This window comes from Bos mutus, chromosome 8 (assembly GCF_027580195.1).
Source record: "Bos mutus isolate GX-2022 chromosome 8, NWIPB_WYAK_1.1, whole genome shotgun sequence".
Taxonomy (NCBI): domain Eukaryota; kingdom Metazoa; phylum Chordata; class Mammalia; order Artiodactyla; family Bovidae; genus Bos; species Bos mutus.
In genome coordinates, this window is record NC_091624.1 from 99,251,852 (window position 1) to 99,323,940 (window position 72,089).

Consider the following 72,089-nt stretch of genomic DNA (forward strand, 5'->3'; position numbering starts at 1 on the left):
CCGACTCTGTGCGACCCCATAGAGGGCAGCCCACCAGGCTCCCCCCGTCCCTGGGATTCTCCAGGCAAGAACACTGGAGTGGTTTGCCATTTCCTTCTCCAGTGCATGAAAGTGAAAGTGAAGTTGCTCAGTCGAGTCCAACTCCTAGCGACCCCATGGGCTGCAGCCTACCAGGCTCCTCCATCCATGGGATTTTCCAGGCAAGAGTACTGGAGTGGGGTGCCATAATGCCCCCAAACTAAAAACAATGAAATGTCTATCCACCAGTAAGTAAATAGTACAATGTGGTATATTCATACAGTGGATTACTATTCAGCAATAAAAAGGAGGAAAATGCCAATACCTGCCATATGGATGATTTTCAATAACATTATACAGTGAAAACTAATTCAGCCACAAGCAACCCTTCCACATATTTTATGACTCAGTGTATATGAATTTGCCATTAAAAGGATAGAAAGTAGGTTAGTGATTGGCTAGGACTAGGGTTAGGAATGGAGAAGGCAATGGCACCCCACTCCAGTACTCTTGACTGGAAAATCCCATGGATAGAGGAGCCTGGAAGGCTGCAGTCGATGGGGTCACTGAGAGTCGGAGCCGACTGAGTGACTTCACTTTCACTTTTCACTTTCATGCACTGGAGAAGGAAATGGCAACCCACTCCAGGGTTCTTGCCTGGAGAGTCCCAGGGACGGGAAGCCTGGTGGGCTACCCTCTATGGGGTCGCATAGAGTCGGACACGACTGAAGTGACTTAGCAGCAGCAGCAGCAGCAGGGTTAGGAATGTGGGGTGACTAGGAAAGATATGAGATATCTTTTTGGAGTGCTTAAAATATTCCAAAATTGGATTGTAGTGATAGTTATACAACTCCATATACTTACCAAAAATTAAACTGTATACTGAAATCAAGTAAATTTTTATCGACGTAAATTATACTTGAAGAAAAGCTGTTAAAAAATCCTGACATTTATGAAGGCCTCTCCCTATTTCACTGGTTAGTACCAGAGTTACTGATAAGGGGTCCTCTCAACTCACAAGTGCATAACCATTGGCAACTCTGTGCTCCCGTGCTTGGTAAAGCTCTTCTTTCTCTTCACTCTGCCACCTCTGGCCTGCTAGCAAACTTGGGCTGTTCCTTGGCGAGATCAAGTTCTACATGGTTTTACCCTATCCATTTGTTTTGTGGTTCATGGAGATTCCTTATCAATTTTTTGTATTAATGATGCTACAGATGTAAAATTTATTTATTTTGCTGTCCTTGTTTGTTTTTCCTAGATAATTTGGAGGACTGAGTAGTGTAAAACTGCACTGTTATCATTATCTTTCACTGTAAGGAAATCCGAACTGCTTTTTAAGTCTTAGGGAAAAAAAAAAATCCCAAACAAGAGACAATAGACATGATAATGCTAGACACATATGTAGCAGAGAGATGAAAGTCAGAATATTGTTACAAATGTCAAGTGAAGAAATCAGAAAATACAGAAATATTTAGGACACAGCACCACAGTGACTTTACAGATAAATAGATATGCTTGTATAGAAGTACACACACAACCCTTACTTCAACTGGATGATTCCTATTCATTTTCATAGGCCAATGTGGAATCTTCCCAGGTAGTTCAGCTGGTAAAGAATCTGCCTGCAATTCAGGAGTGAAAGTGAAAGTCGCTCAGTCGTGTCCAACTCTTTGTGACCACAAGGACCCATGGAATTCTCTAGGCCAGAATACTGGAGTGGGTAGTCATTCTCTTCTCCAGGAGATCTTGCCAAACCAGGGATTAAACCAAAGTCTCTCATATTGCAGGCAGATTCCTTACCAGTGGAGCCACAAGGGAAGCCCAAGAATACTGGAGTGGGTAGCCTATCCCTTCTCCAGCGGACCTTCCTCAACAAGGAATAGCAATGCAGGAGACCCTGGTTCAATTCCTGGGTTGGGAAGTTCCCCCAGAGAAGGGACAGGCTACCTGCTCCAGTGTTCTTGGGCTTCTCTGGTGGTTCAGATGGAAAAGAATCCACCAGCAATGTGAGAGACCTGAGCTCGATCCCTGGGTTGGGAAGATCCTCTGAAGGAGGGCATGGCAACCCACTCCAGTATTCTTGCCTGGAAAATCCTCATGGACAGAGGAGCCTGGTGGGCTGCAGTCTATCCATGGAGTCATAAAGAGTCAGACGTGACTGAGCTACTAAGTGCAGCACAGCATATATAGAATCTACTTATTTTTGGCCAGAAAAACATTCCCTGATCCACGATATCTGAGTTAGCTGCACCAATATTTATAGTATTCTTTTTTTTTAATGTATCAAATTTATTAAAAGTGGGTGTTTACTTATTTATTTCTTCCTCTAAAGTATGAGTGATTAGAAGCTGCTGGCACTGTTAATCTTATTTATCTTAAACCCAGCAGCTGAACATATGTTTATTGAATTAATTAGCCATCTAATCATTCCTTCATTTCTGAGTCTCACTATATGTAAACCAGCATATTTCTTCATTTTAGCTAGAATTTATTTCTTATTTAGCTCAACATTTCTTCAGGTCATATTTCTGCCTTATACTTGTATTTAAACTTCTGGTTTTTATTTTCCCACTTATGCATTTCTGTATTTTCTTCCATTTTTGAATGTCCGTGGCATGGTATCTATATCTGTCTTGTGATATTTATTTCTTTCCATCTTGCATAATACTTGTCTTTTTTTTTCTCATCCCAGCTACTAAAATTTAAACCATCTGCAGAAACAATTGGGACTTTCTTTTTATTCCTTACTAGATTTTGCACAGAATAAGTATACAATATGCAATGGATTTAGAATAACTTAGATTTGTTGAGGATATAATGTGTGCTAAGCTTGTGTCCCCATGGACAGAGGAGCCTGGACGGCACAGTCCATGGGGTAACAAAGAGTCAGACATGACTGACTAAGCACACAAGCTTGTGTTAAACTTGGAGACATAGTCTAGGTGTTCTATCAATTGCTGGATCTGGTTGACAAGAGATTCAGAAGCCACTGAACAATAGTTAACTGCCTGTTTTCCTCTATTTATGTTAATCAGAAAACACTATGAAATGAACCTAGGTAAGAACTGATTTCTTATGGCTAATTATTTGTAATGCAGGGATCTCTTACCTATGTGCTATGTTTTTGAAAAACAGTATATGATTGGTAAGGTTCCAGGCAAGAATACTAGAGTGAGTAGCCATTCCCTTCTCCAGGGGATCTTCCTGACCCAGGAATCCAAATTGGGTCTCCCTCACTCCAGGCAGATTCTTTACCATCTGAGCCACCATGTGAAGCCCAAGGTAGCAAAAGTGAAGCCTTTAATTGTTGTTTAGTCACTAAGTTATGCCCAACTCTTTTGCAACTCCATGGATTGTAGCCGGCCAGACTCCTCTGTCCATGGGATTTCCCAGGCAAGAATATTGGAGTGGGTTGCCATTTCCTTCTCCAGGGAATCTTTGCAACCCAGGGGTTGAACCTGTGTATCCTGCACTGGCAGGTGGATTATTTACCACTGAACCAACAGGGAAGTCCATAAGCCTTTGTTCACTGACTTGTGATCAAAGATTTTGAAAAAAAAAAAGTGATTTGCACTGATTTCTTTATCTAGTGTTATTCAAAGAAGAGTGAGTCTCCATTGGACTTAAATGTTTAAGTTCCTGTCCAGTGATTGAACTATGAAATTGGAGCAAATAAACGGCTTCTCATTTGGAACAAATATGCTCTTAGATTTTAAGATTCTAAGATTATTACCAGTCTAAAACTTCCAGATTTGGCAGAATACCCCAAGAAGACCAAGGTCATGCTCCATGCCAGCTCTAAGCCAAATTACTTCAGTAGAACCCTGTGACAGAAAATGCTGCTGTCGGTATGTGTAACAAACTGAACTAATAATGGATGTTAGAAAATTTGCAGAACATTTTCTCTCTTTCTTAGAGTAACCAGTAAAGAAATTTAAAAAAAAAAAAAAAGAAAGAAAATGAGAGTAAGGAGAGAGCTAAATATATTATTCCTTCAAGCTTGCTCTGAAAGTATGCTCAAGCAGCAAAGGGAAAATATTTGATATTAAACCAAGTTCAGAGTTTGTATTTTTAACTTTTTTTATCTGAGCATTCTGTTTACAGAATTGACATTATTTGTGACTTTAAAGTGATTGCAAGCATACCAGTTATCCCAAAGTAAGCAGATATCACAGTGAACTAGAGTAGTGATCCAAGGAAACATGATTTTTCTCCACTCAGTGAAATTATATGTAACAGTTGGACTAGAATATATTTTGGCATTTGAACATAATAAACATTGAAACTTGTTAAAATACCAATTACATTTTATTGGTACAGGAAAGGAGGCTATAGGGAAGGGCTGCAGTTCTCCAGCACCATCTATGATTGAATGGGCTAACTCTATCTCGAGGACTAATATTGAAAAATAAAAAAAACCTGACATTTCAGAGCCATGCCCTACAAGCTAGTTTAGTTGTGACAGAGCTATTTTTCCCATTCTGCTTACTTCTTGCCTTAGGAGCAAAAAAAAAAAAAAAAGAAGAAGAAGAAGAAAGAAAGAAAAAAGATACTCATAATTCTCCTTCAATTGCAACAGATATTTATGTATGTAAATGTTTAATCTAATATCTAGTTTATATATGCTCAACCTCAGGGAGATTCAGTGTTGAGCATATTCTCAACCAGGAGGAATTTGGCTTACCAATTAACCTAAAGGATTTCTGTCATGTAAATAATGACCATCATGTCTTGACAACCTTATCAAAAATGATACCCCTTTTTTCTATTTGTTTTATCCACAGCATTCATCAGTACTTTCTGATATGTATATACACATATGTATATGTGTGTATATGTACTGTTGCTGTTGTTTCGTTGCTAAGTTATATCCAACTATTTGTGGCCCCATGGACTGTTAGCTTGCAAGGCTGCTTTCTCTATCCATGGGATTTTCCAAGCAAGAATGCTGGAGTGGGTTGCCATTTCCTCCTTCAGGAGATCTTCTCAACAGGAATAGAATCCACATCTCCTGCATTGGCAGGCAGATTCTTTATCACTAAGTCACCTAGGAAGCCTGTGTATGTATTATTTATATCTGTATGACTATCATCAACTTCTTTCAGAAATGAAGCTCCATGAAAGTAGTGACTATTTAGTTTTTCAGCATTATAATACCCAGTGCGAAATCATGTGAGACTCATGGTGGAAATTCTGTACATACTCAAGTAGTAAATATGCAAAACATATGTATTCAAACCAGTAATGTTGATCAAAAACAAAACAAGATATGCAGTTAACCTGTGAGAAACAAAGCTTTCAGTCTTAGCTGTTAGAATCTTATCTATTCTTATACACTGTGAATCTCTAACTAATAAATAACACAGTTTATCCAATATCTGTAATTTTATGTGTCAGTATGGCAGAATAAAATGTTGCCCACTTTTTAATGGTTTCTCAGAGAATACTGTTACAAAATAATCCGTGGTTCTAATTCTAATCATTGATCTACTGGTGATACAACTTTAAAGATTAAAAGAGAAAGAAATGTGAATTATTGCTAAGGCATTGGGGTTCAAAATAGCCACTGAAATTTGAAGTTCAAGGAGCCATAAAAAGTTCTTTCTAGTTACTTAATGTGTCACTTTTAAGGTGAAAATTCTTTATTTCACCTAATTTTAAGGGTGAAATTGCGATTTTCAGCACATTTCTACTATGGTCATTTCCATTAGGGTTATCCTCTAAGTTACTATCGTCACATTTGCACAGAGAGCAGGCAGAAAGCAGTTAAATCAGTTACTCTTTATGTTAAAAGTTCACTTCCATAAATGCTACAGGTAATACATTTAATCAATATTTTTAATTTAAATAAATTTGCTCTGATAAAGGATTGGTATTAGACATTTCACAAACAGTTAGCCAGTTCTCAAACAAATCTAAAAAGAAATAGATGTTGACATATAGCTCTTTCCTGTCACAGCTACCTGTTTTCCTTTAATTGGCTTAAGTCTCTAAATCGATATGAATCTGAATCAGTTTTTAAATAACTTTCTACATTGCTTTTATCCTACATACTTCCATACTGCATATTATTTAGATATGTGTTTGCAAAATTTAGCCATCATCCTCAGACAAAAATAGCCTTAAAATTAATTGCAAAGTTGAATTTGTTGCATACTCTAAAGATGATGAGTCACTATAACATAAGAAATAATAACTTTAAAAGGACTTTATAACGGATTGTGGGACAACATCCTATTTAAATGTTCTGATTTTTATACAAATATATTGAAGCCTGTCTCTCTTCAGGAATCACAAAGAAAGTCTTGCTTACTCTGATCATGATGAAGGATGAAACAGACAAGAGGAATTTATCTTTGAATATAGCCTTCCCTTGGATTATAACAACACATTTAAAAGAAGACTTCAGTAATATTCCATTCTTCTAATAAGTTTCAAGTGAGTAAAGTTTATTTCCAGTGTATTTTTCCAAATAATTATTTGAAAATATTATTTCCAAATAAAGACACTATTGATAAGAAAATTTTAACTTTTAGTTTGAATTCAGAAATGAATTTAAATAAGCACTTTAAAAGAGTCTTAGTTATTTCATGTTGATAGTATCACTATATTTTGTCTACTGTTTTTCAAAGAGAACAAAATAGCAGGACATATATATATATATATATATACACACAAGGGTAAAATATAGTCATCATGTTGAGTTTTGTTGAAATACGCAAAATGAGTAAAGGAGGTGAATGGCTTTATTGTATTAGAAGGTAAACCAAAAAATGAAAAAATTAAATTAAACAAAGGGATATTCTATTATTTTGATCTGTGATCATTGTCCTTATATTCTTAAACTATTTTAATTATTTGGAGATCAGAAGGTGATGAGAGGGCAAAGGCATCAATTGGAATATCACTTTAAAGATTTTAACAAAGCCCCTCAAGTAGAGTGTAAATACCACTGAAGTCAGAGAGTTTTCTGTCCCCCTTCTGGCCTTTATATCAAGCTTTCCTCATTTCTTGCCTTTCCTCAATTTTTTCCTTTTTTTTTTTTTAAATATCTTTCCAGCTTTACTGAGATGCAGTGGACATAAGACATTGGGTAAATTTAAGGTGTATGACATGTTGATTGGATACATTTACATATTGCAAAATGATAATCACCATAACATTAGCTAACATCTGCATCCTGTCACATAATTACCATTTCTTTTTGTGGTGAGAACATTTAAGATTCACTCCCTTAGCAACTTTCAATATGGAATTTAGAATTATTAACTATGATCACTATGCTGTATATTTGATCTCCAGAACTTATTCATCTTATAACTGGAAGTTTTTACTCCTTGATAAACATCTCCCCCAGCCTTTTGCCCTTGGTAACCACCAGACTAGTTTTTTGAAAAAGATCAATTCTATTAAGAAATTTGCAAATATATAAAACAATGCTACTCCTCTCACTACTCTTTTTTTCCCCTTTTGGAAAATGTAAATTTTTTTATGAGGTGTTCAGATTATCTTCAACTGTGCTTTAAAGTTTATAGTATTGAGATTGCAGTAAAACTAGGAAATCTACTAAATATTTACTTAAAAAGCTACCCTTAAAGAAAAGGCAGAGTGTTTACCAAAGACAATAGGACCCTCCTTTTTCACTGCTGCTGCTGCTGCCGTTAAGTCGCTTCAGTTGTGTCCGATTCTGTGCGACCCCATAGACGGCAGCCCGCCAGGCTCCCCCGTCCCTGGGATTCTCCAGGCAAGAACACTGGAGTGGGTTGCCATTTCCTTCTCCAATGCACGAAAGTGAAAAGTGAAAGTGAAATCGCTCAGTCGTGCCCGACTCTTAGCGACCCCATGGACTGCAGCCTACCAGGCTCCTCCGTCCATGGGATTTTCCAGGCAAGAGTACTGGAGTGGAGTGCCATTGCCTTCTCCGCCTTTTTCACTAGTATCTATATTAAACATGCACAGATTTCTAGAAATTCCTATGAACACTTTTGGTGAGAAATATTTTGTTTTGTCCTAATTTATTATATCTCCTGTGAACTAGTCAATAATTTAATAATGAGAATTCATTCTATTTGCTCTTTCAAATTTCACTGAATGAAAAAAACTAAAGGAAAAATTGCTATGGAGATTACTGGACTTTCAAGGTGTTTTTTGTTTGTTTGTTTGTTTCCCTACTTTTGAATGTATATATGTTTGACTGGGGGCTTCCCTGGTAGCAAAGAATATGCCTGCAATCCAGGAGACATAGGAGATGCAGATTCGATCCCTGGGTCAGGAAGATCCCCGAGAGGAATAAATGCATCCACTCCAGTATTCTTGCCTGGAAAATCCCACTGACAGAGGAAGCTGCTGGGTTGCAGCCTGTCCATGGGAGTCACAAAGAGTCAGACACAACTGCGCGCACACACACAGGAAAAGTCCATGCTTCTGTGCGCTTCACTTGTTCACACTTGTTCTACTTGGTTTTCTAACACTCTACCACCTCTTCCTTTCATTAAATGTTAAGGGACAATTACAATGAAGTACATCAAAGCTAAAATTTCCCTGTCAATAGTATCTTTCGGTTGCTCTTTCTCTATGATCGATATCAAACTGCTCTGCAAAGGGGAGGTACATCATCACCTCGGGGACTTCTAGCCCTAGCCATGCTCCACATTCTGACTTGGGTGTTGTATACTGGTTCTGCCCTGGGAAAATGTGTGCACCTACCATATGTTCAGTAGAATTTCTGGGACACTTGAAAACCAAGTGATGCTTGTAAATGTTACAGGCCTATGGGTTATACATAATGCAGTGTTGGTAAGTTCAAAAGAAGAAACAAAATGCAACTTCTGCAAAAAAAAATAATTAAACATGTTTATCAAAAGTCTGGTTTTTTTTTTAAATTGAAGTATATTCTTGCTGGGATAATCCCATGGACAGAGAGCGTGGCAGGCTACAGTCCACGGGGTCACAAAGAGTTGGTAACCACTGGGCACACACACATAGTTGATGTATGGTGTTTTGCTAGTTTCAAGTGTATATCAAAATGAGGCAGTTATACATATATTTTCTTTTCATATTTTTTTTCCCTATAGCTTATTACAAAATACTAAGTACAGTTCCCTGTCCTCTCCAGTAGGTCCTTGTTGGTTTTCTATTTTATATATAGTAGTGTGTTTATGTTAATCCCGAACTCCTGATTTATCCCTCCATCCCCTTTCCCCTTTGGTAACCATAAGTTTGTTTTCTGTGTCTGTGACTCTATTTTGTTACAAGTTTATTTGTTCAAAAGTCTGTTGATATGGTTGAATCCTATCACTTTTGGGTAATTTTCTTTTAGAAAGTACAAGACTTATTAAAGGAAACTTAATCCTAAGAATGTGTGATGTAGTACCAGGAAGTTATCTTAAAAACATAATAAAATATGTGCTCGAGGCAATCATATAAGTAATTTTCACATTTCCATGAGAGGAGGCAGCAGGTTCAGAACTGTGGGAAGGGTTAAGACATTCAATTAAATGGTTGAAAATACTGTTAAACCAATAAAAAGTTTTAGATCCCCAAATGGCTCAATTTGTTAACTAAAGGTAATCTTTGGGCTTCCCAGGTGATACTAGTAGTAAAACACCTGCATGCCAATGCAGGAGACTTAAAAGACACAGGCTTGATCCCTCTGTTGGGACGATCCTCTGGAAAAGAGCATGGCAACTCAACCCAGTATTCTGGCCTGGAAATTCCATGGACAGAGGAGCCCGACGAGCTATGGTCCATAAGGTTGCAAAGTGTCGGACAACTGAAGAGACTTAGCATGCACTCATGCAAAGGTAATCTAACCAATCTTTTCAGGTAACATTCCTACAATTTGCAATCATCTTGTATTTGTATTTCTGCATGTGTTTTAAATTTGTTTACTTTCTTTTTTGATAGATACAAATTTTATTTGTGTTTTCTCACCCCACCTTTTAATTAATTATTTGATTGATTTTTTTCTTGTTTTATTTGTTGAACTTTTTTTGGCTATTTAATCTCCTTCTTTCATTTCCCCCCTACAAGAGATATTTTATCAGAGGATTAAGCTTGTAACTCATTTAAACTTTAATAATAAGTTGAGATAACTCTGGCACCAAGACTTCTAATCATTTGCTTCATTGGATAAAACTACAGAGTTTAGTGTGCCAGAGCTCCCTCTGTCCTGAGGGAAACTTCAGAGGGAAGCAGCTGTTACATGGTTCAGTTGGTCTTTTTTCCAACACCCAAATCAGATGACCAGTTTGCACACCAGGACCACTAAGGCCCCCATCATTGTCCTCTGGTTTCCCACTGCACAGGCACAGTTGTTAACAAGAGTGCCAAGAATACCCCAAAGGGGAAAGGATAGTTTCTTCAATAAATAGCACTGGAAAAACTGGATATCTACATGTAAAAGAATAAATTGGACACCAATCTTATACCATATACAAAAGCAACTTGAAATATATTAAGCACCCAAGTGTAAGACATGAAACTCTAAAAATCATAGAAAAAAATAAGGAAAAGGCTTACTTGGTATTAGTCTTAGCAAATTCTTGGATATGAAACCAAAAGCATAGGCAACAAAAACAAAAATAAACATCAGGGACTATATAAAAAACAACTTTTGTATAATAGAAGAAACAAGAGTGAAAAGGCAACCTAGAGAGAGAGAGAAAATATTTGTAAACAACTTATCTGATAAGTGGTTAACATCCAAAATATATAAGAAACTACTACAACTCATTAGCAATAAAAATAACAACAACCTGATTAAAACATGGGCATAAGACCTGAATAGATATTTCTCCAAACAACACATGCAAATAACCACCAGGTATATGAAAAGGTGCTCAATATCACTAATCATCAGGAAGTTGCAAATCAATACCACCAAAATGAGACATCACCTCACACCTATAGGACAGCTATCACCAAAAAATTATTATTATTACCAAGGATATGCTGAGTTTGTAAACTGTGTACACTACTGATGGAACTGTAAAAGGGTGCATTTGCTACATGGAGCTTTCTCCAAAAATTAGAATTATATATACCATATGATTTAGCAATTCTACTTCTTGGCATATATCCAAAAGAAATGAAATCAGGATCTTGAAGAGATAGTTGCAGTCCTATGTTCACTGTGGCGTTATTCACTAAAGCAAGAATATAGAAACAACCCAAATACCCACTGACAGAAGAATGGATAAAGAAAATGTGGTATACACATATAATGGATTACCATTCAGTCTTAAAAAAGGAAATACCTCTACTTACAAAAACACGATGAACCTAATATGTTATGCTAAATGAAATAAGCAAGTTGCAGAAGGCAAATATTGTATGATTCATTTAAATAAGGTATCTAAAATTTCAAAATCTTAGAAGTAGCAAGTAGATGATGGTGGTTGCCACAGTTTAGGAAAAGGGGGATATGGGGAGTCGTCCATTGTACACGACAAGGTACAATGTTAGTCTCGTTGCATTAAATAGTCTCGTTTCATTAAAAATAGACTATGGAGTCAGGCTGCCACTCCTCACATCATCAGAAGAAAAACCATTCTTAGCAAAGTGCCCCCAAGCCTACCTTCATAATCAGCTAGAATTAGTCTGAATGATGAAACCTATCGCATCCTCACTCATATATCACTTTGCCTCCCTGCTGGAAGGATCACATTCAGCATTTATGAGGCAAGTGACATTTCCCTTTTTTTCTAAAGCTACTCTATTTGAAAGCAAGGAGTCGCTTTAAGTATATAACAATTTCTGCTATGAATAAACATTTTAAAATCACAAAGACTGTAAATCAAAACTAGAAAAAATACAGTGATTAAAAAATATGTCTTTCTGTGTTTCTTAACCCATACATTTTTAAACTAAATTCATTGGTATATATTTAAGTCTTTGACATCTAAGCTGACAAATGATATCCAAAAGGAAAGCAATATTTTGATTTCTTAAATTATTTTAATATTATTCAACAAGTTGTTAAATTATTTGTTTCTATGCTTTTCACAGAAAAGTAAAATTTCAAATATGCTTCTCTAAAGGCAAACACCTTTATCTTCTCAAAGATCAATTTAAATTCCGTACATGTAGCTGATACTCTGCTCAAGATATTTTGGGTTTGTGTAGTGAAAAGTGCCAATAGACACATAAAAGGAAATAGGTCTGATGTGAAGTTTTCAGAACTACTTATCTTGTCTCGCGAGATGCGCAGGAAGTATCTAGAAAGACTGCAACAGATTTTCCTTTCACCTGCCATGATGATAAATACCAACACCTCCACTGGTATGTTTCATTCATTGAGGCACATTTTCTAAAACTTGTTTGTACTGAATCCTCCTACATTAGAATTATTTCCATAACAGTTCTAAGAAAACAAACCTAATACATACTGTAAAATGTATGTTAGTATTTCTATATAAGGGCTTTTAGAATGCATTTCTCCTATCTTATGCATAATCTCGGGGCAAATTTCTGTTTTATAAGGAATTATGGAAGTAAACGCAATCCATCACTTATAACAACATAGGAATGAAGTAAAATTCCTCTTGTTTAAAAATGATTTTTAGGGACATCCCTGAGGGTCAAGTTATTAAGAATCCTTTGCCAATGCAGGAGAAATGGGTTCGATCCCTGGTCCAAAAGGATCTCCCATGCCACTGCAACTAGTAAGCTCTCATGCCCTAGAGCCCAGGCTCTGCAACAAGAGAAATCACCATAGTAAGAAGCTTGTGGACCTAAACAAAGAGTAACCCCCTCTCACCGGAACTAGTGAAAGCCCATACACAGAAAAAAGATGCAGTGCAGCCAAAACTAAAAATAAATAAATCTCTTTTAAATGTGTGAAAAATGATTTTTATAATTTGCATTTGTGATCATAACCATAAATTTCTAGATACACATATTTGATGACACTAATATGTATATGATAAACCTAATATATGCTGATATTAATAGTAAAATATCCTATAAAATGGGACTTTTTAAAAAAAATATCACAAAGGAACTTATTTTTTGTCCTTCTTGTTGAGATACATTTGAAATTGGGATAGACAATTTTTTTATGCTTTTGAAATTGGAATAGATCAAACATTTTTTTACTATGTGATATCACATATGTATGGAATCTAAAAATGGATACAAATGAACCCACCTACAAAACAGAAAGGGACCCACAAACATAGAAAACAAACCCATGCTTACCAAAGGGGAAGAGAGTAGGGTGGGAATAAACTAGGACTTTGGGATTAGCAGACACAAACTACTATATATAAAATAGGTAAGTAGCAAGGCCCTACTGTATGGCATGAGGCTTCCCAGGTGGCTCATTGATAACAAATCTGCCTGCCAATGCAGGAGATGTGGGTGTGATACCTGAGTAAGGAAGATTTCATGGAGAAGGAAATGGCAACCCACTCTAGTATTCTTGCCTAGGAAATTCCATGGACAGAGGAGTCTGATGGATTACAGTCCATGGGGTCACAAAGAGTCAGAGGTGACTGAGCATGCACACACATTAACTGAATCACTTTGCTATATACCAGAAACTAACATAACATTGTCAATCAACTATATCCAATTTAAAAATAAATAAAAAATAAGCAACACTCGCTCATGTTAGGAATGTATGGGAACTAAATCATCTTGGCTTGAAAGACTATTTAAAAGGTGGAGAAACACTGGACCAGCTGTTCTTTCAGTTCAGTTCAGTTGCTCAGTCGTGTCCAACTCTTTGCAACCCCATGAATCGCAGCACGGCAGGCCTCCCTGTCCATCACCTGGAGTTCACCCAAACTCATGTCCATCGAGTCGTGATGCTATCAAGCCATCTCATCCTCTGTCGTCCCCTTCTCCTCCTGCCCCCAATCCCTCCCAGCATCAGGGTCTTTTCCAATGAGTCAATTCTTCCCATGAGGTGGCCAAAGTATTGGAGTTTCAGCTTTAGCATCAGTCCTTCCAAAGAAATCCCAGGGCTGATCTCCTTCAGAATGGACTGGTTGGATCTCCTTGCAGTCCAAGGGACTCTCAAGAGTCTTCTCCAACACCACAGTTCAAAAGCATCAATCCTTCGGTGCTCAGCTTTCTTCACAGTCCAACTTTCACATCCATACATGACCACAGCTCTAAAATACTATAATGAGTTCTTTCCCTTTACAGCAATTCAATGATGCCTGTACCCTACCTTTCTCAATATAATTCTTGGGCACCCAAGCAGGATCTCCAACTGCATATGGGTCATTATACAAACTACAGCAGCCTTCTCAACTTCATAATTCAGTGGTGGCGGAGTCATCAAACATGGGAATGTCATCCAGTGGAGGTATCAGTGGTGGAGCTCTACTATCAGTAACTTGGTCCAGTAGTGGGTGGTGAGGGTGTAGGCAATGCCAATACTGTTGCTTCCACTGTGTGTCCCTAGTCTCTGACTTATAAAGAAACTGTCCTGCCAGATTATGTTCACTTCCAAGGCTAGCAGGACTTGTCATGTAGTCATTAGGAACTGCTGGAGACCGAGCGGGTTCCAGGGTTTTGTAAGGAATATTTCATCCCAACGTTCCCCAGCTTGACATGGGAGGGTGCAGTGGTTTCTGAGGAGTAGGATTTGTTCTTGACAGTGCACCAGTTCTTGCAAGCTGGTTATTTCCATGCTTGACACCATGGCCCACGTTATCCAGAACTCTGTGGTCAGTAGGTTTCCGAACATAACTTACAGGATGCTCCATATTTACATTAGCTATTATTTTGTAAGTTCTTGTTGTATTCTTATTTGTGGTCAAAATATTAATCTCTCTTTGAGCCACTTTCTCTTTATAAATGTCCAGTCTGATGGAAAACTCCATTATCTAGAGCTGAGAGGCTTGGGTTGGAGCATTGGTAACTAGCAACTGGAGCACTGTTAACTAATGCATTTATCTGATAAGCAAGAATAGCTAGCGATAGGATTGTGTAGGCTTGGTCTCTTCTAAAGCTTTTCTCTTGTCTAGTAGCTGTATGCAGTTCTTTTCACAGTAGTCTGCCACCCGGGTTGGGTTCTGGTAACCTTCTATCAGGGCCCCCTAGCCAAAGGGGATTTCCTCCTCTAGCAACATCCGCAGCTCTGCTATTTTCCACCCCTCTGCAATGCTTCCTCTCCTGTTAAATAGAGACAGAGGCAGCAGCAAGGTCCATGGAGGCTACCATCAAGTCACAAACTGGATACAAACTGCCTGCCCACCCTCCAACCGGGTACTGTGAGTGCTCACCTTCTCCTTTTCCTACTCACTCTCTCCAGCTTCCTCCATCCACTTTGTGCAGGTGCCTCTAGGATAGATCAACTTTTTAAAGAAATACTATTGGTCTCAACTTTTAATATTTGTTGTTGCTGTTGTTTAGTCCCTAAGTCCTGTCCAACTCTCTGTGACCCGATTGACCGTAGCCCGACAGTCTCCTCTGTCCATGGGATTCTCCAGGCGAGAGTGGGTTGCCATTTCCTATTCTAGGGGATCTTCCTGACCCAGGGATCAACTGGAGTCTCCTGCATTGGCAGGTGGATTCTTTACCACTAGTCACCAGGGACGCCCTTTAACACCTCAGGAGAACTTTTTCATGAGAGTGTAGCACAGTTTGTAACACAGTAACAAAATCATTAGAATGTATATTTGCCCCAATTCAAATTAGTGTCTTGAGACATACTCATGTCGCCTACCAATTTGCCAATCAAAAAGAAGAAAACTAAAAACTATCACCAATGGAAAAGATATTTATGAAGTCAAGTTCTCCTGAATTACTAATTTTGGTTTGTGATTTGAAGGAAAGAAAAGAAACTTAAAACAGTGCCTTTACAAAACAATGTTTTAAATATGTTATATTTGATATGACAAGTGATGCCCTTTCTCTTCAGCATACAATTGGAAAGACACCTGTCATCTCAGTGCAAGCAGCTTGTGTTCTTTTTTTATACCTTGTGTTTGCCGATGTCACAAAATAAAGAGCTTTTACATGAACCTCTTTGGGACACCATTTAAGGTTTGACTAGAGTCACCAGCTAAATGTTACTTTATGGAGTCATCTGACACAATTATGTTTGACAGCCTCAGAATAGGAAATGCTTCCTTAATTATCAAAACTTTAATTAGTTGAATAACCCAGGAGATGCGTAGAAAATTATTGAATGTCTGTGATATATGGCAGGCAACACATTACAAATTCGATGTGACCTAAGACATAACTCATTGTTTCCCAAATTTGCATGAATGTGACAAAGACTTTGCCTCCTATCCTGGAATATTATACTACATTGAGTGAACCAGGGATTTTCATATACTGAATAAGGAAGTAAAATGACTACATGAAAGGTCTTCTCTGCAATAGGCCAATGAGTTTAAAATTGATAAACTTTGATAGGGTTAATTTGTAGTTTGAGAATAAGTTTTAAATTTTTTAGTAAAAATTGAAGACTAGAAACTACAAAAAAAAAATACAAGAAGGAAATTCAGCTGTGATTTGCTTATTTCAGCAAGAAAGTTTTAGGCATTTTGAAGAGGACAGAGGGCAAATCTTTCAATTCTAGGCCCTGCAGTCACCCTTCCAGACATTTCTGAATTCTTTATTCAAGTAACAAATGTGGAAGGAAAGGATGGAAGAAAACCACTATATGATATTTTCATTGAAAGAGGAAATAGTTTAGAATCTTGTATCAAAAGTACAAACATTCATAGCTAACTTGATCCAATTGACACCTACGGAATACAAAATCCAATAAAAGCAAAATAAACATTTTTAAGCTTGAATAGAATATTACCCCAAATAAACAACATCCTCAGTCCAAAAACACATATTAATACATTTAAAACCAAAGCAATAATACAAATTATTATCTCAAAGTACTAATAATCAGTATAAAGAAGTATCTGGAAGATACTTTTTTTCCAAATATTTGAGATACATCAAAATATTTGGAAATTTAAAAAAACACACTTTTAATTAAAATGAAAATTTTGGTGTCAATTCCAATATGTAAAGAGCTTAAAAGTCATCACTCTCATCCTTACAAGAAGGAAAACTGAAGCAAAAAGAAACTCAATGAGTTTTCTTGTACCTGTAAGAAAAATCACATGTGTAGGAAAAACCACCATCCCAAAATTGAGTGAGAAAGGAGAATCCAAAGTGTCACAACTAAGCTCTTTCCTGGAGCAGTAACCACTGGAACTGCAAACTGTAAGACTAACTTGAGAGTGAGATACTCCCAGTGACCCACCACCAGGGATAGCTATGGGAGGGGCTAGGCACACTTTTATAGGTTACATATCCAGGAAATCTACTAGGCTGTCAAAGTGAAGATTGAATTAACTATCCCATATGGTGTGGAAGAGTAAAGGGGGGAGTAAACCTTTTAAATCTCATTCAGAGCCTTCTCCATAGAAAGCTCTCCTCTGCAGAATGAATGGCTCTTCTAGAGCCTTATCCTGGAGCCTGGCCAGTGCCATTGAGCCTTCCTGTCTCACCTACAGTGTGGAAATGCTGCCCAAGAAAAAGCATTCAGGAAAGGCATATGCCAGAAATACAAACCCAGTGAAATATGGAGACTTAATTGAAATATTACACAATGTGCACTCTCCCTCATATATTACCAGACAACCAACACAGTTCTAGTATCGTAAAAGTGAACTATAGGTGGAAATGCTACAAGACACAGCCTCTCTCTGAGGAAGAGTACAGGGGGAAGCCCAAAGTCAAGAAGGGAAAAAAAAGGGACCCTACAAGATTTTGAGTCTCTGAAATCTACAGCTATAGTGAGCATTAAACAAAGCCAACTCCTAGTCAGATTAGCATAAATCTTCACATTTGCACATTACTTACCTCAGTTCACATTATGTAATATGTCTGGTTTTTGACAAAAAAATAAATAAATAAATAAGGCACACAAAAATTCAGCAAAAATCATAGTCACACCTTTATCAGATATTACACAGATGTTGAAATTAGAGAGAAAACTTTAAATAATTATGATTAATATGTTAAGGGGTCTAGTGGGAAAAAAAAAAAAAAAAAAAGATAACATGAAATAGATGAGAACCGTAAGGAAAGGTAGAAATTCTTAGAAAGGATAAAAGTTAACTTCTACAAATCCAAAACACTATAAAAATAATGAAAAATGCCTTTATGTAGTTCATCAGATTCACCATGGCTAAAGAAATAATCAGTGAGTTTAAAGACTTGTTAATAAAAATATCCCAAAGTGAAATGCAAAGAGAAAAAGGATGAAAAAGATCTAAGATCCAGAAACTATAGGAAATTTTCAAAAGATACAATATTCACACACAATGATAGCAAAAAAAAAAAGAAAGAAAAACAAATATATACATACTTTATATATAGACTATTTGAATAATTATAAAAACTTTTCCAAATTTAATGACATACCAAATCCAAAACCTGCATCTAGGTATATCATAATCAACCAGCAGAAAACCAAAGACAAAGAAAAATGGTTAAAAGAGCTAGAAATTAAATTACCTAGAGAAGAATAAGAGTAACAATTATGATGGACTTCTTCTCAGAAATCATGTAACATTCTACAAAGTTCCTCAGCAATGAGATGTGGGCATTCCTAATGGCCACCACAGTTACGGGACAATTTAAAATGCCACAGTGTTTCTTTCTGTAAAAGAGAAGTCTATTTCTTCAATAAACTTCCCTTTGGTAGTTGCAAATATTTGACTAGATTCCAGAGTTCTGTAAAAGTTGATTTTGATTTTGACAATTTCCCCAGCTCATTAACAGCCCTAAAATTCCTAACTTCTCCATTTTGGTTGCCATCTTTATCTTAAAAAATGTGCCTATGCATGAATGTCTTTGCAAAATGCATGAGTGAATTAATAATTTCTCAATGTGCAAGTGTAAATAAACTCCCTCAATTACCAAGGGTTACACAAAATGTACAGGAATAATAAAAACCTCAAAACATGAAATTAAAAAGTCTTAGTGGCAAATGTGCATTTCCCTGGTGGCTTAGTGGTAAAGAATCCCCCTGCCAACGCAGGAGACTCAGGTTTGATCCCTGGATTGGGAAGATCCCCTGGAGAAGGAAATGGCAGTCCCTCCAATATCCTTGACTGGGAAATCCCATGGACAGAGGAGCCTCGTGGGCTACAGTCCATGGTGTTACAAAGAGCAGGACATGACTGAGCACACATGCATGCGTTGTTACACAGGAAGAGAGTTACATGAAAGAGAAAAACATTTTTTTTTAAACAAGAATTTGACAACTCAACCTATCTAACACAAAAGATATTTCAGTTGAAAAAATATATGACCAGAAGTTTGCAAGAACTGTACTTCCCCCTTGGAGCAATAGCTCAGTATTCAGTGTGCAGGGTCTCTATTCTGAGTAGTGGTTAAACCTTTGCAATATTTTATGATAAAATGATCTTTGTCCTTTAATTAGAGGCCTAATGTTTTCATGATTAAATCTACTGGATTATTGTAACTGAAGCATATTTTACACCTAAATGATTTGCTGTTTTTGCTATTGGATTCTCTCTTGTCCAAAAAGAGAGAAAAGAAGGAGAAAAATGGAGATTTCCCTGTGGCCTCGTGGTTCAGACTCTGGGCTTTCACTGCCATGGCCCAGGTTCAGTCCTGGTGGGAAACTGAGATCTGAGATTGGAAAACTGAGACCGTAGAAGTCAACTGAAAAGAAAAGAAATGGTTACATGATTTTTCAGGGCTGAACCATCTGTATCATAAGAAGATATTTCCCATATGGATCTAGACAATAACTCAGGATTTGTCTGACTTTACATGAAGTATAATATCCTAGATATTTATCACTATTTAAATGTTCTCAATTAGACTGAGGTAGCCCTGCGATGAGGTCTGTCAATAAAATTTGGAACAAAGTAAAGAAGGTGCACAGCTCTGTTTTTGTGAATAGCAAAGCAAACTCTGCCATAGTTCAGCTCTCCTAAAAGCTGATACTTCGATATTTCAGAATCCTATAGAAACGGATGATCAGCCATGATTTTTATATGCATGTTTCTCTTGTTTCAAATTTTTAAAAATAGATTTGTGTCTTCCAACAGGGGGCTGGTTGTTACTGATTTCCTGATTCAGAACATTCTTTTATGTTATATCTTCAAGACCTTTGTAATTCTTACTATTTATGGACCCATGTCTAAACTAAAGCAATTTATCTAAAAAATGTTGTCCTTGAGACAAGTTAATCGTGTCTCCAGAAAGAAATATCATATATACAAAGATCTCCTTTTCTTCTTTCCTCATGCCTCCAGAGATACAAAGAGTTGTCCAAACTGAGAGGAGAATGAAGATAAATGTGTAGTGAGAAAAACAATTGTAAGCTATTGCCCTCCTGCAATTCAGATTTTTTCAGGAAACTCATGGACATCAGAAGGAAACACATCTGAGAATATTTCCCCCCAGGACAGTGTTTGCTTGAATAAAATCCAAAGTCATAAGAGTAGGCTTTCTACTCCTTAAGAAGTGGTAAAATTAGAAGTTAAGATGAATATATCTAGGTCAGGCTTCAAACAGAACATCAATGATTCCCAGGAATAGTTTCCCAAGCAAAGAGGGGAAAGAATAGAATTGATGTCAGAAACCACTTTTCAGCCCACTATGGATAAGTGTTTCTAATTCTTAAAGTATGTCAGAAAAGGCAGAAAATTCTCCCCAAGAACATAGATGTTTGTGGGAAGGTGACAGAAAAATCTAGTAGGAGGGAGGCAACGGTATCCTTTCACATTACTTTTCAGAAATGTGATTTTTATACTCTTTACATAACAGTGGCCTTTTTACACCAAGTCCTCCTTCACTGACAATACAATAGTGTAATTACAAATTTTCTCTTGCTAAATGAGCATATATACATTATGACACTAGTGAAAACTGATTAGCATATTGAATATGATAAGTATTAACACTGACAAATGGGAAGATCAGCAGGGCTAACACATTTAACTGTAGTTTTTTAGGATTCACCCAGTGATGCAGAACTACTGAGATCCAATAGATTGGAGGGTTGGATTAGACCTTTCCTGACCTGTGGGAGTTCTTTTAAGCAGTTGGTGTCAATCAATCTGTTGCATCTGAGTCTGGCACAAAACCACAGGTCAGCAGGGCTGGCAGCTGGGAAGAAGAGATGGACATGGTGTGAACGAAACAAACTAGAACCCATGAGACCAAGTGACCCATGAGGATGAGTGAACCAATGAGTGTAAACTTAAAACCTGAACCTGTCTTTCTCTGGAACATACACTGGTCTCTGTTTGCCTCCAGATCTCCAATTCAGATAGTGCAAGTGGCCAGCAGAAAAGCTGGTGTGCTACATCATGGAAACATACAGGAAACTAGCTCAGGATTTTATAAAATGGAAGGAGAGAACCTCAGGAGCTGCAGGGATAACAGGTCCAGCTGAGGATTGTGTAACCTTACACTGACCTGTGTGAGAGCAAAGACTGCCCATGATTTACAAAGTGGAATTGATGGTTGGGAAATAAACCCATGACTTACAGTGTGGAATTGATGCAGCAAATTTCCCAACCTTCAACCAGATTCAACTTAAACAAGGGAATTCTGGTAAATGCATTTGCAGTTAACCTACTCTGACATTTAAAAAGCTACCACCATAGCTGTTTGGTGTCAAATTCTATACCAGGGCATGTTAACACTAATTTTCCCTATCTTAATTCCAATTATCTCAAGAGATTTTGAGTTTTTATATTTCTGACTCAATAAAATGTTTGCAGCTATTAATTATATAAAAAGAGGACCCTGGTTACTTTTGCTCAGCCATGTAGAAATAAATCTTTTCTAGATATAAGTTTTCATCAAATGCCACATATTTATATACATTGACAAAATTAAAACTATTTGAATATATAGTTTAGGGATCTCTTTTATCATTTTAACATTATGTTATAGTGAATATTTTCCCATGGAAATAAAATTATTTAAAAACTTGGCTTAATTCTCCCAACATTACTTCATGATTATATAGCATAATTTTCTTTACTAATTCTGTAAATTAAGAGTATTCCAAAGTTTAATATTATAATCATTGATGTCATACATGTGTGTGTGCATAAATTTTCATAAGAATTTTTTATTATTTCCATAAAATACATTACTAAATGTTGAATTACTGGGTTATTAAGACTTGAAGATATTGTTTTGGCCACAATTAACTGTTTTAGAGGGTTTTAAGTATTTCTCTTGATAAATATTACTATGTTGCCAAATATTGGTCAAGTTTAACACATTATATTACTGTTGACTTACATAAATGTATATTATATCTTTTTTAAAAATTAGATTTAGAATCCTTAAACTTTCCCACAGAGCACCTGTATCTTTTTTAATGTAAATTTATTTTTTGATGTGTCAAATTTGTCTGTTCTTTGGGTCCTGATATTATTTAAAGAGGTCCTAATATTTTAAAATTAGTTTATTTCTTCTTTCAATTTTACTGAATATGTCCAAGAGTTTTCTAAGTTTTTTCCCTAATATTAGCTTTCAATAGATGAACTGAAAGAATCTCAGTCACAAACAACTAATGGAATGCCACACAAGTATGTTTAGCTTCTTCCATGCTGAGTGGCTCAGACGGTAAAGCATCTGCCTACAATGACGGGAGACCCGGGTTCAATCCCTGGGTCGGGAAGATCCCCTGGAGAAGGAAATGGCAACCCACTCCAACATTCTTGCCTGGAAAATCCCATGGACGGAGGAGCTTGGTTGGCTACTGTCCATGGGGTCGCAAAGAATTGGACACAACTGAGCGACTTCACTATCACTATGGTGAGACCTCACAAATGTGTCCACAATATTCTTATGCTGACAGGCCATAGGATATCTCTAAACAATGTCTTCACACATCACATAATGTACAGGAAAAGAATAAAGCAATAAAACACAAATTTAGATGCTATAATTATCACTCTTAAGAGTAATATATTTTTTAGTATAAAAGTAGTATACATTTATTGTAAAAAATCTCTAAAAAGACAAAAGTAAAAAAAAAAATCCACAGTTCCACTTACCAACTAAACTATATTTGACATATTTCTTTCAAGTGTTTTTATTTATAAATTTTATCCCTATGCTTATACATATATATATATATATATATATAAACACAAATGTATATTTCACATGCCTTCAAAAATGAAAGACAATTTTAATCAGCTTTTTTTTTTTTCCTGAGGGGCTCAAATAATTTTTCTTAATCTTATAATTCAATATTTTTTAATCATTTGTTCTATATATAGTGCAAAGAACAAAGGACTGAAAGCAATTTTTCAACTCGTTTTTTCCAGCGGTACCAGTATGACATTGCTGAAAATAAGTGACACTCTTAGAGTCCCAGTAAAACTTGCCTCTCCCTCTGTGTACATGTGGGCTTCCCTAGTAGCTCATATGGTAAAGAATCTGCCTGCAATGGAGAAGACCTATGTTCAATCCCTGAGTCAGGAAGATCCCCTGGAGAAGGGAATGGCAACCCACTCCTGTATTTTTACCTGGAGAATTCCATGGACAGAAGAGCCTGGCAGTCTACAGTCCATGGGGTTGCAAAGAGTGGGGCACGACTGAGCAACAAACACTTCCACTTCCACATGTACATAATTATACAACACACATATCTATAAGTAATAGACGGGTCACAGAAAACTTATCTGATGAGCAACTTCACATAGTACCACAAGGAAGGCTTCATTACAACAATTTAAAAGTCTTCAGTGGCAGGACACAGATATTCCTAAGACATGGCTTTTTTTTTACATCAATCATATTAAAATGATTTACTACTAATAAATGCTAGAAAAGATTTTAACCACAGTGAAGCAGTGTTTCTAAGCTCCAAAAACAAAACAAAACAAAACAAAACCCACAAAAGCTCTGATAATTCGTTAGTCCTAGGCATTGTCAACAAGTATAAAGAATTTAAATGAAGAGTCAGTTAGCTGTTGAACTCAACCTTAGCTTCCTCCCACCTATCTTATGGCACAATAACTAAACTAATACAAAATTATAAAATTTCACCACCCATCTTTTCAGATTAAGATCTTAGAGGAGAACTCTAATTGTATCCTGATTAAGAGCAAATTCTCCTAAGAAAATCTTGCAAATATTTTGGAGAATACACCAGAAAAAGACCAGTTTTTCTTCTCAAGAAAGAATATGTTAGTAGAAAATCCCAATATAAGAATGTGTGAAAATTATTCATATGTAGAATTAAACTTTAAAAGTGATAAATTAAGCTTAGGCAAGAGGAAATGTAGGACTAGATTATTAAGAATTATTTATTATAGAAAAGAAATGTCAATCTTTATATTCTTTTCCAAAAAACATGAAATTTAAGTAAACACCTCTACATGAAATCAAGAGAGAGTGATAGATCTGTATCACATCCTTCTTTTTCTATTCCTATACCTGTATCTATACCTTCCTTCCCCTTTCTCTTTACGATCCTAAAGAATTAAGAACTAAAAAAACAGAAACAATTCCATTTACCATTGCAACGAAAATAATAAAACACTTAGGAATATATCTACCTAAAGAAACTAAAGACCTATATATAGAAAATTATAAAACACTGGTGAAAGAAATCAAAAAGGACACTAATAGATGGAGAAATATACCATGTTCATGGATCAGAGGAATCAATATAGTGAAAATGAGTATACTACCCAAAGCAATCTATAGCTTCAATGCAATCCCTATCAAGCTACCAATGGTATTTTTCACAGAGCTAGAACAAATAATTTCACAATTTGTATGGAAATACAAAAAACCTCAAATAGCCAAAGCAATCCTGAGAAAGAAGAATGGAACTGGAGCGATCAACCTGCCTGACTTCAGGCTCTACTACAAAGCCACAGTCATTAAGACAGTATGGTACTGGCACAAAGACAGAAATATAGATCAATGAAATAAAATAGAAAGCCCAGAGATAAATCCACACACCTATGGATACCTTATCTTTGACAAAGGAAGCAAGAATATACAATAGAGAAAAGACAATCTCTTTAACAAGTGGTGCTGGGAAAACTGGTCAACCACTTATAAAAGAATGAAACTAGAACACTTTCTAATACCATACAAGGTGAAAAGACAGCCTTCAGAATGGGAGAAAATAATAGCAAATGAAGCAACTGACAAACAACTAATCTCAAAAATATACAAGCAACTCCTACAGCTCAATTCCAGAAAAATAAGCAACCCAATCAAAAAATGGGCCAAAGAATTAAACAGACATTTCTGCAAAGAAGACATACAGATGGCTAACAAACACATGAAAAGATGCTCAACATCACTCATTATCAGAGAAGTGCAAATCAAAACCACACTGAGGTACCATTTCACACCAGTCAGAATGGCTGCGATCCAAAAGTCTATAAGCAATAAATGCTGGAGAGGGTGTGGAGAAAAGGGAACCCTCTTACACTATTGGTGGGAATGCAAACTAGTACAGCCACTATGGAGAAAAGCATGGAGATTCCTTAAAAAACTGGAAAAAGAACTGCCTTATGATCCAGCAATCCCACTGCTGGGCATACACACCGAGGAAACCAGAATTGAAAGAGACACAGGTACCCCAGTGTTCATCACAGCACTGTTTATAATAGCCAGGACATGGAAGCAACCTAGATGTCCATCAGCAGACGAATGGATAAGAAAGCTGTGGCATATTACTCGGCCATTAAAAAGAATACATTTGAATCAGTTCTAATGATGGTGGATGAAACTGGAGCCTATTATACAGAGTGAAGTAAGCCAGAAAGTAAAACCCCAATACAGTATACTAATGCATATATATGGAATTTAGAAAGACGGTAATGATAACCCTGTATGCGAGAGAACAAAAGAGACACAGATGTATAGAACAGTCTTTTGGACTCTGTGGGAGAAGGAGAGGGTGGGATGATTTGGGAGAATAGCATTGAAACATGTATAATATCATATAAGAAACGAATCACCAGTCCAGGTTTGATGCAGGATACAGGATGCTTGGGGCTGGTGCACTGGGATGACCCAGAGGGATGGTACAGGGAGGGTGGGGGGTTCAGGATGGGGAACACGTGTACACCCGTGGCGGATTCATGTTGATGTATGGCAAAACCAATACAATATTGTAAAGTAATTAACCTCCAATTAAAATAAAAACTAATAATAATAAATAAAAAAGAAAACAAACAAAAAAGAAAACAAAAACAATAACTTAAAGGTATTAACTTCAAAAATATTATAGAAAAGGAATGTGCTATAGAAAATGTATAAAATAATAATGAAGAAAATATGAGAAATTTTAAACAAAGGACAAAGAGGCAAATTCATTTAAAAAGAGTAAATTATAAAGTTTTGACAATGTAGGTTCCACACTTGGTTAATAAGTGTAGAGATAGAGAATAAATTGGAGGCAGATTGGAAATTGTAGTAATAAAACACTGTCTTAGCTGAAGAAAAGCCTCTTTGTGAAATCTAGATATCGTATTGACTTGATATTTTTATAGAAGATAAGTTGACATGTGGTAGAATTTTTTTTTCTTTTTCCTTTTAGTTTTTTTTTGTTTTTTAAACATCTTGTATTTATATTTTGAAAATAAAGAACCCTATGCACCCTAAAGTAAAAAATTAATAATTAAGGTTATTTACTAAAAGGAATAGAATTAGGCCATTTATGGAATTTTCACTTTCATGCATTGGAGAAGGAAATGGCAATCCACTCCTGTGTTCTTGCCTGGAGAATCCTAGGGACGGCGGAGCCTGGTGGGCTGCCATCTATGGGGTCTCACAGAGTCAGACATGACTGAAGCTACTTAGCAGCAGCAGCAGATGGAATTATTATCTAAAATATTGAATCCTAGTAGATAAATAACAATTATAAAATTTTATAGTAAATGAAATGGACCTGCAATTTCTTTAACTATCTAGCTTGTCTTTTATTTACCAAGAAAACTGAAAGCCATTCCCAGACATGCAAGGGCTCAAAGGAATGTCAACTATGATTTTTTCCTAAAACACTTATTCAGAATATATTCTAAATCATAAGTTCCATAGAGACAGTGCCAGGATAAGTAGTCAGGTAGTTAGTGGAAAAAATAACAACAGATGGATAGATAGACACACAGACAGACAGACAGAAAGCGGCCAAAGAGACACTAAATAACCAAAGGCAAGGGTGATAATATACATTCTGGAAAACCAGGTCTGCTTAAAAAAAAAAAAAAAAACAACTGAATATTTAAAGGTGACTAAGGATTGTCACAAAGAGGAGTCTATAGTTCAAAAAGGAAACAAAAGGAAATTACATGAAACCTAATACACCCAATAAGCATTCTCCAGTCAGTCTCTTGGTTTGTTCTTAGCATCAGCTCTGAGTCAAAGGAAAACATCTGAGTCCCGCCAATGACTATGTTGCAAAGACTGGGAAACATAAAAATGTGACTGTAGATGACAAGTGGCCTTATTGTAAAATGAGGCTAATAAAATGAAGGGAAAAGATGATAAAGATTTTACTGCATACTAGACTAGAAGAAAATCTGATATGGAATGAAAAGATATTGCCAAGGCTGAAAATACAGGGAAAAAAAGTAGGTGGAAGAAATGATAGGTGAGGAAAATAGTAAGAAGATAAAGATGACACGAACTCAGTTGGTTCTAGTGCATTCTTTTTCCTATTTATAACCTCATCCTGTTAAAATAAAATGAAACACAGAAATGCAAATCTGTCTAAAATATACATATTTATCACATTACTGGATGTGTCTTTAAATAGTTCCAGTCTGGTGGTATATTAAGTAGCTTCTTACCTTGCCTTGTAGAGTATATGGGTGTGAAATGGTGTGGACATTTGCAACATCTCCTGTTGATGAATAGTAAACAACACAAATCATATGTGAAGATTTTTGTTTTTCATTTTTAGTTGTGTTTGAAGCAATTTATTCAGTAAATGCTATTTTGCTACCTGAATATTATTCTGTGATTGTGGTGGAGCTATTATGTTGACATGCTGAATTATTTAAGTACAGTTTTATAGGAGAGAACACAATCTAAGAAATGTTAGGAATAAAAGATAATAGGAATAAAAATGACTGTTTACAATAGCTATGACATGGAAGCAACCTAGATGTCCATTGGCAGATGAATGGATAAGAAAGTGTGGTACATATACACAATGGAATATTACTTAGCTATCAAAAAGAATGCATTTGAATCAGTTCTAATGAGGTGGATGAAACTGGAGCCTGTGTAAGTGAATAAGTGAAGTAAGTCAGAAAGAAAAACACCAATATAGTATATTAATGCATATATATGGAATTTAGAAAGATGATAACGACGACCCCATATGCAAGACAGCAAAAGAGACATAAAGAACAGACTTTTGGACTCTGGGAGAAGTGAGGGTGGGATGATTTGAGAGACTAGCATTGAAACATCCATATTACCATATGTGAAATAGATCACCAGTCCAAGTTCGATGCAGGAAAACAGGGCACTCAAAGCTGGTGCACTGAGACAACCCAGAGGGACGGGTGGGAAGGGAGGTGGGAGGGGGGTTCGGGATGCGGAACACATCATGCTGATTCATGTCAGTGTATGGCAAAAACCACTACAATATTGTAAAGCAGTTAGCCTCCAATTAAAATAAATAAATGAGTTTTAAAAAATGATAGGAGTAAGCATGAAGTCTATGGACAAGGTTCTAATACAAATTGTGTTTCTCTTTTGCTGTAGGTAATTACTTCAACTCTCTAAGCCAAAGAACATTACTTGCATACCTACCAGGGAAGCCCATTACTTGTAAAACAGGCCTAATAATTTTATCATCTAAAAAAATACTTAAATGACATAATGCATACAAAGATTTTAAACAGAGCAAATTACAAGCAATCAATGAGCATAGTTATTATAACATCACAGTTAATTATTTCTAATATAATTGTGTTTCTATAATAGCTTGTTTAAAAAATTAAATATCATTAAACATTAGAATAAAGAGAACATGTATATGCTTTAATTATTAGTTCAGAGATGCCTTTCAAAGCATAAAATTATTAGCATTGTCATCATTAACAATATAAATTATTAACATACTGAACATCATATGTCAAAAAGCTTCTTAACCAAGAATGGTGCAAAATGTATCATCAGAACAGCATCTGAAATATCAATTCATAAAATAAAAGTTCATCCAACAACTTGGAGGAAAATGAGTTATTTCTCTCCAAGTGCAATGTAAATACACATCATCAGTTCTGGAAAGTGTACTGTTTGCCTCAAAGATCTAAGGAACTCATATTTCCTGAAAGATTTACAGTGTTATTTACTTAAAGTATTCATTTACATTCTAGCCACTATAGACTCTGTGACATTTGGATGGAGAAATAAAAATAAATATTACTTTTTTTCTTCTGAAAGATTAAATATACTTTTTCATTACATTAATTCTTCCAAAATTCATGCAAATTGAAATGTGCAAAAGGTGTCAAGCTATAATATAAAAATACACAACTTGCATAACTAGGAATTATTCAGCCTCCCACTGATTTTTCACCCTGCTGCCCAGTCAACCTTATTTCTACTCAGTTCTAGCTTTTGCTCATCATACAAAACTTCCATTTTAATTTAATTAGGAGGCAGCTTTACTTTAGTAGGAAAAAAAAAACAAAACAGGTAATATGAAATCATGTCGGTGTTACTTTTAATAGCACTTTTTTCTCATAAAAGTTTTGTGCACTGAGAATGCTACTCCTGGCTTGAGTTCCCTCACTACGTTGCTCATACTCAAGTCTCAGATTGCACAAAGTAGTTACTAAGGGCACCGCCTCTGGGATCAGTCTGCCTCTAAAAGCTGTGTAAATTTAGAGAGTCTCTGAGCCTCAGGGCAAAATTCTAGAAATGGAAGATAAGGATAGTCTTTATTTCATGTGATCTTCTGTGGTTTAAATGAAATGAATTCATTTAATGCTTTTAACTGAGCCCCTGGCACCCACTGAACAAGATATAAACACTAGTTAGTATTATGGTAAGGTTTTTATACTCAATAAATGGAATTATGTTTTTTATTTCCCACTTTCTCTCATTCATCCCAGAATTTTTGGAAGAAATAGTCCCATTATAGTTTCCCATGTTAACTTCATTTCATTTCAGTTTTTTCACTATTCCAGACCCCAGAATCTTGTGCTTATCATTCACTTTTATATACCCAACACCTGCTACAAATCATCACACACAGTAGGCACCAAACACATATTAATTGTAATAGTTTTGGCACTTTTGAGTAGCTCTGCTTACATATGGCAGCTTTTATTATTCCAGTATTTCTGTTTGTAATTTTCATGAGAGTTGGTACATATTCAAAATTTAATTCTCCATGGTCTCTAGACAACTCTACCAAAATGATGGTAAATAAATTGTGATGATTAACTGGTTAGCAAATGAATATTTATGTTTTAATACTTCTTAGGAGTGCTTTAAAAATCCTTTTTGCTTTTTAAAACATATTTTGTGATTTTATGCTTTGAATGATTAAATTTATCTCCTGGGAGCTACATTGCATCAAAACCCTGAAATAACTGTTCATCTCACACAAGAATAGAGTTATTTATTGTGTTATCTAAGATACTAAATTTTTAGTAATGTAATAATTATTTAAGGAAATAAGTAAGCATTAGACAATAGGATTTAGTTTGGTGATTTGATTCAGATTTGGACTTTAACACAGTGAAAGGTAAGAAGCAGGGAATGTGCTATCCAATAGGATACGCTGAGGATCATTTACAGCCTTTGTCTCTCATTATCCCCATGAAAGTGCTTTTTATTTTTATTCTCCTTCTCACTCCCTTCATTTTTCTAGTTCACTATCCTTACTCATGCACACTTACTTCCTTACATCAAGTCAGATGTGAAAATACCAACAATCTGTGCTGTGCAGAAAGGACCTCTACAGAAAGGGGATCCAAATGAAATAGCATAATAAGTTGTCTTGAAGTCTGAAAGTAAAATCTATTTATTGTCTTATTATAGAATATCCTACTCCCAGGGTATTTGGATTTGAGCTATGTTAACTAGGGGAGGAGAAAACTAGCAGGACAATTTGTGAGCACTTTTTTTTTTTTTTTTTTCATTAAAATGAGGCATTTTAGGAGAATGTCTCCATGTTCTGCAGAGTTGATTAGGCTTCCTAGGATTTTGATTAAGAAATTCTGATTCCTATAATAATAACTTTAAGAAGTTATGTTTTCTGCAATAACTGGATAAAAATAGTTATCATACCAATTATAATTTAGAAATATACTATTTGAATAATGATATACTGTCTTTAAAATGTAAAGCTATTTCCTGAAAACTGATTTACCTTTTAAAGGCCTGTAGTAGGGATGCTATCCAATTTATTTTCAATTCATAATTTCTTTAAAACTCCACTAATAAATTATCATTCCTATAAAAGGAATCTGGCATATGACATATACTGCTATAAAATACAGATATATAAGAATACTCTGAGAGAGAGAGAACCTGGCCACTTGCCAGGAGGGAGAAAGCCTAACCTTGAAGCTTGGAAAGAATAAAGAGAATTGGCCAGAGACCAACTGGCCCACTGTAGAATTCAGGCAAAGAATGACCATATCTTAATACGTATGTGTATGTGCCAAGTCTCTTAGGTCATGTCTAACTCTTTGAGACACTATGGGCAGTAGCCCACCAGTCTCCTCTGCTGTAAGATTCTCCAGGCAAGAATATTGGAGTGGGTTGTGTCCTCCTCCAGGGATCTTCCTCACCCAGGGATTGAGCCCATGTCTTCTGCAGCTACCTGCATTGCAGGCAGATTTTTTTTTTAAACCACTGAGCCACCAAGGAAGCCCATTGTTGTTCAGTTGCTAAGTCATGTCTGATTCTTTGCAACCCCATGGACTGCAGCACACCCGGCTCCCCTGTCCCTTACAACCTCCTGGAATTTGCTCAAACTCCTGTTCATTGAGTCCGTGATGCCATCCAACCATCTCATCCTCTGTTATGCCTTCTTCTCCTTCTTCTTTCCCAGCATCAGGGTCTTTTCCAGTGAGTGGGCCCTTCACTTCGAGTGGCCAAAATATTGGAGCTTCAGCGTCAGTTCTTCCAATGAATATTCAGGGTTGATTTCCTTTAGGATTGACTGGTTTGACCACCTTGCTGTCCAAGGAGAAGTGCATATCTTAATATAATTTAGTAAAAGTAGGAGGGAGATGTTGATGGTTATAAAATAGAGATGTTTAAAAATAGAGCCTGTAATATTGAGTCACTTTCTGGATCTGATTGTAGAGGAGGCTCAGCTCCACTGAGTCACTCACCAAATGCGTGATCATGCCAGTCCAAGCCAGAAACCGCCATTGACATGATCTGCCCAAGATGCCAGGGGCAGGTGTCAATAGGGAGCAAGTAGGCAGAATTAAGGGACCTCACGATTAGGGGAACAGGTAGCTGAGAACTTGTCAGAGGAGGCAGAGAGGTGGCAGAAGAAAGACCCTTGGTGCTTAGGCTTTAAGCCCCAGGTGCTTATTCCATCGTTTAATTGGATTTCACTTACAATAAAAATTCAAAGAGAAAATCAATAAGAATTATGCTCAGGAATAACATTCCAGGATGACAACTGCAAGTTGTCAAGTTGTCCAAGTTAGGGGCCCCTCTGAGTTTGGGACCCTATGCAACCATTCCAGGCACATTAATGTGAATCGCTGATGCTGAACAGTGTTTCAGGCAATATAATACTGATTAAAAAAAAAAAGCAAAAATGCTCAGCACGAAGTTTATATTTTAGTCGTGAGAACAAAATGGATACATATTATGTTAGAGGATGGAAAGTTCTATAATGAAAAATAAATCAAGGAAGGAAGGATATGGAATGATGGGAGTAGCAATTTTAAATAAGTTGGTAAACGAAAAGGTCCCCCTGAGCAGTTGCTGCTGCTGCTAAGTTGCTTCAGTTGTATCCGACTGTGTGCGACCCCATAGACGGCAGCCCACCAGGCTCCCCCGTCCCAGGGATTCTCCAGGCAAGAACACTGGAGTGGGTTTCCATTTCCTTCTCCAATTCATGAAAGTGAAGTCGCTCAGTTGTGTCCAACTCTTAGTGACCCCATGGATTGCAGCCTCCCAGGCTCCTCTGTCCATGGAATTTTCCAGGCAAGAGTACTGGAGTGGGGTTCCATTGCCTTCTTGGAATGGGATATGAGATCATGCCATTGTTTTAACTCACATGAAGTACAGTGACTGATCAGGGAATAGACTTGGAGATATCCAGGCAACTGATATCTGTCCATACTTCTATGTCCCTCAAGAAGGGCTTCCTAGTTCCTTTTTCAGAGGACTCTGAAAAGAGTAAGAAGGGGTATCAAATTTCACAGCAAAAATTGAAAACTTCATATTTAGCTACACATGTGTGATTCAAATGGGAAATTAAAGAGAGTTAGACTTCTTAATGAAATACAGTTCTCAGACCATGACCTACAAACTTATTCTGAACAAATGTCCTTCTCTATAGTAACAGATGCCAAGTTGTCACAAGCAGAAGACCATTCATCAATATTCCAGTCTAGAAATGTTAGTATTTGATAATGCTGTTTCCTTATAAAAAAATGTTTTCTTGACCATATCTATATTTATATCCACACTGTTAAGATAATTTAACATCTTAGTATTTATTTTACAATAAGCAAATTCAGACTTAATAATAGCTGCACCAACATCTAACAAACAGATTGTCAAATGGGATTATCAAATTCATAGCTACATCTATCTAAGTCTGTAGCTAAAGTAAATATTAACTTTACTAAAATTATAGTCTTTCTTGTAATCTCACAACAGAGAGGAGAGGAATGCCCTAATTTTGCTTGGATATTTTCTCTGTTATCTTCATTAACAGTCTTCAGAGATAAAGTCTTATTATCTCCTAAAGTAACACCATGCTGCTGCTGCTGCTAAGTCGCTTCAATCATGTCTGACTCTGTGTGACCCCATAGATGGCGGTCCACCAGGCTCCCCCATCCCTGGGATTCTCCAGGCAAGAACACTGGAGTGGGTTGCCATTTCCTTCTCCAATGCATGAAAGGGAAAAGTGAAAGTGAAGTCACTCAGTCGTGTCCGACTCTTCGCGACCCCATGGTCTGCAGCCTACCAGGCTCCTCCGTCCATGGGATTTTCCAAGCAAGAGTACTGGAGTGGGGTGCCATTGCCTTCTCCAAGTAACACCATAGGTAAGTTTAATTTAATATATTATCCCATATAATAGTTGTTTCTCAGGCTGTCTTTTATTCCTAGAGACACACTGTTCCCTCAATCCCAAACGGAAAATCCAAAACCCCAAAATGAACTAGGGGAATTCCTAATGTATAGGATGAATTTGTACAATTTTAATTCCCCCTCACTTTCCAGCTTTGCCATCTTGAGAAAAAACTTAATTGTTTTGTCATTAAAGAAAACATGTATAATTATGTTTGCTTTTTTTTTTATTGAATATAATGGTAATGTATGATCTTTCTCAAAAAGTTAAAAGAATGCAATAAAGAAGAAAAAAATTAAATTGTCCCTTTAACTCATAGTGAACTATTAGTAACATTTGGGTTATTTCCAGTCTTTTTTTTTTAATTATTGTTGATAAAATTATTTTTTCCTGAAGTTCTCTGGCAATTAAATAATGGGCCTCTGTGTCTAAAGTTTCATTGGCTCCCTCATGACACATGTGACTTAATACCTTGTTTGAGAAAAAGCTTTGAACTATGTGTTCCCTGAGACATTCATAAGCAGTTCTGAAAGTGAAATGAAGCTTTAAAAAAATAACCTGAAAGCCTAAAGGATGAATTTGTATTTCAAAAGAAGAGGCAAGAGCTCAAAACTCAGGAACAAATTAAAGCAATGATTTTTTTCCTGGTTTCTTGTGCTTTAAATATATGTTTCTAGGAAAGATCTACTTTCAACCATTGAGGCTGTGGCTTATGTAATAACGACCTTAAAACTGTGGCGGATTCGTGTTGATATATGACAAAACCAATACAATATTGTAAAGTTAAAACAAAAACAAAAACAAAAAAAAAAACTGTGACTGAAACTATTTAGCCCAATTACTCTTCAGGGTTTCTACAATTAAGTGTACACAAAGGCTGTGTTAAAGACAAAAATAATCTCAGTCTAAGCAGGTAGTTTGAAACATCTCAAATGTTATCTCTTGGCTACCAGAACACACTGGAAAAAGCTGAGGTCTTACAGTTGTGGGATAAGTTCTAAATCTATTTTAAATATGAACCTCCAGGAGGTTCTGATACAGCTAGTATACAGGTCCACTTTAGGGAGCTACTGATTTAATCTAACTAGATTTTCTTTATAGTTCTTTTTATATTTTCATATCCATTCATAGTATAGTGAGTTGAGTCAAAATTTTAGATGCTGACTACTATGTTCGTGGTAATAGGATAATTTTTCAGACCGAGAAATATATAGCAAATATAAGAAAAGACCCAGGACTGGGTCAGTGATTTTCAAAAAAACTTTATAGAGAAACAAACATTTTTAAAGTGCACATTTTGGGCTCTATTTCCAGAGATGGCAATTTTGTAGACATTGACTTGGTAATTTGCAACTTTAATAAATATCCAGGGCATTCATATATAGAACTTCTTTGAGAAACACTGGATTAAAGACTGTTGTTTGCTTTGGGTGATTAAAGACTGAGTCATGCTTGATATGTATTCATATTTAGCTCAGAATTATGTGAAAAATAAGAGTCAGACATGGCTGAGAAACACTTTCTTCTATATGAAAAATAACAATAAAGTAATAAATTACACACTTTTTATAATATCTGTTGCCATGTCAATTCCATACACTCTTGTACATGTAATTACACACAGATAGGGTGATGAGAGAGGCTACTTATATTAACACGTCTATGCACGTGTATGTACATGGGCTTCCCAGGCGGTGCTAGTGGTAAAGAAGCCGCCTGCCAGTGCAGGAGACATGAGAGAAGTGGGTTTGATCCTTGGGTCAGGAAGTAGATCCCTGGGTCAGGAAGATCCCCTGGAGGAGGGCGTGGCAATCTACTCCAGTATTCTTGTCTGGAGAATCCCGTGGACAGAGGAGCCTGGTGGGCCACAGTGCATAGGGTCACACAGAGTTGGACACTACTGAAGTGATTTGGCATGCATGTGTGTGTACAGAAAGAAGGAGAGAGGTGGGGACAGAGGGAGAGGGAAAAGGCATGTTTTAACAAAATATTAAGGTTTTCCGGCTTTATAAAATTAGGCTATAACAGAATTTTTTCTTAAAAGATTTTTGCAAGTTTGTTTGACTTCATTAATCTCTCCACTCAATCATACCAGATAAGAGGGTCCAGGGAAGACTTTTAATTTTGTAAACAGGTCCCTGGAGGCAACCCTTGAAAAAAATAACTCTCAGATTGATTTTCCTATCATGTTTTGAAATAGCATTAATACTGATTGCCAAAGGAAGGTGGAATAAAAATGATAAATAGAATAGGCATGATTTTTTTTTTTATAAAAGCCTTGATGATAATAAGTAAATTATTCTGCCCTAGTGCAGAATAATTTGAAGTAACTGTGAAAGCTAGAGTCCTACTTTGGGTCACTTTGTATAGTGTGCAATGGTCAAATGAAAGAAAAGCATATTGCCTAATAATACAAGTGTATATATATGTGTATATATATATATATATATATTTTTAAGCTTTTAGAGAGATTACAGTGTTTTTCTGGCATTTTGCAATTTCTCTAAAATGGCTTAGTATTTTTAATTTAGTGGATTATACTTGGCCTTTTACTATTAAGTAATAAATAAAAATCCTAAGCAACACAAGGGTAAACTAGAAAATATAAAACCTGCATTTCTGTGTCTTCATCTTCCAATCTCCTCCAGAGACAGTTTTCTGTGCTTCCTTGCTCTGACTTCCCTGAACAAAGCAATGTTAGAAAGTGACTCATAATACTGAGCACTCCAAAAGTCAAAGGCATGACAGGCTTAAAATGGAATCACAAAAGGAGCGTTTACAACTTTTTCTTTAATACTTGTGATTGCATTTAGAATTGTAAATGAAAACACTATAGATTAATATGTTAAGTAAAATTACAAGACATTTTTATGAAAACCACTTACTCTTTCTCACTATTTATTTCTCTTCCTCAGAGGCCACCCCTTTCAACTCCTTTTACTGATCATTTGTTATATAGCTACATATTTCTAAATAACATATTTAGCCTGTTAGTTCTTGTTTTTCAGTTTTTAAAAATATCCAGTATGGATTTAACTGATCTCTTACATCACAAACCCCACTATACACTTCTCATCCCTCCATCTTCCCAGTAGAGTAACATAATATTTGTTAAAGTCAATGAGTGGTGTCAATGTCATTATACTGTAAATAAAACAACTGCTGAAGTATACTGTGATTTCATTTTCTTTTGTATATAGAAGTAATAGTTTGCTTGAAGTAATAGTTACTTTTATTCTGTTTGCTTTGTTCTTTGTATCTTAATGTATCAATAACTGATTCCCAAATTATCTAGAGACTGTCATGCAGAATGAAGTAAGTTCAGAAAGAGAAAAACAAATATCATATGATATTGCTAATGTATGGAATCTAGAAAAATGATACCAATGAATTTATTTGCAAAGCAGAAATAGAGACACAGAGGTAGAGAACAAACAAATGGATACTAAGGGCGGAAGTGAGGTGGGATGAATTGGGACTGACATATATACACTGCTATGTATAAAATAGATAACTAATGAGAAGGTACTGTATAGTACAGGAAACACAATGCTCTGTGCTGACCTAAATGGGGAGGAAATCCAAAAAAGAGGTTATGTATGTATGTATGTACATATATATATGTACATATACATACATATATGTATGTATATGTGTAACTGATTCACTTTGCAGAAGAAACTAACACAGCATTGTAGAGCAACTATAGTCCAATACAAATTAATTAAAAAAAAAAAGATTGGGGGTCTTATTTAACTGCTTCAGGGCCTTTCCTCATTGCTTTTTTCTGAAATAGCACTTTCAGAATGTAAGAGATCATGGTCAGATTAGTAAGAGTAAACTATAAAGCAACAGCTTGAAAAGTACAATGAAGAAAAGTAGGACCTATACCAGTGGGATTTTGTCTGGGATCCTCAAGCAACTATGTATTGGATATGAGTCAGCACTGGTTTGTTGTGGGAATTAAAGCTATTAACCAAGAATATTATTAGTGACATTAAATGGAAGAACTAAACTGGGAAGCAGAAACTCTAAAGTATCACCCTTCCTCAAGTTTTTTCATAGACTGTCAAAGTAGGATAACTTTCCCCGAATACAAGTCTGTAACATGTCTTTCCCCTACTACTAGAATTGCCAAACAACTGAATTTACTGGTTAGGATTTTGGTTGCAGTAAGATAAGTTGTAGCACCCTTATGAAGTGATGGGAAAAATTAAAATGAAAATTGTGTATTTACTCTTTATAGTCTACCTTTTGTTTGGCTCAAATTGTTTCAGCTTTGTCTAACTACTAAGCCACAAAAGCTACAAAGGCCAAATCAAGACAGAATTTCTCTTTCATATAAAAATCTCTGATATGGGCAGTGCAGGGTTGGTATGAGCATTGTCAAGGAGACGGAGTTCTTCCTATCAGGCTGCTGCCACAGCCTTGTTTGGTATCTGTGCCCAAGTGTACTTCATGGTGCAAGAGAGCTTCTGGAGCTGTGTCCACCACACCCAAATTCAGGCAACAGGATAGAGGAAGAACAGAAGAATAGACACCATTAGTCAACACCTGTGGCTCCCTCATACAATACTGGCTCATTTTACCTCAATATTATATTCAGATGCAAGAGAATGGGAAGTGTTGTCATTTAGCTGAGAATATTGAGTGGATGCATGCACACATGTGTGAGAAACTCCTTCTGTTGTGTCCGACTCCCATGACCCATAGCCTACCAGACTCCTCTGTCCATGGGATTCTCCAGGGAAGAATATTGGAGTACATCACCATGCCCTCCTCCAGGGGGTCCTACCCAGGGATCAAACCCATATCTCTAACGTCTCCTGCATTGGCAGGCAGGTTCTTTACCACTGGTGCCACCAGGGAAGCCCACCAGAATACTGAGTACTCAAGTAATTCTCAGGTCTGCTCCTGAAGAAGAGGGAGGAAATAGGTCTTGTGCAGCAATTATCAGTCTCTGAAAATGTTTGCTGTTTTTCCCCTTGCTAACACATAGGTTGGACATGAATTTGAGCAAACTCCAGGAAATAGCGTAGGACAGAGGAGGCCGGTGGGCTACGTCCACGGGGTCACAAAGAGTTGGACATCACTTAGCTATTGAACAACAACAAAACACATAAGCCTCCCTATCTTTGTCCTGCTGTTTTGTCTCTCTATGGCTTCCCTTTCCTGGTTGTTACCTACATGTCCTTTTAATTTCCTTACCTAAATATAATATAAAACCAAAACTCTATTTCCTCCTCCAGAAGATCTTCCTGAACCCAGGGATCGAACCTGTATCTCTTACGTCTCCTGCATTAGCAGACGGGTTCTTTACCTCCAGCATCATCTGGGAAGCCCTGTGAAAAAATACGTTCTTTATATTCACTTTATTCAATATAATTAATTTTATGTTTTTTTTTCATACATGATATTATACATGTTTTAATGCCATTCTCCCAAATCTTCCCACCCTCTCCCTCTCCAACAGAGTCCATAAGACTGTTCTATACATCAGTGTCTCTTTTGCTGTCTCGTACACAGGGTTATTGTTACCATGTTTACACTAGTTTTGAAAGTGGCAAGACTGATTATTTATTTTCTTCTAAAGAAATTGACAGAACCCTGATGCTTTAATCCACCTCCCACTCATACACCTTTCAGTTAGGCTAGTTATGAAATAAAGAAAAATTCTTTTCTGATAATATGGTAAGAAATACCTGGTATCCTCTCCTTCATCCTTTCAGCATAAAACTTATTCCCTGTGTCCATAGATAGGGGTCTTCTTTGTTCTTTAAAAGTATTAGTTCATGTTAATGACTTCCAACAGTGAATCATATGTTGCATAAAGTGCATCTTTTCATTCTTGAGCTTTATATGTATGATTATATTCATGTACTAATTATGTGCTACCAAAAATATCTTGTAATAATTATAAGGACTGTGGAGCAATAATATATTATTTGCAATTTCAGAGGGAAGAAAAACAAATGTTGTGTTATTTTCATCATAACAGTTAAAGATTAGCAGCTGAGAAACTCATCTTTCCCTAGAGCTGTGGTCATCAACTAGAGTGTACATAAAACTTACTTAGAATCCTAAAATTCCAGATTCACTGGCTTCATCCCTAGAGACTCTGATTCAATAAATATAATATGGAGTCCAGGAAACTGAGTTTTAAAAACAATCCATCATAAGCAAAATGCCAAATGTGACCTAAGAATAAGTAGAGGTCATAGATGAGAGGGAACTTTCCTCAGGCTATAAAGATAAAACCCAAATAAACAGTAGAAAATGAAAAAGTTAATACATCCATATCAAAGCTTTCTGTTGTTCAAGAGTTTATCCCTGAAAGGGAGACTAATTATAATAGATAATACAAGGATTTTCCAGTTTTGAGATGTGATAATGAGAGAGGATGGATTCATTATGAGACTGCATTCAATGAGAAATGGAAACCACAATATTATGTAAAATGTCAGCAATTCTATATGAAATTTGGCAATGATTATAGTTTTAAACCAATCAAAACCTCAAAGCAAGCTATAATAAATACTACTATAAAGTAGGAACAATATAATGATTAGGTTGGCGACATTTTTTCCTTATCAGAACACTAAGAACTAACTTTTATACTATGTAAATGAAAATGTAGGTTTTAGACCTACTATGCTATATCATAATGAACAATTCCTCAAAACCACAGTTGTGCCAACCCCTTAATAAGGATGAAATTGTTAACTAACTCAATGAGATTGAGATAACAATTAAATATGTCAATGTATGTAAAGTACGTAGTATAGTATCTACTGCAGGAAAGTCCAATATTTTTTATACCTATGACATACACTCATGTTGTTCAAAGCTCTGACTGAAAAAAATGAGTCAACTCAAACAGTAAACGTTCATTGTTTATAGCTACTGGAGTCAAACATATAAACAATAACAATAAAAGCCAGGTATAGAAAGGCTTGCCTAAATCATGGACTAAGAATGTTTTATTCTGGAAGAATCTATATGCCCTTCAAGATACAAGCTATCTTTAAACAGTTCTTTGGAGTGAAAAGGATGTGGAAATGAATAATTACTGAAAATCCCCTGACAGTGAATTACCAACATTCTCCTCCCTACAGCTACACTTTGGAAATAATCAACTATTCCTCATTCATACAGGCTCCCCAGGTGGTGCTAGTGGTAAAGAAAGAAAAGAAAGTGAAAGTGAAGTCACTTAGTCCTGTCCGACTCTTTGAAACCCCATGGACTATAGCCTACCACACACCTCCATCCATGGGATTTTCCAGGAAGAGTACTAGAGTGGGTTGCCATTTCCTTCCCCAAAGGATCTTCCAGACCGAGGGACTGAACCCTGGGGTCTCCTGCATTGTAAGCAAACACTTTATCATCTGAGCCACCAGGGAAGTCCACTGGTAACAAACCCACCTGCAATGCAGGAGGTAAGAGATGTGGGGTTGAACCCTAGATTGGGAAGATCCCCTGGAGGAGAAACTGGAAATGTACTCCAGTATTCTTGCCTGGAGAATCCCATGGATAGAGGAGCCTGGTGGGCTACCATCCATAGCGTCACATAGAATTGGACATGACTGAAGCGACTATACACGCTTGCACTTAACACACTCATTCATGTATGTCATCTCCCCCCAGAAAAGCAAGACAGATTAAACTCTTTTCACAGGGAAATCCTCCACTTATGCATCTATTCATCTGATCTCCACCATGACCATGGGCTTGGTTGGATCTGAGAAATTAGCTGAGTTAACTCTACTACTGAGGTCATTCCTGCCTGGCTACCTGGATTCATGAATAGTAGAGAGTGTCTATTATCTTACTTCATAGCTAAGCTGCATTTATAAATTGTCTAAATCTAGTTTATTTGCCTTCTTAAGGCAGGTAAAAATTATCCTATTAACTTTCACATGATGTTTTATGATTGAATGCATCAATCAGTTAGTTGATAGAAGATGGCAAAAACTAGAATAGCAGAGCCTTCTGCGTTCATTCAGTGTATAACTAAATGTCACATAAAAATGAAATGGCAGTAATTGGCATCTCTCTGCTGGTAGCAACCAAATCTGTTTTCCAACCCAAATATCTCTTCTGAGTTTCAGATCAATGGACTGAGTTGCCTCTTAGACTACCAGACTCTAGTCTGACAAGTAACTCCTACTCAGTTAATCAACCAACCCTCCCCAAAATTATTCCTTACACATTGTGAAAGTCGCTCAGTCATGTCTGACTCTTTGTGTCCCCATGGAGACTCTTTGTGTCCCCATGGACTGTAGCCTTCCAGGCTTCTCTGTCCATGTAATTCTCCAGGCCAGAATAATGGAGTGGGTAGCTATTCCCTTCTCCATGGGGATCTTCCCAACTCAAGGATAGAACCCAGGTCTCCTGCATTGCAGACAGATTCTCGGATCATCTGAGCCACCAGGGAAGCCCAAAGGCATCACTACTATCAGTTAAAGAGCCCTATGCTCTTCCTTTCTGTTGACTTTAAATTCACACTGGCAGTCTTTAACTGTGGTCTGCAGGAGACACTGGAAACACTAGTTCCATCCTTGGGTCAGGAAGATCCTCTGAAGAAGGAAATGGCAACCCACTACAGTATTCTTACCTGGAAAATCCCATAGACAGTGTTACAGTCCAAAGGGTTGCAAGGAGTCGGATATAACTGAGTGACTAAGCACAGCACATCATCACTTCTTGCCCAGATTGCTAAAAGTGTCTCCCCAATTATTTCATTTTAATCTTTCCCCTACACAAATTTATATTCGAAGCCACCAGCAAAATGATTGTTTAAACAATTCTGTTATGTTCCTTCCTATATGTTACACCTTCCAGTGACCATCCATAGCAGAAAAGACAAAGGGCCATTGCCTTGACAATATACATTCTAGAATCCCTTTATGATCTTACTCTATCCTAAGTATACAGGACCATTTCTTGCCACTACTATCAAAGCTTGCCAACCAATGACCACCACACATCTGTAATCAAACAAATTTAGATTTATTTAGCTTCTTACAAGGGAGAACACACATCAGAAGATCACTGAAGTGCCTCTGTAAAAGAGAGTTAGGAGGAGCTTTTTGTAATATTTGTATTCATGCTGAGAGATTTTAAGCAGGATTTAGAGACCTGTGGATTATTAGGTGTAGAATGCTGTCAGGTAGCAGGGACCAGTCACTGGGTATCTTCATAGATTTTATGTAGGAAGCAGAGTGCCAAAATCTCCTTCCATGGCAGCTCAGATGGTGAAGAATCTGCCTGCAGTGCAAGAGACCCAGGTTTGATCCCTGGATTGGGAAGATCCCCTGGAGCAGAGAATGGTGACTCACCCCAGTATTCTTGCCTGGAGAATTCCATGAACAGAGGAGTCTGGTGAGCTACATACAGTCCATGGGGTTTCCAAGAGTCAGACATGACTGAGTGACTAACACTGGATCCTAGATGGTGATGAAGTGTCCTTTTCTCTGTCTTACTCTATTGTGGTCATGGAGTGGCCTCATCTGAGTAGTGATTGTATTCTAAGTTGTTTATGTTTAGTTGGAAACACTACCAACTTCGCTAGCCGCTTCTAGCCACGAGGTGCTGGCATCATTTTTCATTTTCTCACTGTCCATGTCAAGTTCTACATCCTGGTTTACAAGACAGTATGCAGCCCCATGAAAGATGGATACTCTTCCTACTTTACGAATGTTGGCAGAAGCAGTTCTCAGAGCTTGAAAATCCTCAATTATACTTTTTCCAAGATTACCTCAAACTCATTCTTTAGAATTCTTTCTTTCCTCCTATGTGCAAGCACATGTGAATTAAAATATCAAAGAATTAAATGAATGCATTAATACTGACTTTTAAAAGAAAACAAACCGTATGAAAATTTAGTGGAATAAAGTGTACTTTCACTAATCCATTCACAAGCCATCTTATTCTTCCTCCAAGTTTCAAAAGGAGAATAAGATTGTTCTACTCAACGTTAACACCTTGAAAACATTATAAAATGCCAACAGCATAGAGATTATTTCTCATTTTACTAGCAATGGGTATTCAACCAAAGGACCTAAAAGTTATTTATTTGAATTTCAGAGAGTTTTATAATATATTCAACAACATTGTTATGTTTATACTATATCTTTTCTAAAGACATAATTTAAAGGAAAATAGTTTTCTCAATTTACCTTATAGATAAGATTTTAAAAGAACTTATCTTGACTTTGAAATAAAATTCTCTAAGAACCTGTTAAAAAAATATTTTGTACTATATATTAAAAGCATTCCCACAAATTGTAATAGTCGGCCTATAAGCATTAGGACACACACTGTTACACACTTTAAAAAATCACTGAAGTACTACTAGCTATAGCGCAAAACTGAAAATGTTTTGCAATGCATTCAACTCTTATGCAGAACCCTGTTCTATAATCAGTAAATCTTCATTACCACTTGCTGATTTAACCAGGATAATGCCATTTCGGCAAACACTACAAGGATTTTGAAATAATAACAAGAATTATCATAACAATGTCACATATAGAGAATGAGCTATATTCTCTGAGTCCATTAACAGAACCTTTTTGGAAACTAAGAGGCTAAACGCAAATTAACAATAAAAAGTCAACTGAATCAGGCCTGGAAGAGTGCACATAGCTCATCTTCCACATATAAAAATCCAAACATAATATGAATAAAAAATAAGTCATATTTATCTAAAAATCTTACACAATAACAAGTACACTAGAAAGTCACTTGGGCAAAGTAAAGTACAATTTACACTTAAAAACACCAAGCATGCATTTAGGGAATTTAAACTAAACTTGAAACCACTTTGAACCAATCCTAGCTCAAATAAAAAACTATAATTACTAATAATAAAGCAAATATAACTATTACTAATAATTATACCAAATATCTAAAAGTATAGCATGTAAGGAAAAATCTAATTTAAATGTTAAAGACACTATCACAAAGTTAAAGGAAAAAAACCAAAAGATAATATTAAAAAGAGGAAAGAGTTCCAGCAAGTCACCCACTCCTGCTCCTACCAGCCATCCTACAGGATATAGCAAGTGGAACATCCTGGAAGGGAGGAAGGTGGAGTTCCAACCTCCTTCCTGTTCAGCCTGACAAGACGGCTTGGTTGCCAAAGTAAACTTGTAATCCTCAGAGGTCACAGGTGAGAGGAGAGGCGGGAGCAGTGCCCAAGGCTTCCCTCTGCATCTCCGGGCCAAGTTCGGCATCAACCCAGTGCACTTCAATCCAAACTTCTCAGTGCGTGATACTCAAGGTGGAGTGAGCAGTGCTCCTGGAGGTAGCAGATACACTGTGTCTGGCAAAGTACCAAAGGGCTGATTCACAAGCAGGAACCTGATGAGACAGAGCTGAGGAAGATTCACCACGTGCTGCTGGAGGTGGACGTGTTGGAGGGCACCCTGCAGTACCCAGAGAGCAGATGCCTATTTGCAGTGCCTGCAGGATTCCCATCGTGAGGGATAAGAAACTGAGACATAAGCATGCCAGGCACCAGCTTTTCATTCCATGATCATGTATATCTTTATGTATAACCTATTTGCTAGTTCTAGGCAATGGCACCCCAATCCAGCACTCTTGCCTGGAAAATCCCATGGATTGAGGAGCCTGGTGCGCTGCAGTCCATGGGGTTGCGAAGGGTTGGACACAACTGAGCGACTTCCCTTTCACTTTTCACTTTCATGCATTGGAGAAGGAAATGGCAACGACCTAGACGGAAACGACTTAGCAGTAGCAGCAGCAGCTTAATCCCCAACTCTTGACCCAGTGACATTCAAACACAATGTTCTTGAGTTCAGCAGTACATTTTTCCTCATTTACAGGCCAAAAACCAGGAAAGGAATAAAAGAGTAACTCTTACACTTAGGCATTAATGAATTAACTAGAATGTAAAAAACAGAGAACTTTAACTCAAAACACAGATACATACAAGCTACTAGTAAGCAATTAATATGGCAAAATTTTTCTCTGAGACAAACTAATAATAACAGGCAGAGGTTAACAAAAAAAAAAAAAAATCAAAACTGAACCAGCTGATGGTGGTTATCCAAAGAAGAATTTATATTCAACTTTGAATTTACCTAAAGAAGAATCAATCCCGTGTCAATTTGAACATTATTCAGAAGATGTACAAATCATTTGAAACAGAATAAAACCTTCCTCAGACAGTAATCACTCATAAAATTATAATTGCTTTAAGAGAAGCACGATAAAAAATGCACACCAGAACAACCATACTAACTACCTACATGCAAAAACACCTTCTAACACCATATTGGGTTAACTATGTACGTAGGAACAAAGAATTAACATAAGTAATAAGAAATACTTTTTGTATAACTCTTTGCCAGAATAAATAAGCTCTTGCTAGAGAATAGATCGAGAAAAATTTTGAATGTGTCTGCTTAATATACTGTGAACCTAAAAAGTCGGAGAAGGAAATAGCAACCCATTCCAATATTCTTGCCTGGGAAATCCCATGGACAAAGGCATCTGGCAGGCCACAGCCCATGGGGTCACAAAGGGTCGGACATGACTTAGCAACTAAACAATAAACTAAAATGTAAATGCAGTAAAGCTTAAAAGAAGTTAAAGTAACTTCATAAATATTCAGCCTCCCCTCTACTTGCTAAAACAACCCATAAAACTTAACATTATTAATTTAATATGAAAATTAGTTGTCAAGGTAACTAATAAATTTAATTAATTATTTTGGTTGAGGTGACCTCAGTATAGTAAGGCCAACAGATGAACAAATCTAGACTAATTATTCTAAATATATAACTATTATTAATTTACTCAAAATTTTCACCAATGGAACAGATTCCTCAAATGGAAACAATAAGGTTCTATTTTAAAGGTAAAATCAATGTTAAAGTTTGTGGTTTTATTGTTATGTCCAGACATTCTAAAGATGTAACCTCTATTTAAGAGATTTTTTCATTCCATCATTAAAAATTCTATGTGAGCTGAGTTCAAATCAGAGCACTTCTATTTAGTTCCTCTCTAAACAAAGATGTCCCATAGTATGAAAGGACTTAAGAAATGAGGTCGATTCCACAAAAGAGACACATATTACATATTATATAATTCAAGAATTGGGCTCATGGAGGTAATAGGATCCAGTAATGTAAATTTAAAACTGTTTCCAGGAGATCAACCTTTTTATTTTAACAAACAAGTTCTTAATTAATATTTATCAATTTTCCCAATTATACTTGCTTGGCCTTCTTAATGCTTCAACAAAAAATTTAGGTCACATTATATTTCAGAAAGAATCAAATATCGCAGGTCCTCATGGACTTCTGCTGCTAAGTCGCTTCAGTCGTGTCCAACTCCGTGCGATCCCATGGACTGCAGCCTACCAGGCTTCTCCGTCCATGGGATTCTCCAGGTAAGAACACTGGAGTGGGTTGCCATTTCCTTCTCCAATGCATGAAAGTGAAAAGTGAAAGTGAAGTCATTCAGTCGTGTCTGACTCTTAGCGACCCCATGGACTGCAGCCTACCAGGCTCCTCCATCCATGGGATTTTCCGGGCAACAGTACTAGAGTGGGGTGCCATTGCCTTCTCCCACGTGGACTTCAACCAACTGCAAATGTCATAAAATGATACATCAAAGAACAACTTTGACCTCTAACTTTTTAATCAATATTTGTATAACCTAGTATTGTCCTGACCTTGCATAAGCAATCTGAATATCTACTCTAAGACCATATCTACTAACAGAGTTAAACCTCAAAATACTAATTTATCCATATCAAGCTTAGCTGTATAATCAGTTAAGTTCAGAATATGCCCTAGTCAGAACACTCTGTGTGTAGCATAATTTCCACACGAGGTCACTTTAGTAATTATTCTGTTATATGTAATAATAATTACAAATATATGCATGTATGTTATTTACAACTACCTTCCCTAAATACTGGCTATGATCTACATTTAATTTTTAGAAATAGAAGCAGGAGAAGCCAAGACAAGGTTTTATTTAACTGCTTCTTGGAATTTGTAATTCAGTATATGGTAAACATCCCAGCTTGGTAAAATGAAGAATTAGTCTCTGCCTTTATATCTGATATAAAGTTTATTATTAGCAATTTTACATAAATTTATTCACTCAGCTGTTCTCATTAAGTCACAAAGTTGTCATCTCTGTATATTGACTACTTGGTTTTTAAACTAGAATAAAATAGAAAAGATGACTAATCAAGACAGCTAATTTAGGCTACTTATAACAAATGAAGCTTTTATTAGGAACTACTTAAATTTATCATTGATTATTATTGTTCAGGTCTTAGTAATAATTCTTTATAGCAATGCCACCATGGTTGGAGGGTTTTGAAACTCATTAATAGCAGTAATGATAAGTGCATCAGATATAGCATTATAATAAATAAATAAGCTATAGATTATTACTCTCATAATTCCTTTTACTACTTGCATCATCAACAGCAGAAGTCAAAGCAAGCACAGAGTGAACTATGTGCCCCTCCATTAGCTGACAATCTAACACTTGTAGGTGCAATAGATTTAACTATCTATTCCCCTTATCTAAAGGAGGAGGTCTCATCAATGTTGCTGCTGCTGCTGCTGCTAAGTCGCTTCAGTAGTGTCTGGCTCTGTGCGACCCCATAGACGGCAGCCCACCAGGCTCCCCCGTCCCTGGGATTCTCCAGGCAAGAACACTGGAGTGGGTTGCCATTTCCTTCTCCAATGCATGAAAGTGAAAAATGAAAGTGAAGTCGCTCAGTCGTGTCTGACTCTCCGCGACCCCATGGACTGCAGCGCACCAGGTTCCTCCGTCCATGGGATTTTCCAGGACGTACTGGAGTACTGGAGTGGGGTGCCATTGCCTTCTTCGTCTTCAGTGTTAGGCACCATTAATATATTATTGCAACTAATTAACATAAGGCCACCTTTTACATCATAATACCAGAAACTACTTTGATTTCTATTGATTATTGCTATTTTATTAGTAGTAATACTTTCTGTAATTGCAGCAGAGATTATGTTAGCCAAACGGAACCTTTTGATTCTGCAGGAGATGGAAACCTTAGCTTAATATTTATTCTGATTAATTACACATCCTGAAGAATGTATTTTTGGAATAATTTCAAGTATTGTAACATATTTTCCAGTAAAAAATTCTTTAGTTGCACAAAAATAGTCTGAGGCACTGGGAAATTCCAATCCATTGGAATTTTAGCATTTATTATATACTACATGCCAACATTATAATTATACCCTAAGTATTGAAATAGATATGCAAGCATGTATCATTTGTGCTACTATAATTATTGCCATAATTATTATTATCCTAATAGAGGTAAAAGTCTTTGACTAACTATAAGAATGAAGTAATTAATAATTACCAGCTATACTGTGAACCATAGACTTTATTTTCCTACTTATTTTGAACAGCCATGAAAGGAATTATCTAATTCATTATCATATATTATTCTAAAAGATACATATTATGTTGTTGCTCATTTCTATCACATCTATCTACAGAAGCAGTATTCATTATCACAGGTGCCTTCGTTTACTTATTCCCATGATTTTCAACATATAAGCTACACCCTATATGAGACAAAGCCCAACAATTATTTCAGATTTAACAATTTAATTTTCTTTCCCCAACAATTATTTCAGATTTAACAATTTAATTTTCTTTCCCCAACAATTATTTCAGATTTAACAATTTAATTTCAGATTTAACAATTTAATTTTCTTTCCTGGCCTTTCTGATATGCAGTGGTGATAATCAGCTGTGCAGACATTAACTCAGCATGAAACACTCATCTATGAAGCCATTGTCCACTAAATAGCAATGATAATAAAATATGAATAATCTGACAGGGTTTTACCTTAAAACAAAAATAGCACAAGAGCTTACTACAACAGACGTTGAGCGACTTCACAGATGCTTCCCATCACATCATGCTTTCAAATAACCCACCAGAAAAAACCATAAAGATCAAGAAAGGAATAAAACCCACTCTAATTAGTTTCAAGCCAACATTCATAGCCTTTCTTAGCAAGTGAGAGACAATAAATATTACCAATTATGAATAACAAAAAATAAATATTACCTAACTCTATCAGAATTAATTTATAGATTAAAACTATGTGTGTTTTTGCAGAAAAAAATTGTATCTCTTATCAAATCCATTCCAGATTTGCAAGGAATATATGTTCCATTGTAGAATAATCCTATCATTTCCATGTTTTATAATATTAGCTCTTTAGTATTATAAAATAATTAAATAAGGAGGCTACTAGACTCATGTGGAGAAGGCAATGGCACCCCACTCCAGTGTTCTTGCCTGGAGAATCCCATGGATGGAGGAGCCTGGTAGGCTGCAGTTCATGGGGTCGCGAAGAGTCGGACATGACTGAGCGACTTCACTTTCACTTTTCACTTTCATGCATTGGAGGAGGAAATGGCAACCCATTCCAGTGTTATTGCCTGGAGAATCCCAGGGATGGGGGAGCCTGGTGGGCTGCCGTCTCTGGGGTCACACAGAGTCGGACACGACTGAAGTGACTTAGCAGCAGCAGCAGCAAGACTCATGTGATAAATAAATAATGCTATTCTTATGAGAGCAGCCTACAAATTAAAATTCAAAAAATTCATAAGATGAAAATCATGATAGCTTAATAACAAAACAATTTTGATCCCTCAGATGATGAGCTATAACATAATTACGTAATAACCCTATCAATAAATACTCCTCACTAGCATTTATAATTGGAGAAGGAAATGGCAACCCACTCCACTATTCTTGCCTGGAGAATCCCATGGACAGAGGAGACTGGTGGGCTACAGTCCGTGGGGTCACAAGAGTCAGACACGACTTAGCCACTAAACCGCCACCAGAATTTATAGTAGTCCTCCTAAGTCTTTTAATTTATTGCAAATACTAGCTTCAGTAAAATGTTTAGCAGGAATAGTATCATGTTTATTTATTATAATGCTTTTTAAAAAGTAATTGTTAACCTAGGTATCAAAAAAACTAATTTTTTATATTTGCACCCCAGAAAATTGCTATAAGCTTAACACTTCTTGTCAAAGTAGTTTGTATATGTATGGTATTTTACATCAAAATTCTCTATCCATTTCAACTTTAAAAATTACTTTCCTACCTATTCTCTTATTATTTTAGCCCTAGCTTCTGTTCAGTTTAAATGCAGTAGGATTCAGGTTGCTGCTGTGGGAACACCAGTGTCAATGAGGGTCATGGATTCATGTTTTAACTAAATAGCTTGATTTCCACAGCCTGAGCATCCCTAGTATCTTCAGACATGCCTACACATGTCTGAACAGCAAAAATGAGAAGATTCCCTCTTGTTCGGGCTCTTTCCTGTTATGTTTTTCCAGGTGTACCTAATCAAGTAATCATCATGCAAGCAAAATCTCTAGTGAATTCATTGACTCTAAATAGGAAGGAATGTTTTCTTAATAATAATGATGATCCTAATCCTCTTCTAAGCAAAATGGTTCTGGTTATGAATTAGGGATAAAAATGAATGAGAGTACATTATAATGGAAATACTTAATGCAAATATCACAGAGGATTTGCATTGCCAAAGATAATGGACATTCTACAAGCAAAACAGTCAGATGTTTTTCATAAGAACTGTTATTATGCCTTCACATCTAATAATATAATACTGGTACTTACTCATCTTTGAAATAACAATGAAACCTAACCAAGGGCTATAAAGTAAGTAGCTGAGAGTCACACCTTTCTTGCTAAGGCAAATCTTTATCAGTCTGTGTGCTATAAAACTCTTGTATTTTTATTTGATCAAGAGTTTTACTCTTATACTCACATTCCCCACATAGAAAAATTATAGAATATTCTTACTCTGTTCTTTACTACTGGCATTGTCTAACATATTAAAATAATTAACAGTAAATACATTTTAAACATGGAAGTGTATATACCATTTATTGACAGAATTTCTGGCAAACCCCAAACATAAATTTTCATACATCTTACCCACAACCAAAAACTTTGTTAGTGAGTTTGCTTTTCTCTCCTAACCCACAGTTGTCCAGTAACTTCACCTAAAATGCTAGATCCTGCATCATCATGACCTACCGTTAATCTCTTTCTCCCTCAGTTTTCTACACTCATAGTACATATGCAATACTGAAGGCCCACAGGAAACTTTAAACACAAGCGGCAGCAGAAATGTTTGCTCTTCTCCTTGTTTTTTCCTATTATTTTCTTCTAACAGAAACAAACAATGAAAACAAAATAATGTAAACAAATCCACAAGATCCTAAATCTATGAGTAAGGTTGTAAGGGATGTGAACAGTTATACATCTGGTAGAAAGAAGGCTCTTTTAGAGCATGGATGTGGCAACTCATCAGTTTTATGTCCCAGCATGGGAGTCCGGAGATCCTTCTCAGTAAACGTCAGCCAGGGCTTGTTTTTAGCTCGTCTATATTATTTGAGCCTTATTATCATGTTACCCATATATTTTGGATACCCTTTTTTTTCTTTGTCATGAGATGAGAGCATATTAAATTCTCCAATTTTCAAGTTTTTTTTTTCCTACATAGACTTCAATTCTATAAACGCTTGAGACTGTAATCGTTTTTGTTATATACTGTTGTGAAGAAATCCGATAGATGAGAAAGAAGGAACAGCACAAGTGGGAGACAAGCAGCCTTTTTGACAGGTAGAAAATATGGGAGTGTGTTTGGTGCCTGGGAGCTAAACGGAGAAAATATTTTGAGGAGGATGCGATTGGTGGTGTCAAATATTACTGATGAGTCATGTAAAAAGAGGACTTAGAACTGACCTTTAAACATGGCAATATGATGGTTATTGCAGGCCTTTAACAAGAGCTATTTCAGTGAAACCACGAGAATAAAAAGCTTGAAAGAAGTTAGTTCAAGAGAGAATGTAACAGGAGGAATTGGAGATTTCAAGTATTAATATACTCTTGGAGAGCTTTCTTAAAAGGGAAAAGAAAAAAGGGCTACATCTGGAGATGAATGTGAGGTCAAGTAAAATGTAATAAAATGGGAAAATCAATGGTATGTTCTTAAACTGAGAGGAATGACCCCAAAAAGAAAAACTTGAAATGGAGGAAAGAAAGAAACCAGATTCTAGAGAAGATTCCATGAGTAAACGATTATGCATTCTAGTACCTGAGGAGAAGGGCTGAAGTAGCTAAAGCACAGACCATTTTTTTTTCTAATAATGGGAGTCATAATACCCAGCACTAATATGCCATTAATTTTCTAATAATGAGTGCAGATATAGAAAAATTAATTTAAAAGTGGGTTTCATTGTTAAGGAACTAAGAGACAAGGCCATCATCTGACAGTGCGAAGATAGGAGGCTTAACGACTTGAGGAAAGTTAAGACAGAAAATGATAATTTAAGAGACAAAAAGAGAAAATTAAGAAAATGTGGTACAATTATTGCTCTATAATTTCTCCCCTTTATAATATTAAATGAGAACAGGTGAATTTTACCAATATTGATATTTGAAAAAAAAATTAAAGGGAGAAAAAAAGGAAAAGTACTTTATTGTTTTATATTTAGGTCTCCTTCATGTCTATTTGAATATCATTTGAATTCTCCCAACGTATCATATAGTTAGATATTATAGACTTTGATTAGCAGTTCAGAGGGCAGAAAAATACCATTAAGACTAACAAAGTGGGCATTCACAACTGGGAAAATAAGTTTCTGCTTTCTCTCTCCTTAGTTCTGCCTAGAGACAGTTTTAGTTATGAAAATTGTAGAAGTCAGTCCACAAGATGGACTCTAATATGTACTATCTCCTCATAATAATATTTTGTCTAATTTCTTTCCACACTGAAACAGGAAGGGCCAAAAGCATAGTAAAATTGTTATTTCCAAGGCTATACCATAAATGACATTGGAATTTCTGCTTAGGTTTTTTGTTTTTTCTGGGTTTTTGTTTTTTTTTTTTTTTTTTTGATCACTTAACTCTGTGGAAAACTCAGCATGATGTCAGGATTTCAAGCAGCCCCACAGAGAGGCCTGTGTGGAAAGGAACCAAAGCCTCTTCATAATGCCCAGCACCAATATGCCAGCTTTGTAACAGAATCTTCTCCTAAAAGTGAATCCTTCAGCTCTAATGAAACTTTCAGGTGGCTGTATCCTAGCTGGTATCTGGCTGCATTTAAACTCAGGAGAGACCCTGAGCCAAAAATTCCCAGCCAAGTCACTTTCAAATTCCTGACCCCGAGAAAATGTGAAAGATATCAAATCATTATGCTGCTGCTGCTAAGTCACTTCAGTCGTGTCCAATCTGTGCGACCACATGATGGCAGCCCATCAGGCTCCGCCGTCCCTGGGATTCTCCAGGCAAGAACACTGGAGTGGGTTGCCATTTCCTTCTCCAATGCATGAAAGTGAAAAGTGAAAGTGAAGTCGCTCAGTCGTGTCCAACTCTTAGCGACCCCATGGACTGTAGCCCACCAGGCTCCTCCATCCATGGGATTTTCCAGGCAAAAGTACTGGAGCGGGGTGCCATTGCCTTCTCCAAATCATTATAGTTGGATTAAAACATTCATACTTGGAAGGTCTGTTACTAAGTACTAGATAACTAGGGGCTTCCCTGATGGCTCAGTGGTAAAGAACCCACCTGCCAATTAAGGAGACATAATAGATTTGGGTTCGATCCCTGGGTCGGGAAGATCCCCTGGAGGAAGGCATGGCACCTCACTCTGGTATTCTTGCCTGGAGAATCCCATGGACAGAGGAGCCTGGCAGGCTATAATTCAAAGGGTCACAAAGAGTTGGACATGACTGAAGTAACTTAGCGTCCATGCACTAGATAACAAAGGAAGGAGAATATATCCCATTGGATAGACATATGACCTGGTGAGATTTCATGGTAAAGAAGTCTTACAGCTCAATGATTCTCTCTTTTCTTTAGACAGTATGCCTTGCTGGGAAGAATCTGGTGGAACCTGGCTCCAGCTTTGTTGGACTCTCCTCTTAAATTCTCACAATTTTCTCCCACCTCATTTTTTTTTTTTTGACTCTAGATAAATAAAGAGAGCTGTCTTTAGCATGGATTTAGCATAGATTCTATGCTTTAAAGTACATTAAAAATGTCATGTTGATATCAATGAAAATATATCACATAGACTATAGGTGTAAAGAATATTAAATATCTACCACAAAGATCTCTCTTGGTAAAAGTCACATTGTACCTGAAAATACGTGGATTATTTTCAAATATCTTTTGATATTGATTTCTAACATAATTCTAGTGATAAAGATAATAGATTGTATGATTTCCTTTAGACCATTAAATTTTGCACCTTGTTTTATGTCCCTGGATATGTTCCAGTGTCTCCAAGTTTACAGTCTAGGGGATCTTGAAGAGAACTTTTATCCTTCTGTAGTGTAAAATTGTATAAATCTTAATTATGTTGAATTGGTCCATAGTGCTTTTCAGATCGCCTATCCTGCTACTTTTCTGTATCTTCATTCTTTTAATTTTTGAGAGTTTGTTATTGAAACTCCAACTAAAAATCTTTGCTAAGTCACTTCAGTTGTGTCCAACTCTGTGTGACCCCACAGACGGCAGCCCAACAGGCTCCTCTGTCCCTGGGATTCTCCAGGCAAGAATACTGGAGCGGGTTGCCATTTCCTTCTTCAATGCAGGAAAGTGAAAAATGAAAGTGAAGTCGCTCAGTGAAGCCCAATTTAGCGAACCCCATGGAATGCAGCCTACCAGGCTTCTCCATCCATGGGATTTTCCAGGTAAGAGTACTGGAGTGGGATGCCATTGTCTTCTCCGACTAAAAATCTTAGCTACTTAAAAAATAATTGTAACATATAGCAGAACTATATGTAACTTGGTCTGTATATTCCAAGTCTCCTGTAAATGTGTTACCATACTTTCATGATTTAAAAAATAAAAATAAAAAAGGGAAAAACAAACAAATAAAAATGATCTATTATTACTTTGGAAAATCAGAAATAGGGAGGATAAAAAGTATATACATCAGATATATTAAAAATAGCAAGGTAGATTAGTGGTATGCAAAGAGGTACATCAACAAGATCACTGCAGACTGACTAGAAGTCTAAGACTGTACAAGAAGTAAAATGATAAAATCATGTACCTTCTCAGCTGCTGATACACTCCAGAAGGGTCATCTCTGAACAAAGATAAGCCAGTAAAGGAAAGCAAGGGTATTAAATAAATTGAAGAGAATATTAAAGCAAAATATAAAATGATCATATAGCACTATTTTGAAGAAATCCAGGAAATTATTTTTTATTTCATAGAGAGCTACATCTTGCCAATATCACAATACTAAATATTTTGACATCATCACTATTTCTATCTACTTACTATGAGAATTTCTGAACACTGTTCATTCAATCATTAAGTATTTATTCAGTGCCAACTATATGCCAGGAACTATTTTAAGTATGGGGTACAGAGAACAACAGAGGATGAGCTGGTTGGACGGCATCAGTGGACATGAACTTGGGCAAACTCTGGGAGATGCTGAGGGACCAGGAGGCCTGGTACGCTGCAGTCCATGGGGTTGCTAAGAGTCGGACATGACTTGGTGACTGGACAACAACAAATAGAGCAGTGGATAGGAAAGAAAAAGCTTCTTCCTTTATGGAGCTTCAAACTAGTAAGAGAGAAAAGCAGTAAACAAACATATGATTGGCATTACAGATAGTATTAAGAGTCATGAAGAAAAATAAAAAAGATAAAGTGATATAAATTCAAGATGGATGGTCTATCTCCATAAGAGCATATGGTCAAAATCTAACAGAGTCAACACTGTAAAATGTAAAGTGAAGTGAGTGTTAGTTGCTCAGTTGTGCCCACTCCTTGCAACCCCATGGACTGTAGCCCACCAGGCTCCTCTCCATGGAATTCTCCAGGCAAGAATAATGGAGTTGGTAGCCATTTCCTTCTCCAGGGGATCTTCCTGAACAAGGGGTCAAATCCTAGTCTCCTACATTGCAGGCAGATTCTTTACCATCTGAGTCACCAGGGAAGCCTGATTCTCAACACTTGAGTGCATGAACTCTCTCCCTCTATGTTCCAAATTGAGTTCAGTTTGACTTCAGACTTTCTTATCTCTGACCTCTCCTTAAATGTTTAATGAGAAATTCAGCCAGTCACTTTGCAGGAGATCCTTCCTTAGAGTCATGCAGGATTCCATACTTAATAACTTAGGAAAGCTTGAAGAAAACCCATAGATCCCTATGCCATGGTCTCCTCAAAGATGTTCACTGTCTGAGACTGCATGGACCTTTCAAAGGCCTTACTCTGTTGATTCTCTGAACCAACACCTAGAATTCCCATTGCTACGATTCCCACAGTTGTACAGTTTATATTTCAGTGTCCAGTCTAAATATTTCTTTAAATGTTCCTACCACCTCTGGGTCAATAAGGAAACTGAGAGTGCAGGTTTGTTTAAAATCTCAAAGAACACAATTTACAAGATTTAAGGAATAGATATGTTCTCAGAATCATCTCTCTTTTTTTTCAAAACCTAGAATTCAATCAGTCTCAGCCCATCATTTATTTCCCTAAGACTCTTATCTATTCAGGGAGAGTAAGGGAAAAAGAGGCAACAAATACTTGCCATCCTTTCCTGTTAAGTCCATGGGAAGGTACCAGAGCAAATTTCTCAAACAGGTTATCTGCCACAAATAAGAGAAAGAAGGATTGAATCAGCTTCTTCTATTTTGTACAGAACTGTAGATGCATGCATGCTAAGTTGCTTCAGTCGTGTCTGACTCTTTGCATCCTATGGACTGTAACCTGCCAGGCTCCTCTCTCCACTGGAACTTTCCAGGCAAGAATACTGGAGTGGGTTGCTATTCCCTTTTCCAGGGGATCTTCCCAACCCAGGGACCAAACCTGGATCTCTTACATCTCTCACATTGGCAAGCAGATTCTTTATCACTGATGCCACCTGGGCAGCCCTTTCATGGAATTACTCTTGTCAAAATTGAGAAATTAAATACTAGTCATGGCAATATATTTGCAGCAAGACAGAGTAGACGGGAGGAAGGTGGGGCATGGCATTAGACACATATTTGGTGTCAAGGAAAGTCATTTGTGTAAGAAAAGCTCCTGTTAAGAAAAGCATCCTTGCTTACAGTCCACCTGTGATGAGGCAACCTGAGTTTCTAGGGTCGGGCATATGACAATCCTGCTTTTCTTTCTCTATTGAAAGTTCAACATTCCGTGTCAACATTTAGAAAGAAAAGTCGATTTGTTGATTTTCTGTTTTTACAGGGATTTGAACTCTTATTTCCTGTCCAAAGTGGCCATAAAATATTTTAACTGCCCTTACAATACTGATGTTGCTATTCCTCATGAATTTAAACAAACACTGATCTGCAACATAGCAATTCCATTTTTAGGTATGTTCCTGTGCAAGAACTGTCAAGCCAATTTTATTCATAACAACCCCAAACTGAAAACAGTCCAAATATCTATCAATAGCAGAATTAACTGTAGTATGTTCATGGAATAGAAGGCCATTCATCCACTAACAAAATTCAGGTATTAATGAGTGTAAAGATATGGATAAATGTCAAAAATATTATAATGAGCAACATAAGCTAGGCACAAAAGATTCATAATGCATGTATGATGTATTAACAATGTGTGATACATTATTCCATTTATATGAAGTTCAAACACAGGCAACACCAATCAGTGTGATAAAATTAGAATAGTGATTGCCTGGGGAAGGCAATGGGTTGATAGCAAAGGGAATAAGGGACCTACATTAGGTGGTGAAAAGATTCTATATCTTGATGTCAACATTTGTCAAGCTGTGGACTTAAGATATGTGCATTTTACAGTATATAAATTGACCTCACAGATAGAAAGATACTGCTGCCAAAAGTGATGTTGTCAGCAACTGTCATGGGAGTTTTCATGGCAGAATCTATTTTTAGTTAAAAAGTAACTTTTTCTGCCAAGAGGAAAATACTCTATAATTGTTACTGCCACAGAAAATTAGAGGAGGATGCTGATGGAGGAGGCAAGCATGCTCCAGAAAGAGAGAAAGCAGCCACGCCAAGCAGACTGACAAAATTACCCAGCAGAGAAGGCACCTGTTTTGTGTACAATATAAGGAGATCAGACAAACCACTCCAAAGACTGAACACAGAGTGAACCTTGACTATGTAGAGGAGCTACATAAATGACTTAAGTGAAATCACAATTCAAGTCATGAAATGAGGCAACAGTATCCTAATGGCAAATGACAGATGATCAGATTTCAAGGACTCAGAAAAAAAGGGTCAGTTCAGTGGATGCAGCCTAAGAAAAATGGATGTCCACCCTCATCAAGAGCAAAGATTATGACTTAACTTAGTTTAAGGGGGCTTGTCTGATGGCTCAGATGCTAAAGAATCTGCCTGCAATGCAGGAGACCCAGGTTCAATCCTGGGGTCGGGAAGATCCTCTGTAGAAGGGAATGGCTACCCATTCTAGTATTTTTGCCCGGAGAATCCCATGGACAGAGAGGCCTAGCAGGCTGTGGAGAGGACTCTTGAGAGTCCTTGGGGGAGCAAGGAGATCAAGCCAGTCAATCCTAAAGAAAATCAACCCTGAATATTCATTGGAAGGATTGATGTCGAAGCTGAAGCTCCAATACTTAGGCCATCCCCACCCACCCCTGCTGATGCTAAGAGCTGACTCACTGGAAAAGACCCTGATGCTGGGAAGATGGAGGGCAGGAGGAGAAGAGGATGACAGAGGATAAGATTGTTTGATAGTATCATAGACACAATGGATATGAGTTTGAGCAAACCCCAGGAGATGGTGAAGGACAGGGAAGCCTGAAATGCTGTAGTCTATGGAATGGCAAAGACTTGGACATGACTTAGTGTCAGAACAAGAGCAACAGTAGGTTAAGGAGAATCACTGTGTCTTTAATAACAATGGGCCATGTATTCATGGATAGATTTATGTTCATGTGAATAAAACCATATAAAACATAAATTTTATATAATGAAACATTATCTTTGTATTCTTTTGAATGGCTTCATTTTACTCCAATTCATATTCTGGATAGCACCTACAATTAAAGAACCCTTCTAGTTGTTATCCGAACTATTGACTGGGATTATCCAACCTATTGATTCTATCTGATTGTGCTAAAGATTACTCTTCAGATCACCAAACATAGTTCATCCTCCCGGCAATCTATTCTGACCTGAGAATTAGAGCAAGACTGAATCTAAAGGCAGTAAGATAGACCAGTGAACAAGGAGAAAGTAATTTGAGGACAGACTTATAATTTAGCAACAGCCTTGGTCACCTCTACATCTGATTTTATAAGATACAAGTAACAAAATCAGATTTAGGTTAGAATGTATTTTGTTAGCATGTTACAAGTGAAATACAAGGATGAGTAAGAGAAACACAGTGTATTTTTCTATCAAATTAAGTGAAAACAGGAAACCATTTGTGTCATAAATGTATTCAAGAAAATTAGAGATATCAAGAGAACATTTCATGAAAAGATGGGCTCAATAAAGGACAGAAATGATAGGGACCTAACAGGAGAAGATATTAAGAAGAGGTGGAAAGAATACACAGAAGAATGACCCAGATAATCACAGTGATGTGATCACTCATCTAGAGCCAGTCATGCTGGAATGTGAAGTCAAATGGGCCTTAGGAAGCATCACTGCGGACAAACCTAGTGGAGGTGATGGAATTCCAGCTGAACTATTTCAAATTCTGAAAGATGATGCTGTGAAAGTGCTACATTCAATATGCCAGCAAATTTGGAAAACTCAGCAGTGGCCACAGGACTGGAAAAGGTCAATTTTCATTCCAATCCCAAAGAAAGGCAATGCCAAAGAATGCTCAAACTACCACACAATTGCACTCATCTCACACGCTAGTAAAGTAATGCTCAAAATTCTTTAAGCCAGGCTTCAGTAATACGTAAACCGTGAACTTCCAGATGTTCAAGCTGGTTTTAGAAAAGGCAGAGGAACCAGAGATCAAATTGCCAACATCCACTGGATCATAGAAAAAGCAAGAGAGTTCCAGAAAAACATCTATTTCTGCTTTATTGACTATGGCAAAGCGTTTGACTGTGTGGACCACAGTAAACTGTGGAAAATTCTGAAAGAGATGGGAATACCAGACCATCTGACCTGCCTCATCAGAAACCTGTATGCAGGTCAGGAAGCAACAGTTAGAACTGGACATGGAACAACAGACTTGTTCCAAATAGGAGAAGCAGTACGTCAAGGCTGTATATTGTCACCCTGTTTATTTAACTTACCTGCAGAGTACATCATGAGAAACGCTGGGCTGGAAGAAGCACAACTGGAATCAAGATTGCCAGGAGAAATATCAGTAACCTCAGATATGCAGATGACACCACCCTTATGGCAGAAAGTGAAGAGGAACTAAAAAGCCTCTTGATGAAAGTGAAAGAGGAGAGTGAAAAAGCTGGCTTAAAGCTCAACATTCAGAAAACTAAGATCATGGCATCCACTCCCATCACTTCATGGGAAATAGATGGGGAAACAGTGGAAACAGTGTCAGACTTTATTTTGGGGGGCTCCAAAATCACTGCAGATGGTGACTGCAGCCATGAATTCAAAAGACGCTTACTCCTTGGAAGGAAAGTTATGTCCAACTTAGATAGCATATTCAAAAGCAGAGACATTACTTTGTCAACAAAGGTTCATCTAGTCAAGGATATGGTTTTTCCAGTGGTCATGTATGGATGTGAGAGTTGGACTATAAAGAAAGCTGAGTGCTGAAGAACTGATGCTTTCGAACTGTGGTGTTGGGGAAGACTCTTGAGAGTCCTTTGGAATGCAAGGAGATCCAACCAGTCCATCCTAAAGGAAATCAGTCCTGAATGTTCATTGAAAGGACTGTTGCTGAAGCTGAAACTCCAATACTTTGACCACCTGATGCGAAGAGCTGACTCATTTGAAAAGTCCCTGATGCTGGGAAAGATTGAGGGCAGGAGGAGAAGGGTAAGACAGAGGATGAGATGGTTAGATGGCATCACCGACTCAATGGACATGGGTTTGGGTGGAGACTGGGAGTTGGTGATGGACAGGGAGGCCTGGCGTGCTGTGGTTCACGGGGTCGCAGAGTCAGACACGACTGAGCGACTGAACTGACTGACTGAAGTGAAAATAGGAAACCATTTGTGTCATGAATGCATTCATGTAGTCACTTTTTAACAAACACATTTAATGTGTTCATGTTGCTTATCACTTCCACTCTGATTTTATTCTTTTCTTTGGTAACATAAGTGAAAATCTATCATTTTCTTGAGTAACAGGCTTTCTCAGACTTGGTCTTGCGAGTGAAGCTAAGATTTTTATGAAGTTCAAACTCCAGCTGTCAAGACTCTGGGGTTCCCTACCAATTTTAAAGTCTACCTAACCAGTCTGTCTTCAGTTCCCCAGGTTTGTGTGAAAATAGTTATGATGATGAAAAAGAGTAGAAAAATACTGAAAATATATAATGATTATTCCTTCCCTAGCAATTACCAATGAAAGCTTTATTTAAGACAATGGTTGGGACTTCCCTGGTGGTCCAGTGATTGGGATTCTGCGTTCTCAGTGCAAGGGCCAGGGGTTCTACCCCTGCTCAGAGAACTGCATTCCACATGCCACAACTAACGAGCTTGCATGCTGCAACTAAAGATCACACATGCTGCAATAAAGATCAAAGATCCTGCATGCTGCAAATAAGACACAGCACAGCCAAATAAAGATATACCAAAAAAAAAAAAAAAGACAATGGCTGTCTCTTCTTTTCATTACTACCTACCTAAGCAACATTTAAATGAGACACCATCAGTGTTTAGGGTGGTAATTAAAGGAATGATACATTAGTGTGCAAACATGAGCAGGCAAATGCACCGTAAGTTTTGTGTTCACTTAGACAAATTATTGCATCTTTCCATGCTGCACTGAAACCGTGGGACACTGGGTAAATTCCCTCATTTTCCTCCTCTGTACAATTAAGATAAATGTGTATGTGCTAAGATGCTTCACTCATGTCCAACTCTTTGTGACCCTATGGACTATAGCCTGCCAGGCTCCTCTGTCCATGGGATTCTCTAGGCAAGAATACTGGAGTGGATTGCCATTTTCTTCTCAAGGGGATCTTCCCCACCCACAGTTCAAACCCACATCTCTTTTGTCTCCTGAATTGGCAGGCAGATTCTTTACCACTGGTGCCACCTGGAAAGATCTAGGATAAATATAATCTTCCAAAAACTGAAACCTAACAAAACTCAGTGGGGTTTCTGGGTGCAGAAGCATTTCAGTCCCCTGTCAGTTTTCTTGTAGGATACAGACTTTGGCTTCCATGAACTTCCCTGACCCAAAGGTACAATTCAAACAGTTGTAAGAGAAGGGATGCAAAGACTAAAGAGGGGGCAGCCAATAATCAATAATGCAATAGTGCAGCCTTGGGGAAGGGTCCCGATTCCACCTCAAGGGTATATATATATATATATAACAATGTCTTTAAGCTCTGTAAGTTGTCAACATTCTTCATACCAATGAAAGACCACTTGAGGCTACACTAAAAGAACCAGAACACATCAAGCACATTAAGAAGATTATTTGAGACCACATTAGAGGAATACAGGACCTGCACACACCCTACTCTTGTCAGTGACCCCACCCTTGAACTATTGCTATAAAACTCCTCACCAAATCCTCCCTGGTTGGGACACATGGTTTTTGGAGAGCAGGAGCCACTGTGCTCCCCTTTGCCTGGCAAAGCAATAAAGCTATTTTTTTCTACTTAACCCAAAACTCAGTCTCGAAAAGAGAGTCAATTTGGCACCAGTACACAGAGGCAAAGCTATTAGCATCAAAACTATAGATAATCCTGAAGAATAAGTAGGATAACATAACAAGAACACCTACCACGTATTTAGGCCTTTACCATAGTGGGCTGGTATATTAGTTTCTGGTGGTTGCCTTAACATATTACCACAAACTTGATGGCTTAAAATGAGTTTATTTTCTCACATTTCTGGAGGTCAAAAGCTCAACATTTCCAATGAGCCAAAATCAAGAATATGCTCCTTGCCTCTTCCAGCTCTGGTGGTTCCCAATCTTCTTCTGCTGGTATCCACATCATTCTGATCTCTGCCCTTTTCTTCACAAAGCTTTCTCTTACGTGTGTGTGTCTGCTCCTTTCTCTATGACACTTTTGATAGCATTCAAGTCTCACCCAGATAATTCAGGATGACCTCTTTGTCTCAACATCCTTTGTCATATCTGAAAAGACCCTTTTCCCAAGTAAGGTGGCATTTATAGGCTCTAGAGATTAGGACATGGGCATATCTTTGGTGGACTGGGGCATTTTACAGCCTACTGCTGTGCTCACTAAACATTAGGAAGCTTTCTTTGTCATATATATGATCCATCAAATATGGATTATTCTATTCATGTATATCATGTGAACATAAAAAACTAGAACTTTATCCTCTTCACTGCTTGAAGCCATATCTGTGGGACGTCTACCAGCAATGGGTGCAGAAAAAAATTATTTTTTCACTAAGTCTGAGGATAACCAGAAAAGTTAAGAAAATTTTAAAGGCTTTTTTCTTTTCTAGCCATCAGAAAGTATTCTTTTAACCAAAGACAAACGTTCAGACTACTTTATCGAGAAGTAAGCACTTAACTAAATACAGTTTAACAAGAAATATTTCTCAAGTAATAATAGTATGTATATTTTCTGTGGTGCTTATATTTGTATAAAAATGTGGAACATTCACACATTCAGTTATTTGAATTTTGTGTCTGTTGAAAACAAAGCTAGACAAATGTTGAAACTTTCAAAGTAGGTCACATGTATAAAATAAAACGTGGTTAAAGTACCTAGGTTGGCAGATGGCTGAGAGTAAAATTACAAAGTGGTGTGGTGAGACATTCGATTACAAAAAAGCAATGGTAATTTGTCAGTTGATGCATTATTAATTGCTCTAAAAACTTCTCACCAAAATATACTGAGGTAAAATCTGCTAACAAATATACGCTAAAACACTTTCCTTATCACATCAAAGAAAATGAATTTTTTTCAAAGAAGTAGATTAGAAGTGTTAAATATTACACTTTCATAACCAATCTACACAATAATTTGTAAAAGTTTTACATAAACAATCCCTCCTAATGTGTTTGAAGTAATGCTTTCATAATTAACATACACTAAATAAAGCAATAGGGACTCTCGAGCTAGATTTTCCTTTACCCAAATGGAAAATGCTGATGATAAAAAGTAGACTGGGAATGTTCTTCCAGTTTTTCATAATCCACTTTTTTCAATCAACAAATGAACATTCTAATCATGTGTTATCAGTTCCTCTCACAGGTAATCATGAATGTGAATAGTTCTTTTACTGTTCAGACCTTCAGTTATATAAAACTAGCTTAGGCTCAGTATATTAAATGTGACCCTTTTAAAAACCTTGTGGACCTCTCCGAAAGGCAAGTGTGGATGTACCTTCCTGGCATTAGGGCTGCCGGTCCCACATGCACTCCAGATTCATGTACCTCTCGTGTGAGAGCCTAAGAGTTGACAGCTTCTAGCCCCAGGTTCCAGTGTACTTTTGAATCTAATTTCCCACATCAGCAGAGTTGCATAGGTTTCTGGGACATCCCTAGTGGTCCAGTGGCTAAGACTCCACTCTCCCAGTGCAAGGGGTCTAGGTTCAAACCCTGGTCAGGGAATTAGATCCCCCATGCCACAACCAAAGATCTCACACACTGCAACAAAGATTGAAGATCCCATGTGCCTCAGACCTGGCAACTGCCAAATCAATAAATTTTTTTTTTTAAGAGTTGGATAACTTTCTAAATTTGAAAAATTACTCCTCTTATACCTTGATCTCTTCGGGTGAAGTGAATCGATGCTTGCGTTGAAAAAGCTGATTTGAAAGACTATTCCAAAGGCTATATATAGCTAGCCTTGCTATACTGCATTTAAAGTACCTCCTGGTTCCATCATTTCCTCTCTATTTTATGCTGAGTCCTTATGATGTCATCTGGCTATCCTCCGAAACATCTCTGCTCAGGTTTTTCCCTTTTTTTTTTTTTTTTTTTTACCCTAATTATCCCTTGAGTAAAGAGGAAGATCTAGACTGTATTGGTGGTTCACTCTGTTTCCTCTTCTGGTAGCCTAGGGAGAAGTTAATTCTGCAAATCTGAAAGAGCTTCATTGCCTCAGGAAAGATAAGGGATTAAACTTTTGCAATTACTGAACCCTTGTGAAGCCTTGACAGATAGAATACAAAATGCCCAGTTAAATTTTTATTTCATAAAAGCAACGAATACTAGTTGAGTATTTATACTCAAGTATTACTCAGATTTCATATAGGGTATTTGTTGCTGTAAACACACTAAAAAATTACATTTATTTTTTTATCTAAAATTCAAATGTAACTGCATGCTCTTATATTTTCTTTCTAAATCTGACCCAGGATCACTCACTCCTTCCCTTCTTTTGGCACCTTTTATACTAGCTCAGTGGGAACATGGAAGATGGTTCCATAAAAGTATTCTGTGGTTCAATAGAGGTACCAAGTATAATTTGAAAAAAAGTTATGCATAAGAAAGTATTTCTCTCCCCTCCATTTAACAGAAGTCAGAGAAATTTTCTTTGCTTTTGATTCTGAAACATACTTGCTTTCTTTCATACAATCACAATTTTCCTTTTACAGGAATGTTTTTATACTTGTTTATATTTTTCTGTTACATATATAATTCAGGTTCATTACAGAAAAACTGAAAATTCAGAAATGAATGAAGTCAGTCGCCTTTGGTGCTCCTGCTCAATGATGAAAATAAGGCTTTCATAGTTTATAGTTATTTAATTCATGATCTCAGTTGACTCTCACTGTAGAAGTGTTAGGTTCTATTTTATTAGGTTCTTCTATAGTATTAGGTTCTTCTTCTGAGGAAACAGGAGCTCAGCAAATAACTTGTTAAAGAGCATGAAGCTGATAAACAGCAGAGAAAGAGTCTAAATGATTAACTCTGTAACTCTAGCCCACTCACTGTGCTCCTTCTATGCTATTAATGTGTTGGTGTATTTCATCTAAGGCTTCTTTTCAAGGGACACTTTCCATATTACTAGTCATGATGAATATGCATTTTTCCTAAACAAAAGACTTCTTAAAAACATTTCCTCAAGGAGATATCATTTGTAAATTACATGGTAAAATGCCCCAGCCTCTGCCATGAAACTTTATTCTCCTGGTCACCCTGATCCTTTCCTAATCAATATGGTCCATGTACACATTATCTTTTCCACAAATAATTCATAATCTCCCATAAGACATTATATAAGGCATATAATTGTTCGTACACAGAGCTAAGCACAAAGCAATAGTCCTCTTATTCTAACAGCCTCTAATCAGGTGCCTGTACTGTGGAAGTCACTCCATGTACATTCTCTATAATGGTCACAACAAGCCCACAAGGTAAATGGTATTATGTACATGTTTAAGATGAAGAAACTGAGTCTCAGAGATGTTAACTAGCATCCTCAGAACACAAAATGCCTTTGTGGAAATGAGAAAAAGGCTTCCTTACTTCCAGGTAGAAGCAGTTCTGAGTGTCTCCTGGCAATCATTGACTAAATCTACTGGCTGGGAGAACTTGGGCAGTATATAACTTGCACAACCATACACAGAGGCTCTGTTCAATATGACACTCAGCTCAGTTCAGTTCAGTCACTCAGTCGTATCCAACTCTTTGTGACCCCATGAACTGCAGCACACCAGGCCTCCCTCTCCATCACCAATTCCCAAAGTCCACCCAAACCCATGTCCACTGTGTCGGTGATGCCATCCAGCCATCTCATCCTCTGTCGTCCCCTTCTCCTCCTGCCCTCAATCCTTCCCAGCATCAGGGACTTTTCAAATGAGTCAGCTCTTTGCATCAGATGGCCAAAGTATTGGAGTTTCAGCTTCAGCATCAGTCCCTCCAATGACACTGACGCTGCTGTTGCTGCTGAGTCACTTCAGTCGTGTCCGACTCTGTGCGACCTCATAGACAGCAGCTCACCAGGTTCCCCCGTCCCTGGGATTCTCCAGGCAAGAACACTGGAGTGGGTTGCCATTTCCTTCTCCAATGCATGAAAGTGAAAAGTGAAAGTGAAGTCGCTCAGACACTAGTAAATAACAAATGAGTTCTAAAGTCAAGTTATCTGACACCAAAAAACATATGCATCCACTATGCTGTGCAATCTTTGAATCCCTGGTTCGTGAAGTCGCTTCAGTCGTGTCCAACTCCTTGAGACCCCATGGGTCCTCTGTCCATAGGATTCTCCAGGCAAGAATCCTGGAGTGGGTTGCTATTTCCTTTTCCAGGAGATCTTCCCAACCCACAGATCAAACCCGCTTCTCTTACACCAGCACTAGCAGGCGGATTGTTTACCACTCTCGCTTCTTTACCCATTTCAGTATGAAAGTGGGCAAATCAGTTTTGTGTCATCTTTGGAGCTCATTTGTCAACTTTTCTCCCACAAGCATCTTACAATTCCTCCAGATTCTGCTCTAGACTTAATAACAACACTCATGGCCACTTCTGCCCTTGAATCACATTATGCTCAATGTTTCAAGGATAAAGACATTATAGTATCAGGAGTACTCACATTAAATACTATTCAGACCCATCATTCCCTGATGGAAGATGTGGATATAACTTGTTTCATGTGTTTCAGTTCAGTTGCTCAGTTGTGTCCGACTCTTTGCGACCCCATGAACCGCAGCACGCCAGGCCTCCCTGTCCATCACCAACTCCCGGAGTTCACTCAGACTCACGTCCATCGAGTCAGTGATGCCATCCCGCCATCTCATCCTCTGTCGTCCCCTTCTCCTCCTGCCCCCAATCCCTCCCAGCATCAGAGTCTTTTCCAATGAGTCAACTCTTCGCATGAGGTGGCCAAAGTACTGGAGTTTCAGCTTTAGCATCATTCCTTCCAAGAAATCCCAGGGCCCTAAAAATATGGGCAGTTTTAATTTTTAACATATACCTTGATATTTTAATTGTTCTCATTTTTTTTTAATGTAAGGGACACTTACTTTGAACAGAGAGTAGCCTATAGCCAGACCTGCCTGAGGAACCAGCCCGTATATTGAATTGTGCACCAATAAATCAACTGACTAACTGTATGACCTTGATTATGGTAATGAGGAAAGCCCTTCAGCAAAGACATCCTTTCCTCCCCAGACTCTAGGTTAGAGTCTATAAAACAAGCACTCCCAGAAACATGGGGTCACCTAACAGGGTAAATTACCAGGTAATTTATTTCACTATTGGTCATAATTGTTTCCACCCTAAACCAACAGTGGAAGGATAGACAAAAAGTCCATGAGCAGAGTCATAGGTGGTTTCATTCACACAAAGAATGTCTGTTCTTTATCCAGGGTGGCTTACTGACCTGGGGATGCACAATGTCACTGCACTGATTGGATCCAGAGAGGACATCAGATAAAAGATCTCATTGTTTTAGAGAAGCAAAAGCCATGAAAGTCCTGAGAAGAAGTAGGTTCTGCTGCTATCAGAGACTATGTCACAGAGGATTACAGGTGACCACTGTGAGTGTCAATGGCAGGAAGTGTACAGGTTAAGTTTCAGGTGACCACTGTGAGTGTCAATGGCAGGAAGTGTACAGGTTAAGTTTCTCTGGTGTTTGTCCTGTTGCTCTCAGTTGCGAACACTAGAGACTTCATTAAGATTGGAACACAGATGAATGAAAACTTACATATGAAGCTACATACACAGCTTCAGTCCAGAGTCTGACAGTGGAGCACTGGTCATCCTGAATTTATCCTGTGACTAACACGAGCAAAGATCAATCAAATTCAGCATTTAAACCAGTCTCCTGCAATCTGGAAAGAAATGTCATACTGGTCAGTGGGAGCAATTAACTTGCCAGGCTTGGACTCAAAGCTGAGACCCTTAGGTGCTGTCAGTTCTGGAGATTATTGAGGCATCTGGTCAACCCCTTGAATGCGCAGAGTTAAGAGTATCCAGAAGTATGTTGGAAGCTGGGACTCACACAGGTCCTGGCACTGGTTTGGGGCAGCCTGCTGAACACCGTCCCCTGACTGGTCCCAGGTAATTGAGAAATACTTAAAATTTTCAACAAAGGTGCTCCAAAGTACAGTTCTATCTGAGCACTTGGCTGGACATAAAAGAATTACTAAACATATTAAAACTGTGCTTAAGTGATGTGGCCAAAGGTCAGTGAGAGAACTAAAACTTTCAGGTCTTTTGACATCTAGGGTTCTGATCTTGCCAATAAATTTTCATTCCTCAAACACACAGGACTTGAAAAAATTCTGAAGTTTATTTTGTCAATCTGAAAAATTGGTTTTCACCTATAACATCTTCAGTCAACAGTCATCTATCACAGTTATGGAAAACTCATCACCTACTAATACAATACTTGGTTTTGAAAGAGTGGTTCAAAGACTGTGTTATTAACAATATGTGTTCCCATGGCTCTTCAGTACATGTTTCTTCCAATATTTGATAGCAATAATAAGTCTGTTTGCAATCTCCCCTTTCCTAGGTTGAAAATATCCTGTTTCTTTTGTGCTGTATGATATAATTTTGAGCTTGCTCAGCATTCTGATTTTTCTACTTTGCCAGTACTCCTTTTAATGTTTGTTACACAAGACCTAAAATTTTCATTTTAAAAGATATTTTTCAGGATTCTCCTATAATGCAGTTTTTCTCATTTCATTAGTTACCATATTTGACCAAAAGTAAACTTTAAAACCTTTGAATTTATTTAGTGTTTAATTCCTCTAATATATTATCATTGTTTTCTCGATGGAAAATGAATAATTCAGAATTATATCTCCTGGGCAAATTGTATAAAGAAACTTATGAAGAGGACAAAATATAAGTTTGCTCTAAGTCTAAAAGAAATACTTACTCAACATTACATAAGAACTATAGAGACAAATCAAATGAGCATAAAATGACACTAACAGAAGAAAAGGAAAAACTCATACTCACATAATGTCCTGCTTATATCATGAAAAAGGCTCCAGGACTGGCACTCATATAAGCAAGTTATATAAAAAATATTTTAAGGTTAAAAAAAAAAACCCTAAATTTTGTCAAGCAATGCCTGAAACAATTATAAAATAAGCACATATGGCTTTGCTTAAGTCATTTTCTTTCTAACAGCTGCGCATTAAATCCCGAGAGTTCACACCCGGCAAATATGTTTTAATACTGAAATCAGACTCAATATAGCCACGTTTCTCTCTGGAGGTCATGCAAAAGTGGGTTGAAAGTTACCGGCTTCATGAAGCTACTTCCCTGCCACTCTTTCACCAGTCCTTACCTGGCGTGTCCTTAGTCATTTCAAAGTAAGGTAAGAAGGGAAGAATGGTTCACGGTGGCAACCAACTGTGGCGATCCCAACCAGCCACGGCAATCCAAGAGATCTTAGACATTAACAAAAAGTTAAATGGTCCATACCAAGTTCCTAAAATGAGTTACAAAGTTTCCCAACTCATACTGGACTCTTCTAGAAGCCCTGATTTACTGAACTGTTTTGAGCTTATCAAGAAAGAATTGTCTGGTTTGCAATAGTTGGTCATCACCATCTTGCCTAGTTTATGTAGTCGCATGCACGTGACTGCAGTTAAATGACCACAATTATAGGCCTTTGAGGCAGACTGTCTGGCTTCAGAGTCTAGTTTTACATAATAGCTCTTATAACTTGGGACAAGTCACTTAAAAG

The 72,089-nt window shown here is 37.1% G+C and overlaps 1 pseudogene; it reads right to left on the reverse strand.

The window, feature by feature from the left end:
• Positions 1-8,562: 8,562 nt before the first annotated feature.
• LOC102271790 (abl interactor 1 pseudogene) lies at positions 8,563-45,754 on the reverse strand (annotated as a pseudogene).
• Between the last annotated feature and the right edge of the window lie 26,335 nt (positions 45,755-72,089).